This window comes from Silene latifolia, chromosome 7 (assembly GCF_048544455.1).
Source record: "Silene latifolia isolate original U9 population chromosome 7, ASM4854445v1, whole genome shotgun sequence".
Taxonomy (NCBI): domain Eukaryota; kingdom Viridiplantae; phylum Streptophyta; class Magnoliopsida; order Caryophyllales; family Caryophyllaceae; genus Silene; species Silene latifolia.
In genome coordinates this window covers 119,561,814-119,633,902 of record NC_133532.1, presented here as the reverse complement: position 1 = coordinate 119,633,902, position 72,089 = coordinate 119,561,814, and the positions used below count along the sequence as shown (strand labels likewise).

General features: G+C 41.0%; 2 protein-coding genes across 2 annotated transcripts; both read right to left on the bottom strand.

Moving 5' to 3' along the window:
* Positions 1-23,697: 23,697 nt before the first annotated feature.
* LOC141590635 (uncharacterized) lies at positions 23,698-45,889 on the bottom strand. Its single transcript, XM_074411210.1, has 5 exons — positions 44,722-45,889; positions 41,273-42,259; positions 39,913-41,150; positions 29,018-29,383; positions 23,698-25,101 (listed from the first exon to the last, which is right to left on the bottom strand). Exons 1-5 carry the CDS (start codon positions 45,887-45,889, stop codon positions 23,698-23,700), a joined length of 5,163 nt encoding a protein of 1,720 aa, XP_074267311.1.
* A 19,080-nt stretch (positions 45,890-64,969) lies between these two features.
* LOC141590634 (uncharacterized) lies at positions 64,970-65,560 on the bottom strand. The gene has a single exon (XM_074411209.1). It carries the CDS (start codon positions 65,558-65,560, stop codon positions 64,970-64,972), a length of 591 nt encoding a protein of 196 aa, XP_074267310.1.
* Positions 65,561-72,089: the final 6,529 nt, after the last annotated feature.

The window sequence follows — 72,089 nt, the reverse complement described above, 5'->3', positions numbered from 1 at the left end:
TTAGATGGAGAAATACAAATACAAGTCAAGAAATGTCAAGCCCAATTAATAAGTCCACACAAACTCAACATGGGATGCTCAACTTTGGATGCTCAACTTTGGATGCTAAATTGTGTGATTAAACAAAGGCTTAAAGATGGGATTAATGGCTCACTTAGGATTCCTTTGGTAATTAATCAAGTAATTAAGAGAAAATATTTGGGGTTGACTCCTTGTATTTACTCTAAGTTTCACCCCTTATTTCCTATATAAAGGGTGTAGACTTCAACATACCACCATCTTTTCTACACACTTTTACATAGAAATTCTCTCTAAATTTAGTAGTTAGTTTAGGTTATCTCTTAGTTTAGATTTAATTTATGTTATTTACATTTCCTATTTACATTACAAGTTATAAAACAATTTACATTTACAAGTTATTTATATTACAAGTATTGTTCTTTTATTTCCATTTCCATTTCCAATAAGGTAATTTCTTATTCATATTTTCATTATGTTTTCCATTTTATTTATCATTAGTTTAATTTATATTTCCACCATGTTAGAGTAGTTGCATTTGTCTAAGGAGTAAGGGAAACCATGCATGACTAAGTAAATTGTAAATGTTAAAATGAGGCTAAGTTAAATTGATAAATTGTTTCTATCACATGTTTGCATCGTCACGTTTAATCTATGTTTAAAGGCCTTATTCATTGATTAAGTTTGTTCATTCATTCTAAAAGTCGAGAGGCACGGAATTGAATTAGACAAAGCATGTGTAGTAGGACGACCTAGTCATGGACGAGAGTTTTTCTAGAACCCGGTCTATGGTTGACACTAATATCGTAAGGTGGGTGTCTTTAAGCCTAAACATTTATCGTAAAATCAACTTCCTAACTTGACATGAGCATTTACATAATTAGCATATGTGACCCGACCTCCCTAGACATTTTCTTTATTATTGTTTTATCATCACATCAAACCAAACCAATCAATCAACCGTTAACCTACCAAGATAAAAATTCAATCCATAACAATTAATTAATAACTCCCGTCTCCTTTGGGTTCGACCCCTAAGTACTACATTCATTTGTTGTCTAGGGTATAAATATTATTTTTGCATAGGTGTGCGATAGCCTATCAAATTTTGGCGCCGTTGCCGGGGAGACGGTTTTGTTTGCTAATTAGTTGTTGAATTTTATCTTATTTTATTTTGTCTCGAGGAACACTTGTTCCTTGGGATCATCTCACGTTTTCTTTGTAGTTTTAGTGCCTTTTTTTTAGGTGATAAAACTATTGGCCTTTCATAATGAATTACGAATTCGTCCCACAACTCAAAGATGAGCCTTTTCATGACTATCTTGCCCGATTCAACCATTTTTGCGATAGTCTCCTCTCTCTTGGACATGTCCTTGATGGGGATTACATGGTTCAATTCGCTCTTAATGGCATGAATTTTGAGAACCGAGAAATAGCTCTAAACTTGAGTAATGGGAGTGTCTACTACATGATGGGGTTAGAACTTTGGAATTTCTTTGATTTCATGGCTAGCCAAAGTCAATTGCGGGAGGTATCACGCCAATTTCATTATTGACGTATCGAAGAGGAGCTTAAAGTGTTACAGGCTTGTTTGGAGAAAAATTCTCAAGAGAAACCGAGACCATGTGAGCCTATCTTTTCTCATTTTGCCTTTTTACCTCCCCAATGTGAGTCTTTTAAATCTATTGATTTGGAATTATTAGATGACGATGATGATAGTCCGACTTTTTCTTCTAAAAGTCCCCCTAATGTCATTCCAATTGATAATTTAGAGACTCATGTTGATGACATTGTCCTTGTAGTAGATAACACACTCACCATGGACGATGCCGGGCTCGAATATAATGAAAAGGATGAGGTTTTACACGAGACCTTAGATCCCTTTGAAAATCCTTTCGTGGAGGATGTAGTTGACCAATTCGAAGTTGATGGAGGACTTAGTGATGCTAATATAAAGGTTAAGTGGGATGAACCCCCCATTTTTGACGAGTCCTACCACTTAGAGTTTTCATACCACCGATTTGAGACCGATTATAATTATAATTTGTGCACTAACGATTATTTTTATGGTCTTAAGCATGATGCTCCTTTTCTTATTGATTTGAGTGGAGTACGGTGGTTCTATTTGAAATCACTCATGGGCAATTTGATAAGATTAATCCTTTCTTGCCTTTGATCTTTCATACTTATATCTTATCAATTGCTTACATATGCTTATGTATTGCTCATGCACAGGTATATGATTTACTTCTAAGGGCATTGACGTGCTTTTTAGAGGACGATGGAGGATCCATTAGAGAAAAATAGTTTGTTTTTATTTCACTTTTTACGCAATTTCATGTTTTATTAGAATTAGGAATAAATTTTAGACTAATTAGCTATTTTGAGTTGTGACTTGTAGGTGTTTGAAGAGAAGAAGAGGCGTTTTGAAGGATAGCATACTACCCCATGTTGTAACCCCGTTCGGGGTCGTAACGTTACGTTTTTTTTTTCAAAAAAAAAAAAAAAAAAAGTCAACGGTCAACCCCGATCGGGGTTGACCACCCCGATCGGGGTCGTGACTTTCTTCCTTTTTGCGCGTTTTAATAAAATACGGGATATGCTAAATCTTTTCTATATGCTTCAAAAGCAGAGGACGGTACTCCTTCTCTCCATTTTTCTTCATTTCCCAATCAAATCACCTCCGAAAACCTCTTTTAGCATCAAGGACCTCGTACCCACCGGATTTTTGACCCATTTTTTTGATGAGATGCTAAGTGGAGGAATCCTCCAATGTTTATGCTAGCTTGGGGGAGGCTCGTTAGTCTAGTAAGTTTTATTTGTTTTGCACTTTAGTTTATTTCTCGCAACCCATTAAATATGACCTCTTGTCCTTCTTGTTTATGTGCTTTGCGCCATTTTTATGGTTTAGTTGGGTAATTTGATTGTTGGCACATTGAGGACAATGTTATGTTTAGCTTGGGGGAGATTGCATTCGCATATTAGTTACTTTGCATTTAGTTAGTATAGATTTAGTGAGAATTTTTGAAAAATTTGTGTGAATTTTTGTTTCTAATTCTTTGCTTGGCCTACTTATGCCCTCTTGTTTGTCCCATTTTTGGCTTGATAGCTCTTGATTCGCTACTTTTGACGGGATATAGCATGCATGGGGATGTCTTGACATAGTAGGTGGAAGATGAAAATTAAACCAAGTAGGCTTGATCTTGACTTTTGGCAAGCTACAAAATTGGTAAGGTAGAACCTCCTTAAAGGCCATTTCATCTTTATTTGGTCTCACTTAAGGGAGTGATAGGTCTCCTTATGGTGTGTGTTACATCAAAACGCACAAGTATGGTCTTCTTTTCATCTCTTTTAAGCATTACTTTCATTTCGCTATGCATTTTTGAAGCCAAATTCACATTGATAAATTTGCCCATTTTCTAGCCCCCTTCACATGTTCTTATTCCCTAGCTACATTAAAAATAGCCTACCCTTGTTAAAGCTAGTAGCTATGTCTTTTGGTGATGGGATGCTCAAAATTGGGATGTTCTTTAAAATTTATGTCATTATGAATTTGTTTGCCGGATGTCATTGGTTTCCGGTTGTGCTATGAAAGAAAGAATTAGAGTTGAAGAAAAAGAAAAAAAAAATGAAAAAAAAAGGGATGAGAAAAAAAAAAAAGATTTGTTTGATGAAGTTGATGTTAATAATAAGTGGTAGAAGAAGAAGAAGTTAAGATTTCTCATATGGTTAATTATATATTTTGGAGAAATTCTTAAGGTTTGTAATGTAAGAAGTCATTTGTCTTCTAATTGGGCTATTTTGGGTTGGAATGAGCATTTTCACATGGTTTTGTTGCTAGCTTAACATTAGCTCCACATATCCATAATCATTTGTCCCCCTTATGTCCCATATCACAATAAAGCCTTCTTCTACCCCTTGGCTTTATTATTTGCTTGCATTTGATTGTTTTGGCTTATGATTTGATTGTTTACCATATTAGATTGCGGGCACATTCTCATGAGTCGAGGATAGCTTGAGTGATTATTCACAAAAAATGTCCTTTACATAAAATTGAGTTATGAGTGGATCGTGAGAGTCCGAAAGTCAAAAGATCATGCAAGAGCCGAAAAGTTTACTTGAAGTCATCCATGCTACACCGCCATGTAAATCTCATCCATGATTTTGCTTATCCTTATGCCCATGTTGTTTCGGGATTTGAATCGATTGCTTGTTAGCTACTTGGGATTTGCAATGTCGGGATGATCTTGCTTGAGGACAAGCAAGGACTTAGCTTGGGGGAGTTTGATAAGTGCATTTTTTATACATTTTAACCCCTTATATTAGTTTGATTTTACATATCATTTAGCACTTATCAATGTGTTTTTAAGCTAATATTGTGTTTCTAGTGCAATTGTGTGTTCAAGTGTGTTTTGTAGGAAAATGAGCTAAATGAGCTAAAGTACTATAAAATGTGCTAACACTAGAAGCAAGGCTAAATAAAGGAAGCAAAATGGACCAACCAAAGGATTGTTGCATGTTTTTGCATGGATCAAAGTTATGGATTAGATGGAGAAATACAAATACAAGTCAAGAAATGTCAAGCCCAATTAATAAGTCCACACAAACTCAACATGGGATGCTCAACTTTGGATGCTCAACTTTGGATGCTAAATTGTGTGATTAAACAAAGGCTTAAAGATGGGATTAATGGCTCACTTAGGATTCCTTTGGTAATTAATCAAGTAATTAAGAGAAAATATTTGGGGTTGACTCCTTGTATTTACTCTAAGTTTCACCCCTTATTTCCTATATAAAGGGTGTAGACTTCAACATACCACCATCTTTTCTACACACTTTTACATAGAAATTCTCTCTAAATTTAGTAGTTAGTTTAGGTTATCTCTTAGTTTAGATTTAATTTATGTTATTTACATTTCCTATTTACATTACAAGTTATAAAACAATTTACATTTACAAGTTATTTATATTACAAGTATTGTTCTTTTATTTCCATTTCCATTTCCAATAAGGTAATTTCTTATTCATATTTTCATTATGTTTTCCATTTTATTTATCATTAGTTTAATTTATATTTCCACCATGTTAGAGTAGTTGCATTTGTCTAAGGAGTAAGGGAAATCATGCATGACTAAGTAAATTGTAAATGTTAAAATGAGGATAAGTTAATTTTGTATAATTGTTTCTATCACATGTTTGCACCATAATGTTTAATCTATGTTTAAAGGCCTTATTCATTGATTAAGTTTGTTCATTCGTTCTAAAAGTCGAGAGGCATGGAACCGAATTAGACTAAGCATGTGTAGTAGGACGACCTAGTCATGGACGAGAGTTTCTCTAGGACCCGGTCTATGGTTGACACTAATATCGTAAGGTGGGTGTCTTTAAGCCTAAACATTTATCGTAAAATCAACTTCTTAACTTGACATGAGCATTTACATAATTAGCATGTGTGACCCGACCTCCCTAGACATTTTCTTTATTATTGTTTTATCATCACATCAAACCAAACCAATCAATCAACCGTTAACCTACCAAGATAAAAATTCAATCCATAACAATTAATTAATAACTCCCGTCTCCTTTGGGTTCGACCCCTAAGTACTACATTCATTTGTTGTCTAGGGTATAAATATTATTTTTGCATAGGTGTGCGATAGCCTATCACGGTACGTTCCCGAACTCCACCCAGCGCCCGTCGAGTCCTGTTTCCTGGCAGGTTTATCAGACCGTGACCTATTATTGTCACGGCGTCGTTCATCGGACCGTGACCTATTGTTGTCACGGCGTCTTTCATCCGGGCTGTCCTCCCGGCGGCTATTCTTTTCTGAGTGCCCGGCCTCGCTGGGGCCTACCCAGGTCTTGTGATAGTCTTCCACCTTAATGGCTTGATCGACCATCTTCCTGGCGGAGTCTAGCCTCTGGCCGCCACACTTGATGAGCTCATTTTTTAAGTCCCCTCTTGGGAGGCCTTTCATCAGCGCGAAAGCGGCCAGTTCGCTGTTCAGATCTCGAACCTGCTGAACCTTGGCGTCGAACCTCTTCACGTAGCTTCGGAGAGTCTCGCCCCCCTCCTGCTTGATAGTCAGGAGGTCCGATGTCTCCACGGCCCTTCTCTTATTACAGGAATATTGGGCCAAAAACTTTTCTCTCAGGTCGCCATACCCGTATATCGACCCGTCGGGTAGTCCCTTGTACCAACTTTGTGCCATCCCATGCAAGGTTGTTGGGAAGACACGACACCAGACCTCATCAGGCTGTTCCCATACCGACATGTGAGACTCGAAAGCCTCAGCGTGGTCGGTTGGGTCACCTTCTCCTGAGTACGATATGGGTGGCAGCTTTAGCTTAGTTGGCACCGGGATTTCTAGGACGTAGTCGCTGAGGGGCTGTCTGACCACGTGTCGGACGGCACGCGGCGATCGTCTCCTCACAGCCCTAGTCCGGCTCCTCTCCCCGTGACGGGAAGGGCTTCTTCTCTGACTCTGGCGAGTCGGGCTTCTTCTTCTCCGACTCTGACGAGTCGGACTTCTTTCGCTCCTCTGAGGCAGGCCTCGTGGGTGCTGCGACGACGCTGTCCTCCCGCGAGTGCGGTCAGGACTTAGGTCTACCACCAGCATTCTGGGCTCCTCCGGCGTCTTGGCAGGGCCAACTTCTTCCAGTGCTCCATTCAAGTCTCTTGGAGTCACATTCTGGGCCCTGGTCTCCTGGACGGGTTCTGCCGCTCTTGTCGGTGTGACAGTGTGAGCCGACGTACTACCAATGAGGTCCAGGAGTTGCTTCAGTTTTGCCACGTCAACCACATGTCCCATGATGGTGATCTGGTTGGCAGGCAGGGGTGTGTCTGGTATTATCGGCATCCCGAATTCTGGTTGGATTACTCCGCCGGTGGAAGGCTGCACGACTCCAGAATGGTGGATGGTATCCTCGTGGTAGAATTCGGTTTCGTCAGTCACGAATACCTCTTGTTGTTTTGACATCTTCTTAGCTTTTTGGGTGGGTTTTGTTTTTTTTTTTTTTAAGGGATTTGATTAGCTTTTAGTATGCTTTTCCCCACAGACGGCGCCAATTGTTCCGGGTGTAAATCCAGAGCAGTTATTTGTTACCACCCGTGGTTAGTAGAATGATGTCTCGAGTGGATTCTTCTCGCCTTTATCGTTCCTCTCGGCCTCTCCTGCAACAATGAACGAACTGAGGGCTTGGCTTTGTGCCAAGCATACTCACTCCGACGCTCAAGTCAGTAAACTTAAAGGATTAAGTTGTGTTACTTGGCTAAGTATGTATTGTAGAGAGATAAGGAAGATATTACCAGATGAATAGTGTATTTAGGTTAAGTTGTGGATCCTTTCCTCAATGAGGTTTGAGGAGTATTTATAGACTTTCACCTTTTGTCACGTAGTGGCCAAGTGGCTAGCAGGTGGAAAGACCGTTCTACCCTCGGCCGATGGACCTATGGCAGGCCGACCGAGGGTTCTTGGATATGAGTATGCGGATACGTGCCCCGGCTGGCTGGTTGCCATGCCGAGACCCGTGATGACAGGCCGATGTGCTGCATCGGCTAGGCTGTCTAAGCCGTTGACTTGCTGTGGATGTCTTTGACCTCGCTCAATATGTTGACTTGGTCAGCGGTGCAGAATATGCCCCATCACATACAAACTCCATCAAATTAGTTTTTGCAAGCTCATTTCTCCAAAACACATGATTTCAGAAATGCTTTAAAAGTAGGTCTTGAGAATGTACTATAGATAAGCTTAGGGTTTAAGATTCACAATGCTTAAAACATGCTAAAAATTATTTGTAGTTCAAAAGTTTGAGCATGCTAATGGAAGTTAAAAGTCAAAAGATTTGAGTAGGAACCTAAAAAATTTTTTTTTTTTTTAAAGTTTAATCAGAAATCAGGGCTCTTAGAAAGATAGGAACACTTAGCAAAACCTGAGACCTGACAGAGTTGTATCTAGTAGACTGTGTACCAACATATGTCGTCTTAAAAATTGAGAGGTGCTAGCGATAAAGCCCGAAACCGGAATACGGTGGAGTTGCATCGGTAGACTATGTACCAAAATATGCGGTCTTTGACGAATTGTTGGAGAGGCTCTTGCCCCTGCATGTCTTGCATGATTATTTGTGGAGGGCATGCAAAACAGCCTGACACCTGATCACCTTTCTTTCTTTGAGCAATAAGTGGTTATATTAAGGCGGGTTGTAGAATGCCCCTGGTTCCTGTGAGCCTCTTTTGTTTGCAAGTTTTTCTTCCGATTATTTAATTTTATCGTGAGAATTTGGTGTTTCAAGCATTCTGTTTCTTGCATATCTCCGGATCCTCAGTACATTCAGACTCATTGATGGTTCAACAACATGCACTTGCCCCAGACCATGGATCTCTACCTGCCAAGGATCACAATGCAAGATAACGAACAACCAACCACTGAATACCTCACCTCCTTGTTGATCCTCCAGAAATTGTTCTCTCTAAGAATGTTATTCGGGAAGCGAGTCATCGATGGATCTTCCGGCTAGCATGGTTATCTATTGGATCCGTAGAAATACTGGTCTGGCTTGGATGTTGCCCCCAGGAGTAATGAGAGCGTACGCCCCAGTTACGGTCCGCAACCGGGGATCTGTCTGGTTTTGGACGGTTTGGTGCTTGACTTTCGGGGACTACTCAAGCTTGGACGATCAAGTCCCCTCCTGGTACCCTGGTCTATGCGGGTAGCGAGAGACTTAACGACATAGTATAATGTATCTTTGAGCTTCTTCTTTGTCGTACCACTACTACACCGACTTCCACCTCGATTACTAGTAGATATTGGACAGTGGTTCTCCGAATATGGTTTGCCACAAGAGCCTCTCTAGATGTATGGTCAGCACCATAGGTAGCCCTCCGGGCCCGAGTCTTCCTCCGGCCGCATAATAGCGATTGCCTTTGTTTGTACTTCCTCGAAGGTAGTGCATGGGTACTTGGTTAGGTCCTTGTATAAATCTGAATCCTGGTGGAGTCCTTGGCGGAAGGCTTCGATAGCTGTGGCTATGTCACACCGGGGAATTGCTACCTTCTCTCTGTTGAACCTGTTCAGAAAATCTCTGGTGGCCTCCTCAGGTCCCTGCACTATCCGGTATAGGTCACTGGTTTGTTTTTAAGTGCGGTGGCTGGCAAACTAGCTGGTGGAAGGCATTGACTAAGTCGGCGAAGCGAGTTATGCTCTGTTAGGGGCGGTGACGAACCACTTTGCAAGGTGCTCCGGATTGGGGTGGATCCAAACCCTTTACACATACAGGCTTCTTTCAAGGAGCTTGTCGCGGTGATTACCATCATCTTTTGCTTGTAGTGGTTGATATGGTCAAGAGGATCCGTGGTTCCGTCGTAAAATGTCATGGCTGGCGGCACGCATCCTTTCGGGACACCGACCAAGGCTATGTCATCCACGAAAGGGGAGTCTGCGTAGCTATTGCGTGTTGCCTTCTCCAGGGGTCGTGCTACGCCTGGAATTCTATACATCAGGTCCCTTAACTCCTGGTACTGCTGCTCCAGTAAGCTACCTGTTCCTGCAAGAGGGTTAGAGGGAGGCGGAAAAGAGCCAACAGCAGTGTACCTCGAACCCGGGTTCCTCGGGAGGCGATTGCATGTTTGACTCGCCAAAGGTGTGGTGTGAATAATGGTTCCTGGTTGGCATTTTGGTGCCTGCTGAGAGGAGGTTCCTCCAAGCCAGGTTCCTCCAGAGAAATGATAGCTTGCTGGATTCATCACGTTAGTGCTGGATCCTGGATTCCATCTGTCGCTTTCTTTGGACGGGTGTTCGCAAGAGATTGCAAGTTAGTCCCGTGCAAGCTATTAGACAAAGTACTACCGGAGTCTCTTTGTAGGGTGGGTGGTCGATCCAAATACAAGAACCCTAATCCGTTGGGCTCGATGGCTCCTCTGGGTGGTACTCCTTCGAGATCCAATCTGGTGACCAGTTCTGACGAAATTTGCCGGAAAAATCCTCCACTGGTGGTTGAAACTGGGGCCTTAGAAGGTGGAGGTAGTGGAGCGGATCTGGCCTAGCTTTGTGCCACCTTTGCGATCCGGTTCCGAGATCCCGATTATCCTTCCTCAAGCTTTCAATGGCCCGGTGCGGGGTATCCATTCCTTCTAGCACCACTTGCATTGGATCCGGTGGCGAGGCTCCCGATTTCTTGGGAATTCCTCCTAATGTCGCCTCCCGGATGCGGGTCCTAGTAAGGACTTCACTCCTGCCGGGGCCGCTCTCCCGCTAGATTCCGTCACACCGGGTCTGCTGATGCTTTAGGTACTGCGGTGGCATGAAAGGTGGTGGCATGGCTTTGGGAGACACGCTGATGGGGACCATCTGGCCATTTCTTGGTGATGCGATGGATCGGTCCGTGGATCTTTGGAAGAGGCCTTCCACCGGAAGGTTGAGGGGTGCTCCCGGGTCTTGGGACGGATTCGAACGGCTCCAGACATAGAGATGAATAAAATTGCGCTTGCGAAAATAGGTTATAGAGAATGATCACTATGCCCCACGGTGGGCGCCAAATTGTTTTGGTAAAAATTTACCGGTTAGTTGTTTCGATTAGTGAGTCAAAGTGACCGTCTATAACTACGAGCGAATTAAAGAATTACGGTGCAAAACAAAGTAAAAGACAATGAAAGAGAGATCGACACAAAGAGTTTTTGGTGACGCGGAAAACCCGGTGTGGGAACAACCGCGGGGGGAGTCGGAATCCCGCCAATATTAGCACTATAATCGGAATATTTTAGCAAGTAAGGAAATAACAATGGTATTTTCTCTAGTAATTGACGGAAAAAATTCTTAGGATGAAGATGATGTAGTCTTGTTGTTGTGTGTTGCCTTGGGATGGAATGTCTCTTGACTGAATTTGCTCTTCCTTTTATAGTTGTTGTTTTTAGGGTTCAGCTCCAGCAGGCTCCTCCGAATTTGTTTCCTAGATTCCAGGGGTAGTTACCTCATTTTTTAGGAGTCAAATATGCTGACCATTAACTCCTTTGACTATTGCTTTTACTCACATTAAGTGTGTTGTAAATCTCTTCTTAAATGCTCCACTAAATGCTCAACTAAATGCCTCACTAAATGCTAGCCGTTATTTGACCAAATCCTCCATTAAACCCATATTATTCTCTCCAATCCCTATTTTTATGCTAGCCGTTATTGACTAACTCCCCAACTTTCTCCTTCTTTTAATGCTAATCTTTATTCCTCTCATATAGCTGCTTCCTCTAGGGTTTCGCTTCCTTAGGCTCTTTCGGAATGAGGCTCCTCCGGAATTAGGCTTCTCCAGAATCAGGCTCCTCCAAAGTCAGGCTCCTCCAAAGTCAGGATCCTTCGGAATGAGGCTCTTCCAAAATCAGGCTCCTCCAGAGTCAGGCTCCTCCGGAATGAGGCTCCTCCAGAGTCAGGCTCCTCCGGAATGAGGCTCTTCCAGAATCAAGCTCCTCCGGAATGAGGCTCTTCCAGAATCAGGCTCCTCTAGAGTCAGGCTCCTCCGGAATGAGGCTATTCCAGAATCAAGCTCTTCCAGAATCAGGGTCCTCGACTTCTATGTCCAGTCGCCCAAAAATAGGAAGTATGTGAGTTGACCCTTAAACCATCATATGACTCAGATTCGTCCACGACATTGATCCTCCCAAGCCTCGATTGTCCACTCGTTGCTTGCCACGTGTACCGATATAAAAATGTGAATTTTGCCCATAACAAATAACTGAGATCCCGTGAATTCTCCTTAGTGGTAAACTAATTAACCACTTCTAATTCGGAATGACATAAAATTTAGGTAAAAGTATAAACGGAGGAACTCAGAGAGTGTCTAGCAATTGAAAGGGAGAATGGTTAGATGAAAACGGAATATAAAAACAATGAGGTAAAAAGATAATAATTGGAAATTACCTCAGACGACTTTGTTGGTGCCTTTAATGGTGTATGCGTCGTCATGGCTTTCAGGTCGAGTATTCCCCATTAATGAAGGAATAAAGCAGAAAAATGAAGGGTTTGAGGTAGAAAGATGGAATTTTGTGGTGTTCAAATGAGAGGTTCTGGACATAGGGTAGAACGTAGAGTAAAAGAGGGGAAATGTTTGGTGAGACTGGGAGTGGAAGGTAGAATGGTCAACAATAGAGCGGAGAAGAAAGGCCACGCGTTCATGTAAGTGAGAGTGGTGCTGAGAGAAAATGTTTGATCACATGCCTTGCACACGGATGAACAGCTTAGCACTATTCCTAAGAGGTATTTTTAGAAGTTCATGCATTTTAAGAAGTTATAGAAGTAACGATCTTTACGTGATTTATTTTTGTTTTGGGAAAAAAATTATACTCCCTCCATTCAACTCCACACTACCACTTTCTTTTTTCACGTTTGTCAACGCGTCTTTTACGCGCTAAATATCGTAAGCTACATTTTGCAAAAAATATAAAAGTTAGATATTTTTAATGTACTCGTAAAGACGAATCAAACAAGATCCCACATGAATATATTTTTACTTATGTATTGAGAGAAAATTGAAATTGAATGATTAATTGTGAATAGTGTATAAAATAGAAAGTGGTAGTGTGGAGTTGAATGGAGGGAGTAGTTTTTTAAACTCGTAGCTAAGATTATGGACAATTTGGGTTTTTTAGGAAAAAAGGTACAATTTAGAAAACGAAAATATTTCACTTATCACTTATAAAAAGTAATCTACTCGTAAATTTATATTTGAAGTCTCACATAGAGGTAGAGGTGTTCCCGGGCCAGCCTGGCCAGGGGCAGGGCGGACTCTTCTGATCAGGCCCTAACCAGGCCCATGAGTGAGGCGGGCCGGGCCAGGCTATGGGAGATATAACCCGGGCCAGACTCGTGTTCTTTTTTAGGCGGGTCAGGCCTTACCAATTTTTTTTTTTGCTAAAATGACGGGCCAAAGGCCATGCCCAGGCCAAGCGCGTACCAAGGACAGATCGAGTCGGGCCAAATTGCCTAAAATAACAACCCAAGGGCGGGTCGGGTCGTGCCGGGTCAGCCCGTGCTGATGGCCAGCCCTGTGGGCGTGAGTGTGGGCTGACCTGGACGGGCTCGCACCCTTAGGCTGAATTTTGCCCTACCCAGCCCGTCTCACCACTAGCGCGGGCCATTGCATCAATTTTAAGGGCGTGGCCTGTGAAAAAAAAAAGGATTTTCCCATCTATACCCCCGTGATTTTCACTTTTCCCAACTGTACCCTCGCGTATCAGAGATTACTAATTGTACCCATAAGCTTACCTAATGATTCCCAACCGTGGCTAATCTTCAATTTCCCGTCAAATGTTGTCGTTAATTGCCAACATGGCACACTTAATGCGCCAACAAGGCATGACTTGGCTGCCAACAAGGCATTACTAAAACCCCTTCTACCATTCACTAGTCATACCCTTAATTTCATTATATTGACGGTTTTTCTTATTTATCGTCTCACTCACGCTTTATCGACTTTTAATTATTTGTAATGTCCCGCCTTATTCACACTCACCAACCTCTTCACTCTATCCTATTCCTCAACCCAAACCGCCTCCTACCTTGCTCTGCTGCCCCCACCTCTGTCAGCCTCTGTGGGTCCGTAGGTGGTCGTAGGTGAGGTCCACGGTGGCTGGAGTTGGCTGTTGTGGGTGGTTGAAAGATGGGTGCATGAGATGGTTGTTGTTTGTATTGTTTACGGACGGGGGTGGAAGAAGGGTTCGTGGTGGCTGTTGCGATGGTCCATGGTGGTCGTGGATGGTTGGGATGTGATGTTGGAAGTGGAGGGTGGTGAGTGGTGGCTGCCACGGTGGCTGGAGGTGGTAGTAAAAGCTCAGCAAAGACCGTCTGAAATTAGCAGCTGCTCCTTTACTTAGTTTATTTTTCCATGATTTGGCCTATTTTCACCTCTGTCATTTCTTCTCATAATCCCGTCTTGCTCTTCCGCCTCACTTTCCCGTCTTGCATGCACATTAAATTAATATAATAATAATAATACTAATATTATACATAAATACAATTAATTATTAATTATAAACTAATACGACTAATTATTTTAAATTAGTAATTAAATGAGCTTATTAGACAACTAAGCACACAAAATGAGTCGGAATAAGGTAATAGGACGGGCGAAATTTTCTAGATTTAATTCGATCGATTTTGATTCGGAATCTGAAAATAATAAGGGTAGTTTGGTCATTGCAAATAATTAAAAGTCGATAAAACGTAAGTGAGACGATAAATTAGAAAAATCGTCGATATAATGCCATGTAAGCAGCCATGTTGGCATAAGGCGTGTCATGGTAGCACTTAACGGCAAAAACAAACGGAGTAGCCAAGTTTAGTCACGGATGGGAGTCATTAATTAAGTTTAAGGGCACAATTAGTAATCTCTAATACGCGAGGGTACAGTTGGGAAAAGTGAAAACCACGGGGGTACAGATGGGAAAAACCCAAAAAAAAAATAGAATAGTCCAGCCCCCTTGGCCCGTGAACAACTACTTTTTTCTGCACCCTTTACTATTGTTACATGGTAGTTCTTGTTACTTCTGTATAATCGGGTATATATGTGTATTTAATCTTGATTTCTCATATTGTCTCTTTAAATTTTTGGATTAAGGGAATGCAGGATGTTCTTCTTGTCGGCTTTGCAATCACATATCAAAAATTCAATTCTTATACAATCCGATTTATCATAAGATCACCTTACTCTTTAGATTAAAGAGAGTCATATGTAATTGATGCGTTACTATTGTTATTCAAATTAGTTTTTCAACTTTTAGATAATAGTACTTGTTCCGGGTGTAATTCCAGAGCAGATTTGTTACCACGTAAGCTTGTAGAATGATGGCTTTGCTTGACTCTTCCTTTCGGTCTCTCCTGAAACAATGAACAAACTGAGGGCTCGGCTTGGCACCGAGCGTACTCACTCCGACGCTCAAGTCAGTAAACTTAAAGGGATTAAGTTGTTTGTTACTTGACAAAGTATATTGTAGAGAGATAAGGGAGTTTATACCAGATGAATAGTGAGTTTTTAGGTTAGATTGTGGATCCCCTTCTCAATGAGAGAAGTGGGGTATTTATAGACTTTCACCTTTTGTCACGTAGTGGCCAAGTGGCTAGCAAGTGGAAAGACTGTTCTACCCTCGGCCGAGGGACCCAATGGCAGGCCGGCTGACTCCATGCCGAGGGGTCTTGGATATGAGTACGCGGATATGTCTCCCGGCTGGCTGGTTGCCCAGCCGAGACCCAAGTGACCGGCCGACAGGCTGCGTCGGTTAGGCGGTCTAACATGTTGACTTGCTGTCTTTTGATCTTTGACCTTGCTCAATATGTTGACGCGGTCAGCGGGTGCAGAATATGCCCCATCAATTTGCCCCCAGCGTAGTCTATGCCGTGGTATGGACCTTCGATGAGTGTTGAGCGTATTCTGCGCAAGTTGAATTTTCTTCCCCGGCTCCCTCTTCCTCGGCTTGCTTCTGTTCAGGCCGTACCATATCCCCCCTCCACATGGATGTGTAATGGACATCAAATGTGGAAAAGAAGGTGTCGCTGGCCGGCGAGTCTAAGGTTGAGAGTGCCGGATGCTTTGATTGCCCCCGGCCGGTGCTGCCAAGCTTGGTTGATCAGCTGGCCGTTTGGCAAGTAGATAACAAGGAGCGTGTTGAAGAAGATACGACGATTGGCATTCCGCCAAGTAGCGTGTCAAAGAAGATTGGTAACTGTTGTGACGATTGACATTTCGTGGCTGCATGCTTGACACGTGTCTCCGTGTTGATTGGTTGACGCTTCATGGGCTTTGCCCTGATTGGTCGGATTGAGTGGGCTTTGCCCTATAAATAGGGCAGTTAGCCCCTGAATTTGGCCTTCCAAATTCATTCTCTCAAAAAAATTTCTTCTTCTCGCTTGGTTTTCTTTGACGAAACTTCTCTCTAGTCTTCGAAGCATTACTCGGCGTAACACTCTTCCCAAGGTAAACAAACAAATTTTCCAACTTTTAATTGTTAAGTTTTTGTTGTGAACATGTCTTCTGCTGATGCCGGACCTAGTAATCCTGCGCCGGGGGGTTCCCCGTCGCGCCTTGATGAAGAGGAGGCACTGACCGCCGTCCCGATAAGGTCTGGGGGCCCTAGGTCTCCTTCTCCTGAGGTTGACGATCAGTATTTGGAGGATTTCTCGGATGATGATGATGGTGATGATGACGGTGATGATGAGGAAAGGACTCATTCCGATGAGGAGAGGCCGCATCTCTGGATCACGGCGGCGCTGTAAGATCGGCCACGATCGTGCTTGGACCAACAAGTTCGCCGATTGTTGCAGTCTTTGAATTTTTCGAACATCATTTCTCCTTCGGCAGGGAGTATAGGATTGTCATTCCTAAAGAGGGTCAGGCCGTCTGTTGCCCTCCCCCGGGTTGTATCGGCGTATACATGAGACACCTGGAGTATGGGCTCCGGTTTCCTCTCAATGCATACATTGCTGCCATAATTAAAGCAATGAACGTCATTTGTGCGCGGCGCATCCGTTGGCCATCGGGACGATTGTTGGCTTTGTGTGGCTATGCCGATTTAAGGGGGAGGCCCCAACGGTGAACCTATTCCGCCGGCTTCATCACCTTCGACTGAATGTCCAAGGTGGCAGGGGGTGGTATAGCATACAGACCGAGCCAGGTTATATCACCGTCTCTAAGCTTACTTCCTGCAAGGACTGGAAGACACGGTGGGTGTACGTTGAGGTTCCGGGGGATTATCCACTGCCCCGGTCCTTCCAAAGCACCGTTAATTTGCGGTGTGAGAGTCGGGGGGAACGTGAGAAATATGTCTCCCGGCATAAGCTTAAGATGGATGCCTTTAGGGTCCATCTCAATGAGGACGAGAGGCGGGCGATGAAGCTGTTTGAGGCTGAGAAAGATGGGACGCCGAAGGGATGGATGCCCCCGACGCAGATCATTCTTCAGGATGAGCCGCTCTGCCACGTCGGCCTCATACCGGCCCTCGAACATGGTGAGTGGGGTCGGTGTGAGGCCCATATCTGCTTTTAATGTTTCTGTTTTTGAACCTTGATTTATTTCTTTTACTTAACTCTTGCTTCGTTTCTTTTACATACCATTTTGGCCTGGATCTGTCTGCGGATATTCTCAAGAGGATGGGACTTGACAAGGACAAGAAAGTTGTTGACTTGCATCCGAAGGCCGATACCCGTGATCGCAGACCGGCGCCAAACGACCTCATGGATCAGCAGTTGAAGTCCCTAGATGTGACGGCGGCCCAGGCGAAGGTTGCCGGTAATATACCGCGCCGAAAGCGAAAAGCAATGTCTTCGGCGGCGACGGCGTCAACTTCAGTTCAACCTCCAATCCCTTCAGTCCAAAAGGATACGGTGGTGATCGTCGATATTACCGATGAGGAGGTCACCTTGGCAGAGGAATCTCCTCTCTTACGTAAGAGAAAAGAGAGCTGCTTGCTGCCGCATTGCCTCTCGCTACCGAGACCAGAAGCAAAGAAATGGGTCCTCCGCCAAGAAGGCCAAGCACTGGTACAGATCTAACCTGTGGCTCGAGACTTAGCGGTTCATTAGGCGTTCACGATGACAGGCTCTACGGTATGTCCATGAATGTTGACATGGATGCTTTGTCCGAATTTTTTGTAGATCAACCGCCGCCGTCTACCGGTCCTACTGAACGGCGTATTGAGAAGCGACCTGCGCAGACGGGTGGTAAAGATGCCACCGTTGTCTCCTCCTCCCCGAAGCCTTCCCCCGCCCAGATTAGGTCGGAGGGCATAAGGTTGTCCAAGATGCTAGCGAAGTGGGCGACGTGGCGGTGCTCATATTATGGAGCAAGAAAAGGTCATGGGTGAAGCGCCCCACGAGCTTGAGCGGCTCGGAGCTTGAGTTCGCTGCGAAGAAGGAAGGCTGAGAGGGCCAAGGCCGAGGTGAAAAGGCGGTCCTTCTTGAGCAAAAACTTAGGGAGGACGCTGAAAAGCGCGTCCTTCCGAGAGAGCCAAGGTTGAGGCTGGGGAGGCTGATGCCGCTAAGATGCTGGAGGAGCGTGACAAGCTTCAGGCCGTCGTCGACTTCACTGCTAAGAAGAGGGACGAATGGAAGTCCCTGTTTAAGGCCCAGGGGAAGGTGCTTCGGAATACGAGGGCTATCATCGCCCAGAGGGAGTTGGACATTGAGACGCTCCAAAGCGTCATCCTCCCTAACATGTGCGCCAAATACCGGGACCTGGCCGAAGAAGCCGCCAGGGAAGTGATCAGGGAGCTCTTTCCTGAAGGCTCCTTCCCGTGGCAGAGATTTGACGAGCTGTTTGATGACAAGCTTGATGCTAAGGCGAAGGCCGCGGAGGAGAAGGCTGCGGAGGAGGCAAGGGTGAAGAAGGAGGAAGAGGAGGCCACGGAGAAGGCGGCCCATGCTGAAAAGGCGAAGGCGGCCAGGGAGGAAGCTGAGAAAGAAAGGGGTGAGGTGAAGTCGCCAAGACAGACTTCACGGCTCGTCCACCAAAGATGATCTTGCGTCGTCGCCGGTGGCGAGCAAAGAACGAGCATAGGGAGACGGGCGGTCGTCACCGGTTCACCGGCATCTCGGATAGCTTGTTTGTTGGGGGCCAATTATTAAGCCTTTCCTCCCCTGCCATCTTTTGGCACTTCATGTCTTATGTCTGTACCCTTTTCTTTGTTCCTTCTTTTTGTAAACTTTGGTAGGTAGTGTTTAGGCTATCCCTATGGGGACTACGTCGACTTCTTCCTTGTAACCTGTAAACATTTTTAATAAGAGTTTGTTTACTTTGCCTCGGCTTGGCGAGGTCTTTTCCTCATTTTTGTCCGAGTTGTCTTCTTACGTTATTAATTGAGCGCTTCTTTTGTTTCTACCTTCGGCTTTGCAAAAGGGCGGTTATAATGCGTATCTCAACTGTACTTAACGTTTTTAAACATGTTGGCTTGTCGGTTGCTTCCTCCACCGCCCGAGGCGGTCAGATTTGAGTTTCCCAACCGTCGCTGTGAACATGTTAGCGTATACGTTCTTAAGCTCGGTCTTAATTAGCCGAGGGCAAGTCGCGTTTCCCTCGTTTCTTCCCGGCTTTGGCCGGGGCAACTGAGTTTACGTTTCAACTGCTGTTGTGTATATGTTAGCATTTTGGCTCGTTCCCCCGTCACTCCCGGTTTTGGCCGAGGTGATCGAGGTTTTGGCGCTGTCTGCTGTGTACATATGTCTTATTTTGTAGGACTATGGGAGGGACGCTCCATTTTGATGGAAAACTTGGAACACTCTTCATTAGAAATAATCATGCGTTGGGGTGCCCACAACGGTCTCGGACACCTCCGCCGCTATATGAAGTATTTTCTGAGGTTGTCTGTGTTCCAGTGGCTCATTAGAGGCACTCCCTCCATGTCGGTTAGCCGGTATGTACCCGGCCTCATTTCCTCAACCACTTTGTAAGGTCCTTCCCAGTTGGCCGTCATTTTGCCATGGATGTTTCCTTTGTTGGTGGCGGCCGACTTTCTTAGGACTAGATCTCCTACTTTTAAGTCCCTTTTGTGGACCCTTCGGTTGTATGCTCTTCTCATTCTGTTTTGGTAAACGGCCAAGTTGAGCCGTGCGGTATCTCGACTTTCTTCAACCAGGTCTAGGGAGGCTTTTAGGCCCTCCTCATTTTCGACCACGCCGACGTGGTTGGTGCTCATCGGATCACCCTCCTGTCGTAAGGATGGGCTCTTCCCTTTCTCTGACTTTTTCGCCACTTTGAGGGACTGCATGTTGCACCCTCTGGCAGATATCTGGACATTAACAACTTCGTCCCTCTCGTCCTTTGAGACGAGGTTTTGCACTTCCCCCCGGTCCGAGACATACATCAATGTCAGGGCCCGGATGGACATTACAGCATCGGCCTCGCTCAAAGTGACTCGGCCTATCAGAACGTTGTAGGCGGACGAACCATCAATGACCACGAACTCGGACAAGACATTCTTGGCCGCATCGGCTTGGCCAAACATCACCGCGATCGATAGACCCCGGGGGTACAGGCGGCCCGGGAGAAAGCATGTACAGTGGGTTGGTGCGGGGCTCGGGTCCTCAATCTTGAGACCGAGATTGAGAAAGCATTCACGAACATGATGTTTGTATAGGCGCTGTATCAATTAGGCACCTCTTGACCAAGTGGTTGGCGATGTCCGGAGTGGACCACCGGTCGGGTCATTGTGTGGGGCTACGACTCCTTCGTAGTCTTTCCTTCCGATGGTTATATCGGGGACGGTGTGAGCGGGGATCGCTGTGGTGGGCACAAAGTTGATGGCTTGGTAAAGTTCATTTAGGTGCCGTTTGTGCCCATTAGCCGACCCACCGTTCTCGTTCCCTCCGATGACAACCTGGATCACTCCTATCCGCTGGAACACTGATTTCCTATTTTCCCCGCCGGAGCTGGATTCCGGGTTCCCAGCTACGTATTTACTGAGGGCCCCCTTTCGGATCAGCTCCTCGATGGCGTTCTTCAGTTGCCGACAGTCGTCGGTCTTATGGCCGGGCTGGCCGTGGTAATCGCAAAATTGGCTTGCGTCACCTTCCCTCTTCATCTTGGGGGGTCTTGTCCACTTCTGCCCTTCGCTCTTGCTCAGGGCGAAGACCTCGGCCGGTGATTTGACCAGAGGGGTGGGACCGCTGTACCGCTTATGGGTGTATGGTCCCGAACTCCCCCCGGCGTCCGCCGAGTTTTGCTTCCTGTTGGATTTTTCCGGCCGTGACCTATTGCTGTAACAGCGTCCTTCATCCTCGTTGTCTCGGCGGCTCCTCCTTCCTGAGTGTCCAGATTCACTGTGGCCTACCCAGGTCTTGTGGTAGTCCTCTACCTTTATGGCCTGGTCGGCCATCCTTCTGGCTGAGTCCATGTTGAGGTCCCCGCACTTGATCAGCTCATTTTTGAGCTCGCCTTTCAAGAGGCCCTTCATCAGTGCGAAGGCCGCCAGCTCGGCATTTAGCTCACGGATCTGCTGAGCTTTCGCGTCGAACCTCTTCACGTAGCTCCGGAGGGACTCGTCCTTCCCCTGTCGGATAGTGAGGAGATCGGATGTCTCCACGGCCCTTCTCTTGTTGCAAGAGTACTGGGCTATGAAGTTGTCTCTTAGGTCGGCGTAGTAATACACCGAGCCATTGGGTAGCCCCTTGTACCAACTTTGGGCCATCCCATGAAGGGTTGTTGGGAAGATTCGGCACCAAACCTCATCAGGTTGCTCCCACACCGACATGTAAGACTCGAAAGTCTCGGCGTGGTCGGTCGGGTCGCTATCCCCTTTGTAGGATAGGGGTGGCCGCTTTAGTTTAGTCGGCACCGGGACCTCGAGGACATAGGTGCTGAGGGGCAGTCGGACCACGTGCCGAGTGACACGTGGCGATCGGCTCCTCGTGGCCCTAGTCCGGCTTCTCTCCCCGTGACGGGAAGGGCTTCTTGTTGTCCGACTTTGGAGAGTCGGACTTCTGTCTTCATTTCTTCGGGGGTGGCCTCTTTGATGCCGGCGACGCCTGTCCTCCCTCGCGTGGGGGAAGGACTTTGGTCGGCCACTGACACCACGGGCACCGCCGGCATCCTAGTATGCTCCACTCCTTGCATTGCCCCGGACAAGTTGTTCGGGGTCACTTTATGGGCTCTGGTCACCTGCGGGTGTGCTGCCGTCACCGTCGTTGCGGCGGGGATGATCGGCGTATTACCCATCAGGTCCAGGAGTAAGCCGTTTTCTTTGCATCGACCACATGTCCCATGATAGTGACTTGGCCGGTAAGCAGTGGTGTTTCTGGTTGTATCGGCATCCCGTACGCCGGTTGAATGACTCGGCGGGTGGGGGACTGCCCAATCTCGGAATTGTGGACTGTGTCATCCTGATAGAATGCAGTTTCGTCAGTCACAATTATTTCTTGTTGCTTTGACATTTTCTTAGCTTGTTGGGTGGGTTTTGTTTTATGTTTTTTTTTTGTAAGGGATTTGACTAGCTTCTATTTTCTAATCCCCACAGACGGCGCCAATTGTTCCGGGTGTAATTCCAGAGCAGATTTGTTACCACGTAAGCTTGTAGAATGATGGCTTTGCTTGACTCTTCCTTTCGGTCTCTCCTGAAACAATGAACAAACTGAGGGCTCGGCTTGGCACCGAGCGTACTCACTCCGACGCTCAAGTCAGTAAACTTAAAGGGATTAAGTTGTGTGTTACTTGACAAAGTATATTGTAGAGAGATAAGGGAGTTTATACCAGATGAATAGTGAGTTTTTAGGTTAGATTGTGGATCCCCTTCTCAATGAGAGAAGTGGGGTATTTATAGACTTTCACCTTTTGTCACGTAGTGGCCAAGTGGCCAAGTGGCTAGCAAGTGGAAAGACTGTTCTACCCTCGGCCGAGGGACCCAATGGCAGGCCGGCTGACTCCATGCCGAGGGGTCTTGGATATGAGTACGCGGATATGTCTCCCGGCTGGCTGGTTGCCCAGCCGAGACCCAAGTGACCGGCCGACAGGCTGCGTCGGTTAGGCGGTCTAACATGTTGACTTGCTGTCTTTTGATCTTTCACCTTGCTCAATATGTTGACTCGGTCAGCGGGTGCAGAATATGCCCCATCAGTACTAAAAAGGTAAATTAGACTTAGCATGTTCTTGGACTGTCAAAGGCACAATTGCATTGTTCAAGCAAGTTGTAAGGTTATTTTTTCTTCGGATAATTCACGCGGTATTCCTAAGGTTTGGCACTTTGCACGAAATACCCAAATTTTTGATCCAGAAATCTTAAATAGATCATAACTCATGTTTACGAGTTCCAAAAATGACGAATTTTTTTTCCAAATCGCTCATCTTTCCGAGAACTATAATTTGAAAAAAACAATTGTCGCATTTGGATTACTCTACTAGGAGTTATTGTGCGTCAATGTTTTTTCGACCGAACAAACGTTGAGTGAGCATATCTTCTGGTCAGGAGTTCCAAACTCGTCAAACTTTTTTTTCAAATCGTAGTACTCGGAAAGATGATTGATTTGAAAAAAAAATCTTCACTTTTTGAGTTCGTAAACACGAGTTATGGCCTCTTTAAGTTTTTCAAATAAAAAATTTGGGTATTTTGTGCAAAGTGGCCAACATCAAGGGCACCGCGTGAATTATTCGTTTTTTCTCATCTATTGTGCTCGACACACGAATCCGCTTGTCCCTGGGCCAAAAAAATCAACGTTTGATAAGCCAATATTTTTCCCTAATCCGCATTTCGTCACACCTCTAAAGTGGGCATTCAAACAAAAATACGAAAATTAAGCTTACTTTTAAAGAATTGCTCTCATGAATTGGATTCTTTCAGAAGTTCAGACTTTTTACAACAAAAAATAGGTTTATCATAAAATAAAGATTACATGCATAATTACATATGCCTTTCAAGTTTCATATGACAAATGAAATTGAAATTCTGAAACTGTAAACAACAAACGATAAAAATTTAAAGGCAAAAGCAAACCGAGTTATCATATACACGGTGTAACACCAAATAAAAGAAAGTAGAACGAACACGAAGTGCACAAAGCAGCCTTATAACAAACCGGAAAACCGAAGCATATTGAAAATAAGAGGAAATTTGTTGGGAATCCTGCATACCATCATCATCCTCAGTTGCAAACTTGTAGTTTCCATACGTTATTCCACGATTGATCCCAGTAACACACCTTAATTTACAAGTGGAGTAGCAGTTTACTCACCACCGTTTGCAGATTGCAGGGCGTGATTAAAGTCTTCAATCTCGGCAATTGGATAGGGCTTGCCATCGACTTTCACGAGTTGTAATTTGGGAGCCCTTAGAACTGCAGGCGAGAATGATTTCATGTTGGGGCATTTTTTGATACTGACGTTCTCCAGAGAAGGCATTTCCAGGTCTGCATTGCAATTTGAGTTTCCCAATAAAAACCACACCATTTTGGGGCAGTCACGTACGGTTAGTTCTCTTAATTTAGGTGCTTTTAGAGGTCTGGTTGAGAAATACTTCATCACATGACATTCACCAATGTCAACTTTTTCCAAAGATGGCAATTCAACGACTTGATTTGGTTCACCGCCGAAAAGTAACTCCCATTCGTCGCATTCTGCTACATATAGTTCTCTTAATCTCGGAGCCCTTAGATCTGCAGGCGAGAATGACTTCATGTTGGGGCATTTCTTGATAATCACGGTCTCCAGAGAAGGGAGTTCCAGGTCTGGATTGCAATTTGAGTTTCCTAATAAAAACCACTCCATTTTGGGGCAGTCAGATACCTTTAGTCCTCTTAATTTGGGTGCTTTTAGAGGCCTGGTTGAGAAAGATGTCATAGCATAACAGGCAATAATTGGCATGTATTCCAAAACCGGCAATTCTACAACTTGATTTGAATCTCCGCAAAAAAGTGACTCCAATTTGTTACACGATTCTATGTGGAGGAATTCAAGTGATGGGAGGTGAAATGGGATGTCCGAAATGGAACACAACTTGCTCATACTCTCCAAATTCGACAAGTATAATTCCTTAAGCCGAGGAAAAACAACAGTGTTATCTTTGTCACCTCCTCGGATTATCACCTCTAAGTTTGGACATTCATAAATCCTAAGCTCTTCAAGCGACTGTAATTGCTCAAAGCCCCCATTGGCTGAGAATAAATATTCCCATGTCAAGTCTTTTATAGAAAGTTGGCGAAGACACTTGAATGGATGTAAAGATGTGACCTCCATGTTCAGTGCAGAATGAAGTATCAAACCCCTCAACTGTCCACAAAATTTCAAGATAGCAGCAGAGCCATCATCCTCAATAAATTGCTGTACAGAATTTGGACATCCTGGAATCCTTAGTTCTTCCAATTTTGGAAACTGGGAATATGTTCCTACGCATCCTTCATTTTCAGATGATGATAATATGAATTTAGCATCGCCTACTAGGGGTCGTACTCCGAGCAGAGACAAACTCTGAAAGTTGATCGATGGCAACTTGATTTTCCCAACATCGAGTTCCCTTATATTAGGAAGTGGGTTAGATGAGATTCCTTGACCTTCTCCCTCCTGCAACTCCCATAACAACATCACTTCATCGCTCACCTTCAAGTATAGCTGTTTCAAACAGGGGAATTCAATCTGCAATTAAGTAATTAATAAATTAATTTATCACAATTAGGCCAACCAGTTTCAAAAGCGGTAAACAAATACGGAGTACTCTTTAAAAGCGGTAAACAAATACTTTAATTGGGAGGTGTACGAGGGAGTATAGGAAGTAGAGTGGAGATTAGTTGTTTGTTTAGTTGATTAGTTGAAGTTTAGTTTGTGTATTATTTGTTTGTGTCATTGAAATCGTAGGGGAGGTCCTTTAATGAAATGGAGTAACTTTGAAAGTAATTAACAAAAATGGGTCCACGTAGGACCGGTTTTGACTAAGCTAGATTCCGGAATTTTGCTAGTGGGCAAAATCGAACCCGCGTTAATTTGCTACATCAATAACCTCCTAACCACTGCACCAAGAATACTTACTTGTCTACTTAATGCACTTATAGTTACATCTACCGTTTAATAAACAAAATGCAGAGCTTATGACCACTTATTAAATAAATTGCTGCGCTAAAAAGACATAATTGTTTTCTTGGTTCAGTGGTTAGTAGATTAGTATTAATGCTAATGCTTCCGAGTTCAAATCTAGTTATGGTCAGTTTTATTTACCCTTTTTTTTTGTAAGATACTATAGTCGCTGGCCCCTAAGCGACTTGGGCCTCAGAGCGACTTTGGCTAAAATACCCGATCCTTAAAACAATCGTAATTTCTTGTCACCCAAAATGTACTCGCTTAGCGGGAAAGCGACTTGAATACAAGTCTAGGTTCGGGTGTGACGTGGACCCATTTTGGGTAATAACTTTTAACAAAGCTCTATTTTGATAATTTATTTGGTTTTAAGCCCTATTTTTGAAAAAAATTCCTAGAGTGGAGCATTTTAGAGTGACATAGACATGTCCGACTCTAGACTTTTCATAGACATACAAGATATCTTTAGAATGTTCTTGTTGTGCGGAAGCGTGAATATCCCGTGTTGGGCCTCTGCTGCATCTGTGTCCAGACTCTATAATAGTACAATATTGTCCGCTTTGGGCCAAGCCCTCACGGATTTACTCTTGGGCTCCTTCCCAAAAGGCCTCGTACTATTATATTTTGTAGACACTTATAAAGATGATCTTCCATCTTTATTCTACCGATGTGGGACAAGGGTTTGCACCCTAACAATCCTCCCCTCAAACCAAGGACCATCATCTTGACTCGGACCTTGACCTCCATGGAGGACTCTCCCACTCTGCAGCCCCATCACCTAGACACCCGCATCACCAAGTCTTGATAACCTCCCCTTAAACGACACACTATGTGTCTCACGGGGCTTGTGCTACACTTGCGTACCAAACTCCTCTGCATCCAATATACCCTGGACTGGGTCCGAATCCACTGCCTCAGCGCGTCACACCGGACCGCCTTCGGACTTAACATGGACCGCTTTTGTTGCCTCCATTAAGCCTCAGCCCACCTCGCCGGGTTGCTGACGATCTTCTCTTGGACGGCCTGCCGTCTCAATGCCGTGAGACCATGTCGCTTCTCGCGAACATATTAGCTCTCCCCCGAGCTATAGGAATTCCACGTCTTATAGTGTACGTCCACCTTCAAGTCTTGGTCCTGATGAATCTCCGTGTCTAGCCCAAGTAGAACCTTGGGCTCTGATACCACTTGTTGTGCGGAAGCGTGAATATCCCGTGTTGGGCCTCTGCTGCATCTGTGTCCAGACTCTATAATAGTACAATATTGTCCGCTTTGGGTCAAGCCCTCACGGATTTACTCTTGGGCTCCTTCCCAAAAGGCCTCGTACTATTATATTTTGTAGACACTTATAAAGATGATCTTCCATCTTTATTCTACCGATGTGGGACAAGGGTTTGCACCCTAACAGTTCTAGGTTTCTCTACACACATATTTAGAACATTCATGATCCTTCTAGAGTATTCTAGACTATTCTAGTAGCTTCGACATTATTCTAGAACATTCCGGATAAATCTAGAACATTCCGGAAATTTCAAGAATACACTAAAAGTCTCATACTTCAACAGGAGGGAACCGGGTAAAGTAATACGGTGGCAGAAGCCAATTGCTTTTCCTTTAAAATGATGTTAGACAAATAAAGATAGTTTTTTAATAAGTAGTGTTCATATAAAAAAAAATTACGAGTTGGGGTTCAGATGAAACTTATTATCGAAAATGGTTTCATGTAACCTTACTAATGTTAGAAAAAGCTAACAAAGAGAAAACACATAAGTCGCTCAATGACTTGACATAAAAATGCAAGATAAAATAAAAATAATTCCAAGTGTACCCTGTAGAACTATAACCAAAGTCTCTACACAAATTCTTATTTGTGACGGAGGGTATCCGTCACAAACAAGAGACGGGTACCATATTGTTTCACAAAAAACCCATAGGGGGTGAGAGAAGGAGCACATGGGGTGGGATCCCACCTTGTCCCATCTACCCATTTCCACTCACAAATTACCCGTCGCAAGATCCGACCCGTCATAAGCAAGACTTATTGAAGTCTCTAAGTGGTCTCTCGACAACTCAAAATTTTCAATGTTTTCTATATTTATATACAAGTCACAAATGTCCCTGAGTGTCACGGTCCGGTACTTTTGCCGGATCGTGGCGTGCACCCTTGCCCGGCTCAAGGCATGATGCAAGCGACAAGGATCTTCGAGCTAGTGAAGGATTGCTCACTAGCACGATATTCGGGTCTCGACAACACTCGACAGGATTGCACGAGAGCGTCAAGCACTAGTGTTTGTCAAGCACTAGGCGTTCGTAATCGGTCTCGGGTGTGTGAGTCGGGATCCCAGTGTCGATCCCACAAACACGGCTTGTTAAAAAAGTGAAGGTAAAGAGTCGTCCACTACAAAGCAACAACAAGCAATACGAAGGCACAAGGTAGGAAGCAGATTTTCATTCACTAGTACTCCCTAAAGAGGGAAATATGATATTTACATCCTGGTAGCAGGAAACATTGAAATTTCAAAACTAGTGTAGAATAGCGATATACCTATTTATGGAAAGTTATTCTAAAACTATGCTAGACTAAGAAAGTATTTACTACAAATGTACAAAGGGAAACGAAATTACATAAGCATAAATAAATCTAAGGGTTCGAAGTGTGCGGATCGTCACACTGAGCCACCGGCGACCGAACCACATTTCTTAAATAACTCTAAATTTAAACATTATACTCAAATAAAATGTGTTGTTCAAAAAATATTTCGTAAAATTCGCCCCACAAAAAATTGGTATCACCATATTAATAAAGCATGAAAACGATATCGTGTATGGCGAGTTGGCGACCGTTTATTGATCAGAAAATGCTATGGTGGTTGGTGTGTGAGTAAATAAAAAGAAAAAAAACAAAGATATATAATTCTCACGTGGAGAAAGAAACACTCGTGTTAGTTAAGTGAGAATAGATTTTGTGTCTCATCCCTTGTCCGACTCTTAAGTCTTAACACATCACCCTTAATCTATGTTACTTGTGACTCTTCACTCACAACACGCCATGGGTATGGGTATGGATTATGTGCCCGTTCGACACATCTCCTAAGAGGACTTAACCAGTGACGCTCGCCATTGAAGATGTGTCCCCGCATCCGTGTCCTCATTGTCTCGAAATTTTAGTTATGCTGAATCCGACACTAAGATATGTACCCGAATACCCGAGCCCGACACACATACCCAAGCCAGAGTATCATGGCCCTTAATCGTGGAAAGTATTGTGAAGATTATATCGAGGAATGATATGAATTACAAAGTGCAAAGTGTAAACACGGGTGTATTCGTATATTATTATTTCTGCAAAAATATCAAAATTTAAATGAGTCCTAATATGAATTGAGACATAAAAAAGAGGAGGAAGTAATACCGTTTTGGGAAAAAAGGTGGTTGAACTTTCACCTCCTGAAAATTTTGACATGCGTTCAAGCCCATAAAGTACCAGCGTTTCTAAACGAGGAAATGCCATTTTATAACTTCCACCATAGAAGCACTCTAAATTATTCATACTCCACATCTCAAGGCGCTTCAAATTGGGAAACATGATACTTTCTTTAGGAATTTCCTGCGTTTCACTTCCATTGCTAATGACTTGCTCCATCTTCTTGCAATGTTCTATTGTTAGGCTTTCAAGTTGCACAAGAGAAAGGAACATAGACGGCGGTCCTATAGTCTCCATTTCTTCACAATCCCTGATTTCTAGAACCTTCAAATTCTGAAAACTTTGCAAATTGGAATCCTTATCCCAGAGCTTTACAATCCTCTTGTTATTTTTTAACGACAATTCTTCCAAGGATGTCAATGTGACCTGAAATATTATCAAATAGGAATGGTAATTACTTTGTCTTTTAATTTGGATTTACGACTATAATAACTTTTGGTAAAGGCTATTTTATTACTTGCATAAATATTTGTATTTCGGATCAGTCACGAAAATATTGTGTTAGTGTGAGTTTGGTTTCGCTAAATAGGCAACTTTTAATTAAAATTGGTTATATAAAATAAAACTAGTGTAGATCCCCCGCAAATGCGCGGTATTTTAGATAATAGTTTACAAAGACGTTAAATATTATAGCTTGGTAACATGCTTAAGCGATATAATAAAGAAAATTTAATAGTTTTCATACCAGATAAGATTGACGTTTTAACTTGTACTTAATTACATAAATTACTTCACTATTACGTATAATAATGTTATACGATTACATTAACCAAAAGAATAACCTCAAGTAATGAATTAATTATACAACAAAATTAGAAAATTGGCAAGAGGAGATAGTCAACTTGTAGTACCTTTGTATCAAAAGACAGGAAAATAGAATTATGAAAAAAAAATTGTGCATAATATTTTGTCTCATATCATACGTATTATCAATGTAGTACCATATGTATAACAAAATTAAAATATATCATTAATGTGCGTTTACAAATTAAAATTTAGTAGTAATATCTCTTATTTATGGTATAGAATTAATATGATATAATGTGAGAAGTGATGACCAATCATAAAGAATTTCACTTAGACGGTATTAATATTATATAATGTGAGGAGCAATGACCAATCATTAAACATTTCACTTAGGCGGGAAAAATTTAGAGAGCTCTTATTCTTTTAGTAGAAGAAAGATTCTTCCACATGTCGCCTCTATTAGTAATATTAAATTATTCCACATGTCGAAATTTTATTAGTGATGTATAGAAGATTCTATACACTGAGTGTAACCGTATCATCTCCGAGTGTGTTTCTGTGGTCCAAATTATAATGCGGTAATTTGTTTAGACTCTGTTACAGATTTTAAATTGCGCCGGTGCCCGGTGGACATATTTTTTAGCCGAACTTCTTATCATAAAATGTCAATAAATTTTTATCGTAAAATTATTTAAAGAAAAAAAAAAAAGAATTTCCGTATCATAAAAAGACTGGGGATAAATTTGTTTATTGGTCTCCCTTGTGACGGGTTACCATTTGTGGCGGATATTTTGTGAGATAAAATGGTAACAAAATGGGTTAGTGGAGAAAGGGGACCACATGAATAGTGTTGCAGAGAGAGAAAAAGTGGGTACTTTGTGAGTTAAAATGGTATCCGTCACTCAAGAGTGACGGATATGTGCCGTCACAAACAAGAATTTGTGTAAATTTGTAGGGAATGTAGTATATTGAATCTTGTAAATATTTATATGTAAAAATTATGCCCATTTATAACCATCACACTATAGTATATGCTACAAATACTTAATCCAATTTAGGAAATATTTTTTAGGCGGGAAAAATAGGAGTTTCACCTATTCATTTAGTAAATAGGGGATGATGGTTTAAGTTCCACCATTATTTATTTTTTGGTTACAAAGTTCCACCATTATTAAATCGACAAAATTTGACAAAATTTCGCCACCCCTCACGCCGACAACACCACACGCCGCCACCTCCTCCCTCTTTCATGCCCCACTGGCCACTGCCGCCATCTTCTTCTCGTAGTTCTCATTGTTTTTTTTTTTTTGTTTTTTCCAGATCTGGAAGTCAGGTTTTTTTTTTCTTTTTTTTTTTTTTTGTTTTTCAGTTTGTTCTTGGGAGGTGGGGTTGTCTTTTTAAAAAAAAAATTTTAGATCTCGTTGTTGGGTGGTGGTTGGGCCGTCTTTTAAAAAACCGTCTTGTTATATTTTTTTTTTTAAGATTTGTATTCAAAATTATGACTGAGGTTACACTATTTACGACTAAAGTTATACCCTTTTAACATTAAAGTTACACTATTAACATCTAAAGTTATACATTGTATGAATTGAAGTTACACAACCATTCAAGTTTGTTTTGTTTGGTTTTTTTTTTTTTTTGTTATTGTTATTTGATTTATTTTTTTGTTATTTGTTTTTTTTTTAGATTTACGGGTTTTTTTCTTAGATTAACGGGTTTTTGTTATTATGGATTACAGTTATTTTCTATTCTTTTTTCGGTTCTTTTTTGTTTTTGTTATTGGTTTTCAGATCTAGTTTTCTTCTTTTGTATAACTTTTGTTTATTATTTTTTTAATTTTTTTTTCGGTTTTTTAATTTTAGATCTAGTATTGGTGAGATTTCCGGTTTTTTCTACTTTATAATTTTTGTTTACAATTTACATTTGTTAACTTTTTATTTTATTTTGAATTTTCAGATCTATATGTAAATACAACTAAAGTTATACTATCTACTACTAAAGTTACACTACTTACGACTAAAGTTATATACTTCAAACATTTAAGTTACATAAACTTTAATGTCATTTTTCAAATTTTTAGCACTATTTCTTTAAAGGTGTAACTTTAATCATTAATACTTCCTCCATTCAACTCCAATCTACCTATTTCTATTTTTTACACTATTCACAAATACACATTCAATCTCGATTTTCTCTCAATATATAAGTGAAAATATATCCATGTGGGATCTTATTTGATTCGCCTTTACGAGTACATTAAAAATATCTAACTTTTATAATTTTTACAAATACGTAGCTAACGATATTTACCGCGTAAAACACGCGTTGGCAAACGTGATAAAGGAAAGTGGTAGAGTGGAGTTGAATGGAGGAAGTACTATAACTTCAGTCTTTTTCAAATTTGGAATACAAAAGTTTTACAAATTTGGACTAAAGTTACACTATTAGTTACTAATGTTTCACCCTTAAAATATAATAGTTAACATAAATTTTGACTATATAACTAAAGTTACACTACTTGTGATGAAAGTTGCACTAATTACGACTAAAGTTATACCCTTTAAACATTAACGTTACACTATTAAAAGTTATATCATTAAGGATTAAAGTTATACCGTTAAAATATTAAATCTCTTATTCTTCTCACTTCTCATCTTTTTTGGACTAAAGTTGCACAATTTTGGACTAAATAGTGTAACTTTATGGACTAGGGTTATTTGGACTAAAAGTTATATAAATATGAACTAGAGTTATACAAATATGGACTAGAGTTACACAATATTGACTTAAAATTATAAAAATTAAATTTATATTTTCAAAATCATGTAACTCTACTGCTTTAAGGGTGTAACTTTAGTCCTTAATACTTGATGAGTAGTATTTTAGTCATTTTTTACCCCTCATTTATATCTTATTCTAACTCGATTTTGCGTGCTTTAATTGTCTTATAGCTCATTTTACTATTTAATTAGAAGTAATTAGTTTTATTACATTTATCGGGACTAATTGTTTTATCTCGAGTATATAGTAACTGCTCTCATGTTCTCGCATTTGTAGGTACCGAGCAAGTGAGAGCGGGAGAAGATTAAGGTCAATAGTTGACCATTTCCAATTAATTCAAGTGGCAAATTCCTGTCATTTTGTTCATCCTACAAATTGTACTCAAATAATTCCCCTGCTCTTTGACTTCACAAATTCTCATTATAGACGGACATTTCCCCTCACAAAATACCCGTTTTATAAAAGTGGGAAGACGCGTGGGGTCTACCTCATGTCCTCTACCCATTTTATTAGTGTCTTTCGTCATTCCATCCACCGTCTATACCAAGACCTATTGCCTTGACTTTCGTTTGATTCATTACCATTTCATCATCATCTTTATTAATCAAAGCCCACCATTAACCAACATTTCACCACTCTCAACCACAAATATCAGCCAAGCTTTCCTAAATTCACCACCATGAACCCATCGTCATCTCCAATATTACCTCCACCATTTCCATGTTTCTTCACCGAAAAACCCGACACCATGACCCAGCTCCTCCTCCTCCGTGAACAACTCAACTCCCCTGCATCTCCAATTCTAGCTTCCACCTTGCTGCTGCCCGGAACCATCACCTCCGTCACCGAGTTCAGTGATCGACCACCATCACCCGCAAACCACGGCAGCAGCCTCGACAACCCCCGTTCACCACCATCTCACTCGCCAGCAACCCCAACTCGAGCCACCTTGCTCGAATCCGCAGACCACCGACCACCATTTGCATTACCATCAAGCTGCCATGACTCGGTTTCGGCACCAATACTCGATTCCGCCGCTGCTCTTTCTCCAGTTGGCAGCCCACATCGCAGCTCCCCACAACAACCAATTCGACAACCACCATGGCCAATCATCTCACTCAACCACCGTGCAACAAGTGGCTCTGAGCCGGCCAACCGGCTGCCGCCTCACCGGCTCTCAATCCGCAACAATTCAGCAAATGGCTCTCAGACGGTCAACCGACCGTCTGCCGACACCCTTACCGGCTCAAATCCAATCAATTCACCCTCAAATTTTCCAGCGGGTTTTGTGCCGGTCACACACCGTCGGCCGGTGGACCGGCTGGGAACCCGTTTTGCGTGTTTCGTGATTGCCTCTTTGCTTTTGTCTTCTTTTGAGATAAAACAATTCTTTGTTTTGTTTTGAGTCCGTGTGTCGATGGTTTTGGGGAATTAGGGGGAGTATTAGTAAGGTTTATTATTATTATTATTATTTTCCAGGACTTTGAAACTGCCTCTGGTCAGATGATTAATCTTCAAAAATCTTTTATTAAATTTAGCCCAAATTCGGCAGCTGATTTCAAATCCCACATGACCTCTATTCTGCGTATGAAAGCAGCTGATTCCTTTGGTACATACTTGGGTGTTCCAGTTGACCTACCTAAATGTAAGAAGAATGCTTTTCATGACCTCCTGGACAAGATTACCACACGTATTTCGTCATGGGCTTCTCTTCATTTATCTTAGGCTAGCAAATTTGTTATCATTAATTCTATCTTACTTGGTTCGTTGGTTCATATTCTTGCTGTTGTTCCTCTACCACTCTTCGTCTCTAGGAAGCTTGACTCCTTAATTGCGGCTTTCTGGTGGAGTAAAAACTCTTCTCAAAGATCTATTCACTGGCTCTCTCAGCCGCACTTGCATATTCCGAAGGATACGGGAGGACTTGGTATCAAATCGGTGACCGTTCTAAGTCGGGCTTATCTTTTGAAAATTTTTTGGCGCATTCATCATAGACCTACTGGTATTCTTGCTAAATATCTCACGCCCAAATATCGGAAAGATCTCCCTATTCCTAATCAGAAGTCCAAGGTCTCACACCCATCGTTTGTATGGCAAGGGCTTTGTCGAGTTGCTGCAAATTGCACTGAGGCTATGACTTGGAAAGTTGGCAATGGCAATTTAATTAATCTCCTATCTAGTCCTTGGGTACAAGGGAAGCCACCAGGTGTTCGTCGGGATCAGTGTAGTCACACTCTTACACTTTCCGATTTGATTAGCGAGAATGGCACATGGAAAACACCACTTATATTTCGGGTTTTTGACAATTCAACCGCAAAGATCAGTGTAGTCACACTCTTACACTTTCCGATTTGATTAGCGAGAATGGCACATGGAAAACACCACTTATATTTCGGGTTTTTGACAATTCAACCGCAAAGGCCATCTTGGCTATGGAACCACCTTTACTTGCAATTGATGACTACCTCTACTTCACTGAGGATGGTGACTATAACATACCATCAACACCAATCGAGCCCAGCAACAACGGCGTCGGATCACAACTACTCCAGCAACTCCGTCAGTTTTCACGCACCACAGCAGCATCAACATCCTCGTGCATTTCGTGTTTCACCGTGATCAGTTCATTTCACCATTATCACTCATTTCGCCACCACCATTACCCGAATCTTCACCTCCATTCACAATCAACTCATTATCGCCATATTTGCCCTCCATCAATCACCGCTCACCGTTACCATGTTCCTCTGCCTCACCTCTGACCACGCAAGCAGCAGCAGCTCCACCCTCCATCACCTACATCGACAACAACCAACATCAACCGTTTCACCTCCTCCATTAAACAAACATTCACGCACCAATTCGTTCACTATCAACGCCAGCATTAACCACCTTCACCACCAAACCCACATTCGCCAGCGACACCATCATCCTCCACCATTCACACCCGCAGGAATCAGCAGCCCCAACTCCATAACCCGTCATTGACCATCACAAGCAGCAGCAATAACCATTCATCATCATCGCCATCATCGTCATTCGCACACACCTGCTCAATCCAAGTCCAACGCGATTCCGGTGAGTTGGAACTGCTGAACCTCCACCTCCGAGGACTATCAGCTCCACCACGTCACCACCCACATCTCTCCCTCCTCTTAAATCGTGTTAATTTTTGTGAATATCTCTCTATGCCGGTTTCCCCGCAGCCGACTCATCACCGGCAATGACCACACACACCCCATGTCCTCTATGCCGGTTCACCGGCAGCCGACAAACCGGCACACAAATCCCCCTCTTCGAATATCGCGCAAAATGTCACTCTATGTCGATTGCCCGGCAGCCGGCACACACCACCATTCGCCTAATTCCCCCCCTTTCTTGATTCTGCTCGCTGCCGGCACCAGCAACGGCGGTCGGTGAACCGGCATAGGCCCCCTGCTGCTATTGTTCATCCGTCGTTTGCCCCTTCTCCCATTTTGTTTGCTTTTGTTTTGTTTCAGAGTCAAAGAGTCGTGTCTTTTGAGGTTTATTAATATTAGAGAATTGCTATCTACCTTCTCTTTTCTACCTTCTCTTCTACCTTCTCCTCTCACAACCGATTAAAATATCGTTTCTTTTGTTTCATCCACTTGCTTTTCCATAACACCCTTCTTCTTCTTCTTCTTCTTCTTCTTCTTCTTCTTCTTCTTCTTCTTCTTCTTCTTCTTCTTCTTCTTCTTCTTCTTATATAAGGACCACTCATTAGATTATTACATACACCTTAGAATTACATCACCATAGAATTAGGGAATCATTATTAGACTAGTTTATCTTTCTCTCTTAATATTGTAAGACAAGAATATCCCCCTTTAATTTCCCTTTAATCAAGGTTGTAATTTTTCTTCCATATTAATTTAATTCCTCTTTAGTTTATTCAAGTTCTACAATTCTCAATAGTTTACATTTAGATTAGTGGGTTGCAATTTGAAGGAGGAAGAAATCCATCCTTATTATTCCAATCCAAGTTTCCATCTTTTGAAATTAAGTTGGTATAATTCTCTCTTTCAATTTCATTTGTTTACATTTACTTTCCTTCAAATTTTTTTTTGATTGTTTGTGCTTCAATTTATCTTTTGTTGTTAGATTATAATTTTCTCTCTCTTCTTCATCTTGTTCATGTTCACCATTGTTGTTTCTCATCCAAAGATTGAATCTTTGAGTTGTTGTGTCAAATTTGGTGCCTTTTTGCATTAATCTTGTTCCTTCTTAGTTTAATTAGTTTCTCCTCTTAGTTTTGTTGGTTTATTGAATGTTTAATTGTAGAATTCAATTTCACATTATATTCATGGTTAAAGAATCCATTTTTATTAATTATTGTCTTAACAACCATGATTATTGAGTAGTCTATCCACTAGGGTGTGATTAGACCCCAACATAAGCTGTTTACCTATTTGATTTCATTAAATTAGTTGTTAAAAAGGGATTTGTTGGGTTGACTAAGGAGATTGACTTGATATTGCCCCATGGAGGTTTTAGTTGACTTTAGGCCCTTGACCGTCAATGGAAATTGGTTAGGATTGGAGTTGATGTGCTTCCTATGGAGTAGTTGCCTACTTGAGTTGAACCCGAGAGGGGAACTTGAGAAGGGTGCCCTTGGTTATCGGTTTGAAATCGACCCTCGGGAGAGGGAGTGAGATGACTGGGGATTATCGCGGACTTAATGACTCGAGTCTTGGTGAGAGGTGAGCGGAAATAGGCCAATTTCGGTGAGCCTTGACCCTAGAGGGATTTTGATCCATGATCCCGGGAGGGAGTTGGATTGATAGTACCAGTGTCCTATTGTGAACCCGGGAGGGGGACAACAGGCGACCTAGAGGCGTTCCTCCCGACATCTACCCTTTGACAACTAAAATAACGAAATTAAGTGGTGAAACACAAGTGTTGGTGGTTGAAGTCACGCCCTAGGCCTTACATTTATTGATTAAAAATCGTATTTAATAGCTTGCTTTCTCATTCTATAGTTTAATTAATTTAATTTATTTACGTAATTTATTTTCGCAGTACATTTTTTACTCATTGTAGTACTTTTTACGTAATATTTTCCATTTACTTACCCTTGTACTGCCAGCAAACCTCAAACTTAATTCTCTCATGTTCCAATATCAAAACCTCATAAATCGATCAAATTACTACAAATTTTTTCAATTAGGAATCATAATTTGATTAAATTACATGTATTTAACTTCTAAATTAAAATATTTTGATCAAACTAATATGAAGTATTTGTTTTTATGTTCTTTAGAGTACTTTTTTTTATTTAGGCTTTGATATTAGTGATGATATAGATTTGTTTCTCGGTGGTTGCAGTGTTGCACCATGGAATCAAGGGTTTGTTTCTCGGTTTGATATTTGTGATGCTCCAAGTTACTTCCTTCCGTATTTTAAATCATGTGTCACGAATAACACAACGGCTCTCCGCAATCCGATGTCAAGTTGTCACAGTCCTCTAGTTTGCGCATCGTCGGAAGCCCACAAAGATCAATATTTTTGTGATTAATGTTCGTCCTCGTCGATGTTGAATCACTGGCTGACATTGATGTGTATAGTTTAGTTTTTTTTTTTTCAATGTAGTAAAAAAGGGAGATGAAAGAGAAGAGAAGGTCCTTAAAAGAAAAAAATGAGAGGGGTAATTTGGAAAAAAATGTACTACGGAGTATATTGAATAATTTGGGAAAAAGTGTACTATATTTAGTTTAGTCCTTTAGATAATCATTCATCCTTGTTTTATCCGACTTAGCTAAGCATAAGAATCTAGACAATTAATAATCACCCATGCTTCTTGTGGTTCGACCTCGACTACCCTTTACTAGTTGAGAATTTGTTTGATCGGGTAGGACGACCTCTACCCGCGTTATCATACCATTATTGGTGACGGTGGATCTTGAGTTTATAGTTAGGGACATTGAAGAGTAGGTTACAATCCTCTTATTCTTTTCCTCTCCTTCTATCTTTTTGACAAATTATATTCTCTTTCATTCAAGACATTTTCCACTATCTTCATCCTCCTCCTCTTCTCCTAATTTTTTTCCCACATCAAAGAGGATCCCCTCTACTTCCTCTTCCATATTTTAATTATTTTTTCTATTGGAAATCAAATAAAATAATGTCCAAATGCAATATTTTTATATGTGAGTGAAGAGAGTGGGCACAAGGGCCTAGGTTGTACTTCCTCTAAAAATAGAGGAAGACTTCCTCTTCCTCCTTCAAAGAGGAGGTTCAATAGTAGTTCCACATTGAAGAGGACATCCTCGTAACACCTTCTTTCATCTAAGAGGATGATCAATCCTCTTCAATGTGGATACTCTAAGAGCATCTACAATAGAGAGTATGTTATCTTCCTCTTAGAGCATGTACATTGAAGAGGATAGTTTGATCCTCTTATTTCTTCTCTTTCATTCTATATTTTTGACACATCATACCCTTTTTCATCTACCCCACTTTCCACTATCTTCTTCCTCTTCCTCTAATTTTGTCCACATTAAAGAGGATGCAAACTTCCTCTCCTCTTTTACCTTTAAAGTAAACCCACTACAATTTTTATCTCTTATTTGGCACAAGGGCCAAGGTAAGAACATCCTCTATAAATAGAGGAAGTCTTCATCTTCCTCTTCAAAGAGGATGTTAAGAGGATATACCCACATTGAAGAGGACATCCACTTAGATGAAAGAGAGTACTAAGAGGATGTTTCATCCTCTTCAATGTGGATGCTCTGAACTTTTCTCTTTCCTTCTATTTTTTTGACACTTCATTTTCTCTTTCATTCATCTCATTTCTCACCATCACCATCCTCTTCCATTATTTTTCCCCACAATAGACAGGATCCTCTTATATTACCTCTCATACTTTAAATAATCTCCAAAATTTTAAAAAAGAAAAAACAAAAGTATTGTTGTATAAAAGACAAATAATGATTGGTGGGTGGGCACTAGGGCCAAGGTAAGTTTTCCTCTAGTTTCCTCTAAAACTAGAGAAAGTAAGCAACTTCCTTTTGCTAAGAGGACATGTAAAATGTGCCTCACAATAGAGAGAATGTCCTCTTAGAGGAAAGAGAGTGTTAAGAGGACCTTAAATCCTTTCTATTGTGGATGCTCTAAAGGGTTACCTCTACATTATGAGTACTACTAATACAAACCTTTAATCATCCCTCATACACTACATACACTACATCAATAGCATTAGAAGGAAAAGAAAAAACAATGTGTAATATTAGACACAATGACAAGGCCAAAAGACATATCACAAACACCTCAGGGATAAATAGATAACAAACAAATTTAGAGTTTAAGTCGACTGTAAAATAAAATGGTATAAAACACATCACACGTACCTTACTATTAAAGAAACTTGGGTGGCCCCTATCATCATTGTTGGATTGCTTAACCACACTTATGAGATTACTAACTTCATCTAATACCAGCGTTTTTAAACAAGGCAACTCGATGATATCTGATTCCTTGTTTACCTCATCATCCCCACTGAAAATGTAGATCAAAGAGTTGCAATCTGAAATTTGTAACGCGATCAATTTATGTGGAAGGGGATTAACGGGAAACAATTCTTCTAAATTCTCCAACTTTGAAACTTCAAGGTGACATAGATTATAGAACAATTCTGTTGGAGCTTTCCCTTCACATATCCTGCTTATGCTATCAATATTAGACAGTTTGAGACAGCTCAAGTCTCTATATCCTTCTTTGTCCAACTCCGGAACAATATTCTTGACTATTGTGCTCTTTAAAGCCAAGAAATCAGCTTTCTTTAGCAACGCCTTTAGACAATTGTCCTTTTCCAATTCCTGACTAACATCAACTTCTGAAACAATAAGAGCACGTTGAGAAGGCGGGAGTTTAAAACCTTCTTGCCCCACAATTATTTGGAATTTGTCCAGGTTTTTCACAAATTGGTCACAAATGGGTAAGTATATTACTCCTCGCATGTGTATCTCAAGCACATTCAAAAAGTCCAACTTCGTAAGATCCTGGATGTCTGCTCCATTACATACTCCCGGGTCATTAGATGTACCTTCCGTGATAGCCCATTCCGTAAAGCTGCTATCGACCAAGTAGAGCCCTTCTAGAAGAGGAAGCCTAGCTATCACATTAGCTGAAATTCTTGGCTCTTTACACTGGCACTTACTCATATCCAGCAACCGAAGTTTGTACAACTTCCCAATTTCATCAGGTAATCCCTCTAGAGACGATCCACGTAAACTAAGAACTAGTAGACTTCCCAACTCACCAATCAACTTAATATCTCCTAATTTGCATTCCACTAAATGCAATGTTTTGAGAACTTTCAGTCTGCCTATCGATTCTGGCAGCCCTTTCTCAAAATTCATGAATAACACTTCTAAGACCTTCAAATTTGTCATTCCTTGGAAAAAATTAGACTCAAGAAATGAACTGTGGTTTTCATTGCCTTTCAATAGCAAAATTTGAAGCAAATCAGCCTTCACACCACTTAGAGGAGCGAAATTAGCTTGAGCCAAAAGTGATATGCCAGTGTACTTATTGAAAGTCTCTTCGCAGATCCATCTGGGAACAGCGTCCACCAAAAACATATGTCCTGCATTATTTCATGCATAGTAAATTAATTAGCTTCCCACATATTTGTTCAAGGAATGGCATTGAACAAATGCAAAGAGTATTGATAAAACAATAGGTAACAATTTTTGGATTCAATATTACCTGTACCAGATCTTGATGCAAAAGACATAGTAGATTCCCGGACAACATCGTGGATCTTTACATACTCGTCGGAATCACCTTTTAGGAGCATTGAAGATGACACAAGCTCTTTTGCCCAAGTACGTGCTAAGTCTATGGCTTCTGAAAGTTTATTCACATGTTGAAATAGATCCAATCCTATACCATACCTCATTAAGTTGTCTATGGATATACTTGTACCAACAGGAGATAAACAAGCTAGCAAAAAGAATTTCTTTTTCACTTCACTTGCCATGACCTCATAGCTTGTTCTAAGAATTGAGAACGTCTCATAGTGCACACCACTAATTTGACATGAAATGGGTTTCTCCAGTTCCTCTACAAATTGTCGCCACAATGGCAATTCTTTACCCTTTAAGGAATTAGCTGTTGCAACAATAGAAAGAGATAAACCTCTACACTTTTCCAATAGTCTATCAACAATAGATTTATATTCCCCAATGTGGACCTCCCTTTGAACCTGAAACTTGAAGAGATCCTTTGCTTCATCCTCATTCAACAAGCCCACCTCAAATATGTTGGGTTCCAGTACATTCATTGCTGTACAAACACTCTTCTCCCGACTCGTCAGTAAAATCTTACAATGTTCACGTGGTATTCCAATTTCCGCCACATCAATTTTATTCCAAATGTTGTCCAAGACGATGAGTATCTTTTTAGAGTTATTATCATTTTTCCCCGCATTTGATTTCTCTACTGAATTCAATCTATTATACGAGTCATTACCATCTTTTTCCCCTTCCGTGTCTCCTGGTTTCAATCTATTATATATGCGGATTGCCTTTTGAGGTATACCATGTACACCATGCAAAATTAGACCAAGTCCATCTGCAATCTGATCTTGAATCCATTCTATATTTGGAGATTCTGATACTTCAACCATTACTGTTGTTTCGAATGTGCCATTTGCTTTGCTATTAACAACTTCTTTGGCTAACGTTGTTTTCCCTGTATCATTATATTCCATGATGAGAATTGGTCGAGAAAAACATATGTATGAAAAAATACTGAGTTAACTTGATCTCTATATAAATCAAAAAATTATGTTCATTTTATATTTTGGACAGGGCAAACAATATTACATACGAGTACAATATAGAGAAGTCATGGGTCATTGTACGAGACATTATTACGGCCCAATTAGATTATTAGACATAAGAAAAGTAGAAAACTACAGGCGGAAATGAGAGCCCTTTTCACCCAATAATTACTCAATATTGAAACTTATGGTTGGATAAAAAATGATACTGAAAATCCCCTAAAATAGGAGGATCTTAGTGATAAATTGGTCAAATTGCCAATTTCCATTCTTATAGAAAGAGATCTTATCAATCGATTAATGACGAAGGTGAAAAAAAATGTTGATGCTAGTCTGTTAGAACACACTTGGTTGATGATGCCAAGTTTCATTATGATTTAATTGTTTGCCTCTTAACTTAATGTTTAGCAAATTGAAGCATCCAATGATAGATCAAAGAAGTTCAAAGATGATCAAGATGAAGGACAAGTCAAGCATGCCCATAGTCTAGAACGAATGTTGTAAACGAGGTAGTTCAACATATTCTTTTTATGCATAAGTTATGGCAAAACTGTGCAACAGTTCTTGTGACTGTTGCACCAAGGTTTCTGGTACTAACGTATGGAGAATTTTTGAAAAAAAAAAATTCACAAGTGTTTGAAATTCTTTAAAAAGTTTTTCTATGTTCAAGAGGAACATTATTTCAAAACTGAATAACAAAAAGAACAAAAAGAATATGCTTGCACAATAATTTAAAAGATGTCAATCCCATTTGTGCAAGTTGTTTTTCATGCTAAAAATAGGTCTTATGCTTTTTCTATTTGTGGCAAAATTGTGAGTTCCCATTAATTTTATGGAAAACACTCATTTGCCTCTGAAAATTGCAGCCACCTTGAGCCTCCCAAACCTGGTTGTTCTTTTATAATTTTAAATGAAAATGCATACTACAAACTTATGGATATTAGATTAAAGTAGTGTTAAGACCCTTCTCTTACACACTACCTTTCTCTATAAATAGCCACTTCATTTATCATTTATTGTAAGACTTTGAAAGAGCATTCATTGTAAACACTTTGCAAATCTTTTCGGCATTTAAAGCTTTGTTCTTCAATCATTTGCAAAACCGTTTTCTGTTTTTCAAAAGTCTTCAATTGTTTTACAAAGCTGTAAAATCTCCAAGTATCAGTTCGCTTAACTGTTGCATAAAGAATATGTTCAATGATTCTCGTGTTTAGGTCTTAATTGTAATCTCCATGTTCTTAAGTGAACCACTGAGATTCTGACTCTGTAAACCGTTAAGATATAACCTTAAGTCTTGAAGCGGAGTAGCTTTGAGCAAGAGAAAGTCTTGAAGCGGAGTAGCTTTAAGCAATTGCAACCGGAGTAGGTTGGCGAGTTGTTTTCATTGTAATGGTTTAGTTAAGTTTGAGTAAATTTCTAAACAAGCAATAAAATAACGGTTGGACGTAGGCTCCGGAGTAGGAGCTGAACCAATTTTTAAACATCGTCTTGTTTGTTTATTTACTTTCACGTTTTCTTATCATTCTTCTTTTATACGTTAATCTCGCTCCCAGCTGTGTAACAGTCTCTCATACTGTTGCATAGACCTGTTGTACCGTTTGTGAACTTACAATCCATTAAGTTTCTCAAACCCGTACTTAATAGATCTTACTTGTGTTAGTCATTAACCAAGTAAACGAGAAAATTTTTAAAAGGTACACCTAATTCACCTCCTCCCCCTCTTAGGTGCTTATCGTTCTTAACTCTTCATAGTCACTCGAGGTCTATCATACGTCATTCCTATAATACATGCTAAGTGATGGATCACTACAAGGTTCAGGTCAAAGAGTGACTACAATCGGTCGCAGATATGAAACAGCGACCAATCTTTGACTTTTGCAACTGAATAATGTTGGGAGGAAGAATCAGACTCCGATGATGACTCGGAATCAGTAGAGGCAGAGAACAATGAAACTTGTCCCACCATTCGTTTAGCTAAGGAGCAGAAACATGAAATTAGACCCGACTCAATCAGACCCAACCCAACTATCCCGATTGCCACATCTACCTTACCTACTCTCCATTTACAAATAGTTATGGGTTAGGTTATTTTCAATCACGGGTTAAGATCTATGGTTTGATAATCCGACTTAAATTCAAACAAAATAGATGGTGAAAATATTTAAAAAAAAAAGAACAAAATAGACAGATAATTAATGGACCAAAACATCTTCGGTTTTGTCGTCAATGTAAACTCGTTTTCCAAATTGTCATCTAGCCTCATTTTTTTTTTTACTTATCAATTTGGTAGTTCGACCGAGTAAAGTATGATAAGGACAATATAGAAATCATAGAGACATAAAAAGCACAAGTATTTAAAAAAGAAAAATACCTGAGCCTCCCATTCCAAAGACACCAAGAGCGTGAACATCGTTAGATGCGAGTGCTTTTATTATTTTCCCAAGAAGATCATTTCTAGATTGCAGGCCTACAGAATTAGTGGGGATGCCTTCCATTTCTCCTCTTCTTGTAGGCCGAGTCACATCTTGACTTCCAGGTTTGTTTCCAATAATTTTTTCAATTACGACACGCATAGCCTCGGCAGCTACACTCATATCATAACGATCAGAGAAAAAATTGTAGGAAATTACACAACAACAACAAGAGTTTCTGTAGTTAGCTGCATTATCAGAATCAATCAACTCCGCCCTCAGCCCACTCCTATTCTCAACAACAACGCCCATCGCTTCCAACCCTAATCTTACATTCTCGGGCAATGTTTTCAACAGCGCCTCGCTCAAAATTAAATCCCCCACGGGTTTCAAGATATTTTTAACATTTTCCTTCAAGGTTTTCTCATTCATAAGGACATTATTCTTCATTACATTTTCATCATTGTGATTATCACTTAGCAATTCTGCATCATGGCTCGTCTTCCTGGCCTTCGCAATAATATCTGCCACCTCCTTATCCTTTTCTGTGAGCTTCGACAATTTCTCCTTATGATTCTCCAATAAATGCATTGCAGCAATAGCCATTTTCTCATCATTCTGCATAAGCTTCTTGAACTCTTCCATAGTTTCCTCCATAAGCTTCTCCAACACTTGACCAACCTGTATCTCCTTCTCATCCACTTCCCTATTATCAACCTTCTTCTTCCCTTTTGTAATATTTTTCATCACTTTCACCACCACATCACGCATCTCACTGCTGTCTTCGACCAACTTCTTGAGATCATTCTTCATCAATCTCAACATAACTTTTGCTATCCTTATATCCTTAATCATTAGCGTCTTCATTAATTCATCATTGACCAAATCCTTCACACGTGCAAGCCAAAGTGCTGCTTTATCAGTGAGTTTTTCCGCATTTTCCTTCCCACTCAGCACCATGTTTTCAATATCATATTTCTCCGCTCGTAAATTCTCAAGATTATCAAGAAGCGAAGTGAGGTTCTCCTCACACTTTTTGATATAATTCACGTAATTATTCAACCTATCAATGATCGCAAACATGAAACATTGCCCAACTTTTAAAACTTCAGATTCGAAACCCGACATTTCTCTTCAACTCAATTGCCTTCTCTACCAAGCAACGAGAAGATCAACCAGACAACCCCCCGAGGTTTTATAAGTTTTTTTTTTTTTGTAGAGAAAGTTGGCAACAAGAGACAAGCAAATCAAGAATATACTGTAAGAAATATGGTACTGAGAGGCAAAAACTACTCAACCTTACTCTTAGAAAATATGACTTTCTGTAAAACAAGGGAAAGAGAGGGTTGAGTTCATAAGCTTAGAATATAATCCAGGTTCCCTTACTCGTTAGTTAAGTACTCCTCCAATTATTTTGTCACTATGCTTATGTATCGATAATTAAGCATAAAAAATTCCCATTTGCATATATTAAACAACAACTGAACATTTAAAAATTATTGCCCGATTAAGTCTACCTATTTAATATTTAAGTGGGTTGTTAGCTGCCGCAGACGTAGATTATGCAAGCCAACAACTTCATAAAAAAATGGCAAATATCAATCAAGTTGTATACTCTCGATCTCATCTATTCTTATCATTGTGCGCCTATATAAACAATTAAGCGTAAACAATTTCCATTTGCATATAATTAAACGGCATCTAGGAGATTAAATACTACCTCCATTCAACTCCACTCTACCTATTTCATTTTTTAACACTATTCACGAGTGAGTATTCAATTTCAATTTTCTCTCGATACGTAAGTGAAAATATATTCATGTGGGATCTTGTTTGATTCGTCTTTACGAGTACATTAAAAATATCTAACTTTTATATTTTTTGCAAATACGTAGCTAATGATATTTAGCGCGGAAAACACGCGTTGGTAAACGTGAAAAAGGAAAGTGGTAGAGTGGAGTTGAATGGAGGAAGTATATGATTAGTCTTAAATATATAAATATTCTTAAACTTCTGAAATTCACAGGTCAATATTTAAAATTTTTTGATAAAAAAAGTGCAAATAATAATCCTAGCTTAACAAGCAAGCTGCTAAAACCTTGTTTAATGTTCTGGCCAATGACTTGATCTTAAATTCAAGAAATAATAAAAGCATGATTGAATGGATCCCCTAATGAAGATAAACAAATGAGTGAGATGAAGAAGAGATTAAATATATACTCCCTCCATGAGTCCGTTCCAATCATTTATTTACTTTTGATTAAAATCCTCCTCACAAATAAATAAATAAATAATTTAAACAAATGAATGCAACGGAGTATAATATATCAATATGACCAAATGATTATATCAATATAATCATTTATTTACCTTTGATTAAGCCTACTTTTACCAAATGTTAACGGATATTCCCTCTGTCCCAATCATTTTGCTAAAACCTTGAAAGGTAAACAAATGAATGAGACGGATAGAGTAATTCCGAGCCTATTGATAGCAACATGCTAAAACCTTGTGAATGTTTGGTGTTCATGTTAAACAAAGTCGCGAACATCTACCTTGATTCGAGGTGAAGTACGTGCACAATGGCATCTTAGTTTTTACCTAAAATGACGGTTTGAAGTTGTACTCACTGCTCGAGTTATTCTTGTCACTATGCTCCTATATCAACAATTAAGCGTAAACAATTTCCATTTGCATATATTAAACAACAACTGAACTTTTAAATAACTATTGACCGAGTAAGTCTACTTAATTAATGGTTAAGCAGATTGCTAGTTGTCGCAGACGTGCATTATGCAGGCCAATGACTTGATAAAAAAAACTAAGAAGTATCAATCAAATTTGAAGAATGAACTCTTAACTTGAGTGAATGGCCAATCTTGTTTATTCTTGTCATTACGCTACCTCATCAACAAATTAAGCGGTATACTTCGTATAAAACGACAACTGCAAGCCTAAATATAATTGACCGATGAAGTCTACTTATTTAATGTTTAAGCGGATTGGAAGCTGTCACAGTGATAAAAAATTACTCCGTAGCAAGAATCAATCAAACTATATACTCTGGAACTCGTCTATTCTACCCATTACGCTCCTATATCAACAATTAAGCGTAAACAATTCTCATTTGCAGATAATTAAGTCTACTTTCTATAACTGTTAACGGCTAATTCCTAGCTTATCAATTACAGAGTAATATATGCTAAAACCTTGTTGAATGTTTACACCAATTGTTCGTTGTCACTGACATGCAATATGCAGGCCAATTACTTAATCATAAATTCAAGAAATAATAAAAAAACATGATTGAATAGATCCAGTCAAGAAAGGTAAGCAAATGGATGAGACCGAGGAGATTAAATATTTAAATATATAAATATAATACTCCGTATATTAATATGACCAGATTAAGTCTACTTATTCAAAATTTTTACAATACCCCTTCCGTCCCAATCATTTTGCTAAAACGGTGAATGGTAAACAAATGAATGAGACAGATAGAGTAATTTTGAGCTTATTGATAGAAACATGCTAAACCCTTGTTGAATGTTTACGCCGATTGTTAGTTGTCACTGACATGCAGGCCGATCACTTGATCACAAATTCAAGAAATAGTTAAAAAATTCAAGAAATTTAAATTCAATTAATGATGCAAACAATTCCAATTTTGCGATGAAAACAATGAAGGTAGAATTAGTGTTAGAAGAATACCTGTGGCTGAATCAAAATCATAGTGTATGACCCGTTTTTGTCATCGGGTCGGGGATCTACGGCGGTTTGAATGACCACCGATACTTCATATGGCCGCCGGTTAACACTAAAACTTGAGACATTTTTTAGGCGCCGATCAAAACTTGTAATTTGTATCCCCCAAATAGTACTAACTTGACTACCATACCTAATCCCGACAAAAGTGACTCGACCCAAATAGACCCGAGGAACCAAATCTAACCCAAATTTTCGAATTGTCCCCACCTTATTGAACCTGACCCAAATGTTTATTATGGCAAATTGGTTGTTATTTCTAAATAATTTGATGATGACCCACTAGAATATGACCCGAATCCAAATTGACCCGAACTTATTCGATCCAACCCAAATTCATGCAAAAACCCAACAAATACAAACCCGAATTACCCCGACCTGAAACTGATCTGATTGCTTGTTTGTCATGTTAGACCATCCCCAAGCAAAGGTCGCGCTAACTAGGTCGCGACCCGATTTTACTATTAACTAGTATTGGTGCCCGGCTTCGCCCGGGCTACCTCTACTTACCATTAATTTTTTTTTTCATTAAATAAAATTAGTTAAAGTTGCATAACCCATAAATTTATCAATAATATATTTTTCTATAACATATCCTAAAATTACGATAAAATAAATTTTGAGACAAATTCAATACTTCCGCTATTAATATTTTACTCTTATTAATGAAACAATAGTAATAACATTTCACTACTTGCCCGTAATCATTATTACTTTCACTACTCCCGCCGTAATTATTGTTACTTTCACTATTGTCGCATTAATATTGATTATTTCACTACTCCCGTTGTTGTTTCTACCACTTTCACTAATCTCGCTAATAATATTGTTACTTTTACTATTCGAATGAGTGATTACTATCATATAACTATATCCAATGTTACTACAATTCTTTTCTTTACAGACGAAATTACTTTTACTACTTAGGCATGCAATTTTAAGAGGATTATATATTTATATAAATATATTACATATATGCATTAAATCAAATCGAAAGAATTATGCAATATTATATATATTATGGAATCTAACTTGAATTATTTATAACCTACTTATATTATATTTTTGTATGTTAAATAATTAACATCTCTATACATCTAATAAACTATAAAGTTTAATAAAATTGCATAGATTTTAAATTTAATATATAATTTTATGATGATAATAATTAATATCATAAGTGTGCATGTTTATACTAATTAATTATTTTATTAGAAGAAAATTGACCATCTTCTAGTCTTCTATAAATATTTAGGAAAATTACCAAGCATCTCCTTTCTTCTAGTCTTCTTGAAATTGACCATCTTAATTAATTATTTTATTTTAAGAAAATTGACCATCTTAATTAATTAATTTATTTTAAGGAAATTGACCATGTTTTAATTTCTTACAAATGTTTAGGAAAATTATCAAGTTTCTATATAATTTAATTTTAACCCAAGCTATATAATATTTGCATTGAGATCCCTTAATCGGGTCCATCACACGGTGCTAGTGATTTAAAACTATATAGTATAATTAATTTGTATAACTTTCTTTAATTACATTGAACTCCCTTGGTTTCTGGAATTAATATATAGTATTGATCACACCTTATTAACCTTGACTCATTTTCACCCTCTCAAGCAGAAGGTCGCGACCTAGGTCATCAACCCAATCATTATCCACTTTACAACATTCTCAATCATTTTTTTTATTATTTTTTAATTGTTCCACCAATCAAATTTGGACACATAGGAGGTCACAAAAGTGGTCAATTTGTTCAAGTATGGTCACAAATTGACCTTTGGTCACAAATTAACAACTTTGGTCACCAATTAAGTACCTTAATTAACTCATTAACCATGATCAAGCAAGATCATGACCAAGCAATTGACCTTGCTTGGGGATGGTCTTAAGTCTAAACTCCAAAGCTATTAAGAAAATTTGAGATTTTGCCTTGGTCTTGGCTATTTCATTTTGTTGTACAATTTTTCTTAAAAAAAATTTGAATAAAAATTCTTCTTTTTCATTTTTTTAGGAAAGAATAAAAATAACGTATTTGCTAAACTCTCACACACTAGTTTACTAAATCTCACGCATTTTACCCCTGATATTCCATAATTGCCCTTTGTCTTAAAAGATAATTAAAAAGAGTTCTCTCCTTCTCTTTTCTCAAAACCTAACCAATTCGTTAATAGTTTGACAATTTATGAACTGTAATTCGCGCATATCACATGTAATTTACAATCTCCAAACTAAGAAACAATCAATCAATACATATATATAAAGCAGAAACTTTTCGAGCGATATTAGAGAATCCAACTTTTTAAGAATTCCTAATGAGTGTAGATCTAGCTTTTTCCTCTTAATAATTTATTAGAAAATTCTCCTAATCAAAGTAGATCTAATAATTTATGACAAAGTAATCCTAATAGAAGTAAATCTAATATTTTATAAGAAAAAAAAAATAGAAGTGGATCTAATAATTTATCGATTATTCTTTACTAACATAAAAATAGAAAAATAATGTTATAAAGAATATTTATTTTAAAAATATTTATAAAGCAAAAAAAAAGTCATATAATAAACGAACAAAAATGTTAAAATTATATATGATGGGGCATATTCTGCACCCGCTGACCGAGTCAACATATTGAGCAAGGTCAAAGCCAAAAGACAGCAAGTCAACGTATTTAACAGCCGGAGGACCGACACGGCCTGCCGGCCTGTCACTTGGGTCTCGGTCCCGGCAACTAGCCGGCCGAGAAGCACATCCGCGTACTCATATCCAAGACCCCTCGGCATGGAGTCAACCAGGCCCGCCGGCCTGCCATGGGTCCCTCAGCCGAGGGTAAAACAGTCTTTCCACCTGCTAGCCACTTGGCCACTTGGCCACTACGTGACAAAAGGTGAAAGCCTATAAATACTCCACTTCACTTATTGAGAAAAGGATCCCAAATATCATCTAAAAACCTGGTATAAACTCACTTATCTCTCTACAATATACTTTGCCAAGTTAACACACAGCTTATCTCTTTAAGTTTACTGACTTGAGCGTCGGAGTGAGTACGCTCGGTACCAAGCCGAGCCCTCAGTTTGTTCATCTTTACAGGAGAGACCGAAAGGAAGAGTCAAGCGAAGACGTCATTCTACAAGCTTACGTGGTCACAAACCTGCTCCGAAATTACACCCGGAACAATTGGTGCCGTCTGTGGGAAAAGACACTAAAAGCTAGTCACCTCCCTTACAAAAAAAAAACAACAACAACAACCCACTCAGCAAGCTAAGAAGATGTCAAAGCAACAAGAAATAATTGTGAGTGACGAAACTGAATTCTACCAGGATGACGCGCTCCCTAATTCTGAGATCGAGCAGTCCCCCACCGGCCGAGTCATTCAACCGGCGTACGGGATGCCCATACTACCAGAAACACCGCTGCCTGCCGGCCAAGTCACTGTTATGGGACATGTGGTCGATGCAGCCAAACTAAAGCTATTCCTGGACCTGATGGGTAGTACGCCGATCACCCCCGCCACAACGACGGTGACGGCAGCGCACCCACAGGTGACCAAGGCCCATAAAGTGACTCCGAACAACTTGACCGGAGCGATGCAAGGAGCACAGCATGCTAGGACGCCGGCGGCGCCCGTGGTGCCAGTGGCAGACCAAAGTCCTTCCCCCACTCGCGGGAGGACAGCGTCGCCGCGGCAACAACGAGGCCCGCCCCGAAGAAACGAAAGAAGTCCGACTCTCCAAAGTCGGACAACAAGAAGCCCTTCCCGCGAGAGGGAGAGAAGCCGGACTAAGGTTGCGAGGAGCCGATCGCCGCGTGTCATTCGACACGCGGTCAGACAGCCCCTCAGTGCCCATGTCCTCGAAGTGTCAGTGCCGACTAAACTGAAGCTGCCGCCCCTATCATACAAAGGGGATAGCGACCCAACCGACCATGCCGAGGCTTTCGAGTCGTACATGTCGGTATGGGAGCAGCCCGATGAGGTGTGGTGCCGAGCCTTCCCAACCATCCTCTATGGGATGGCTCAGAGTTGGTACAAGGGGCTACGTAATGGTTCGGTATATTGTTATGCCGACCTGAGAGACAACTTCATAGCCCAATACGCTTGCAACAAGAGAAGGGCCGTGGAGACATCGGATCTACTCACTATCCGACAGGGGGGGCGAGTCCCTCCGGAGCTACGTGAAGAGATTCGACGCGAAAGTTCAGCAGATCCGAGAGCTGAATTCCGAACTGGCGGCCTTCGCACTGATGAAAGGCCTCCCGAAAGGCGAGTTCAAGAACGAGCTGATCAAGTGCGAGGACCTCAACCTCGACACCGCCAGAAAGATGGCCGATCGAGCCGTGAAGGTGGAGGATTATCACAAGACCTGGGTAGGCCACAGCGAATCTGGGCACCCAGAGAGGAAGAGCCGCCGGGAGAACGTTGATGAAGGTCGCCGTGACATGAATAGGTCACGGCCTGAAAGATTTAATAGGAAACAGAACTCGGCGGGCGCCGGGGGGAGTTCGGGACCATACAACCAGAAGCGGTACAGCGGTCTCACCCCCCTGGTCAAATCGTCGGCCGAGGTCTTTGCCCTGAGCAAGAATGAAGGGCAGAAGTGGGCCAGGCCCCCCAAGGCGAGGAGGGACGGCGACACTAGCCAGTTTTGCGACTACCACGGCCAAACCGGCCATAAGACCGACAACTGTCGGCATCTGAAGAACGCCATCGAGGAGCTAATCAGAAAGAGGCCCTCAGCAAGTATGTAGCTGGAGGCCCAGAAACAAGCTCCGACGGGGCGAATAGAAAATCAGTATTCCAGCGAATGGGAGTGATCCAGGTTGTCATCGGAGGAAACGAGAACGGTGGGTCAGCTAATGGGCACAAACGGCACCTAAATGAGCTATACCAAGCCATCAACTTTGTGCCCAAAACAGCGATCCCCGCTTCCACCGTCCCCGATATAACCATCGGAAAGAAGGACTACGAAGGCGTCGTTGCCCCGCACAGCGACCCGCTTGTAGTCCACCTAGACATAGCCAACCACTTGGTCAAAAGGTGCCTGATTGACACAGGCGCCTACACAAACATCATGTTCAGGGAGTGCTTTCTCAATCTCGGTCTGAAGATTGAAGACCTGAGCCCCTGCACCAACCCGCTGTACAACTTTTTCGGGGCCGGCCTGGTACCCCTGGGGTCAATCAGACTGCCGGTGATGTTTGGCCAAGCCGATGCGGCCAAGAATGTTTTATCTGAGTTCGTGGTCATTAATGGTTCGTCTTCCTACAATGTTCTCATAGGCTGAGTCACTTTGAGCGAGGCCGATGCAGTGATGTCCATCCGGACCCTGACATTGATGTATGTCTCGGACCGGGGGGAAGCGCAAAAGCTCGTCTCAAAGGACGAAAGAGACGAAATAGTCAATGTCCAAGTATCTGCCAGGGGGTGCAACATGCAATCCCTCAAAGTGGCAAAGAAATCAGAGAAAGGGAAGAGCTCATCCTTACAGCAGGAGGGTGATCCGATGAACACCAACAACGTCGGCATGGTCGAAGGAGCCTAGACCGAGGAAGTGGAAATTGACCCAGGGCGCACCGTAACTGTCCGTGTCGGCCTGGAGCCAAAATTCAGAGCCGATCTCCTGGACCTGCTGAGGAAGAACAAAGATGTCTTCGCATACTCAGCCGCCGAGATGCCAGGCGTGAGTCGGGAGGTGATCGTTCACAAGCTGAACGTACTCTCCACCGCCGCCTGTCAGCGAGAAGATGAGGAACTCCTCGGCCGAGAAGGATGAGGCCATCAAAGCCGAAGTAGACAAATTGTTAGAGGCAGGCTTTATCATGCCTTGTACTTACCCTGAGTGGCTAGCCAATGTTGTAATGGTGAGGAAATCGTCAGGGGCGTGGAGGATGTGTGTTGATTTTACCAATCTTAATAAAGCGTGCCCTAAAGATTGTTATCCCTTGCCTCGGATAGATAGCTTAATTGACGCAACGGCAGGCTACACCATGCTAAGCCTGCTAGACGCCTTCTCAGGGTATCATCAGGTGTTTATGGCCGAAGAAGACATGTCTAAGTGCGCATTCATCACCGGTAACGACACATACATGTATAAAATGATGCCGTTCGGTTTGAAAAGCGCTGGTGCAACTTACACTAGGCTGGTGGACAAAGTGTTTCAAGATAAAAAAGGGCGAAACATCGAGGCTTACGTCGACGATGCTATTGTAAAAAGCAAGTCTGACAGCGAGCACTTGGCCGACTTGAGCGAGACATTTTGTTCACTAAGGAAATATAATATGAAGCTTAACCCAATGAAATGCAACTTCGGTGTCCGGGCCGGCAAGTTCCTCGGCGTGCTTGTCAGCGCCAGGGGAATTGATGCCAATCCAGAGAAAGTCCAAGCAATACTAGACCTGCCGGAGCCGAGAAACCGAAAAGAGGTTATGATACTGACCGGGAGGATGGCGTCTCTTGCCCGCTTCATCTCTCGGTCGGCCGACAAGAGCACTCCGTTCTTTACAGTGCTGAAAGGGAATAAAGACTTTAGCTGGGGGGAGCAACAGAGCATAGCTTTCAGGCAACTGAAAGCTCACCTTCTGACACTGCCGACCCTGTCCAGGCCGACGCTGGGGGAGACGCTATATCTATACTTAGCATTTACCTCGGCCACGGTCAGTGTCGTAATCGTCAGGGAAGAAGACAAGCAGCAACACCCAATCTACTTTATCAGCCATACACTGCTAGCCGCCGAAAGAAACTACCCACTGATCGAAAAAGCGGCCTTCGCCGTCGTCGTTGCCGCAAGGAAGTTAAAACCCTACTTCGACGCACATCCCGTGACGGTCTTAACCGACCAGCCATTGGAGAAAGCCTTAGAAAAATTCGAAAAATCCGGCAGACTTATCAAATGGACGGTGGAGCTCTCCGGCTTCGGCATTCAGTACAAACCGAGGCCTTCGATAAAGGGGCAAGCGCTTGCAGACTTCCTGGCCGAGTGCACATATCAAGAAGAATCACATCCCGGTGTTTAGGAAGTGTATACCGACGGGTCCTCCACGGCGAACAGCTCAGGAGCCGGCATCCTTATCACCAGCCCTAACGGGGACGAGTTTGAGTACGCCTTGAAATTTACCTTCTCGGCCTCAAACAACGAATCCGAATATGAGGCGGTGATAACTGGAGTCGAGTTAGCTAGAGCTGTCGGGGCGGAACACATTGTGTTGAAGACAGACTCGCTCTTAGTAACTAATCAAATCAGAGGAGAGTATGAGGCTCGAGACGACGGGATGGTGAGATACCTGGAAAGGGTAAAAGCCGACACTGCAAAATTAACATCTTTCCAAATACAGTGCATCCCCAGGTCTGAGAACAACCGAGCCGACGCTCTCTCAAAACTTGCCAGTTCAAGCATCAAGAATGTCAGTCGAACCGTGCTGGTGGATATCAGAAATGCTAAAACCATCACTGAGACCGTCGGCATGGTGGGCGACATCGAGGCCGAGACGACGTGGATAACTCCGATAATGAAATACAAACTAACAAAAGAGTTACCGGAGGACCGCAGTCTCTCGCAGAAGATAAGAAGGATCGCCGCAAGATACTTGGTGTTCGAAGGAGAATTGTATAGAAGGTCCGTAATAAGACCATTTTTGAAATGTGTCGGCCCAGCCGACGCGGAGCTAATACTGACAGAGATTCACGAAGGCATCTGTGGACATCACATGGGGGCAAGAACGCTAGCCCACAAAGCTCTCCGAGCCGGCTACTTCTGGCCTACCATGCTTGAGGATTCCAGAACAAAGACCAAGAAGTGCAAGAATTGTCATATGCATGCTCCGTTAATACATGCACCTTCCCGAGACCTGCAACCGGTACTTAGTCCCCTACCATTTGCACAATGGGGGATGGATTTACTAGGACCCTTTCCGACGGCCTCCGGAGGAAGGAAGTACCTGATCGTCGCCGTTGACTACTTCACCAAATGGGTCGAGGCTGTCGCGGTACCTGCCAAGACCACGACGGCCGTAAGAAAGGTGATTTGGGAGAACATCATAACTCGTTTTGGGTTACCCCAAGTCATGGTATTTGACCACGGCCGAGAGTTTTGGAGTGACATGGTGATGAACTGGCTAGAAGAGCTCGGTATCAAATTTGCATACTCCTCCGTCTGCCACCCTCGAGCAACGGGCGGCGGAGGCGGCTAATAAAACAATATTGAACGGGTTGAAAAAGAAGGTTGAAGATCTAAAGGGAAGATGGGTGATGAACTACCGGCGTCCCGTGGTCACTTCGAACCACGGAAAAGGAAGCAACAGAGTACAGTCCATTCCACCTAGTCTATGGGTCTGAAGCCGTCCTGCCAATTGAAGCATCGGTGCCGACATTCAGAACGCAAACCTTTGACCCAGTCGAAAATGAGGAAGGCCTGAGAGCCTCCCTGGACTTGGTCGAAGAAAGTCGAGACACGGCACGGCTCAACTTGGCAGTATATCAAAACCGAATGAGAAGAGCATACAACCGTAGGGTCCACAAGAGGGACTTAAGAGTAGGAGATCTAGTCCTAAGAAAGTCGGCCGCAACAAATAAAGGAAACATCCATGGTAAAATGACGGCCAACTGGGAAGGACCCTACAAGGTGGTTGAAGAAATGAGGCCGGGGACATACCGGCTGACAGACATGGAGGGTGTTCCTCTAATGAGCCATTGGAACACAGACAACCTAAGAAAATACTTCGTATAGCGGCGGAGGTGTCCAAGACCGTTGTGGGCACCCCAACGCTTGATTATATCTAATGAAGAGTGATCCAAGTTTTCCATCAAAGTGAAGAGTCCCCTCCGTAGTGATACCAAGGTAGACGCCACGGCCAAAGCCGGGCAGTCACCGCAATGGCAGTTGATACTCGCGAAAGCGACCAACATGCTTAGTAGACGCCAGCCGGGCAGTCACTACAAATGCAGTTGATACTCGCGAAAGCGACCAACATGCTTAGGAACGTATGAGTACAGTTGAGACGCAAATCTGACCGCCTCGGCCAATCCGGGAGTGGCAGAGGAAGCGATCAATATGTCTACAGATACGAGCCGTAACCTCGATTGCCTCGGCCAAAGCCGGGAGTGATGGGGACACAACGATCGATACGCTAACATGTTCACAACGGCGGTTGGGAAGCGCAAATCTGACCGCCTCGGCTAAGACCGGGAGTGGAGGAGGAAGCGACCGACATGCCATCATGTTTAAAAACGTTTAAGTACAATTGAGATGCGCCTTCTAACTGCCTCGGCCAAGCCGAAAGTAAAAACGAAAAAGCACTCAATATGTTGAAACGTAAGAAGACAACTTAATGGAGGCAAAATAAGCAAACTTTATTGAAAAATGTTTACAGGTGAGGCAAAACAAAGTCGACGGCCGTCCCCATAGGGATAGCCTAAACACAACCTACCAAAGTTTAACCAAAAACAAAAGGTACAACAAAAGATTACAGACATAAGACTTGAAGCGCCAAAAGGATGCCAGGGAGGAAAGGCTCAACAGTTGGCCCCGACAGTGAAGGCGTACGAAGGGCCGGGTGAACGGTGACGACCGCCCGTCTCCCGTGCTTGTTTACGCTCGCCACCGGTAGCGATGCAAAGACATCATCGTGGGCGGCCCAGAAGCCGACTTGGCAGCTTCACCTGCCTTTGCCCTCTCAGCTTCCTCCCTGGCGTCCTTCACCTTAGCATCCCGGGCCGCCTTCTCCGCAGCCTCCTCAGCGGCCTTCGCCGCTGAGGCGTTCTCCGCAGCCTTTGCCTCCGCAGCAACCGCCTTCTCATCCAGAAGCCGGTCAAACTCTTGCCACGGGAAGGAGTCTTCAGGAACAAGCTCTTTAATTACCTCCCTGGTAGCATCTTCGGCCTGGTCCCGGTACTGGGCACACATGTTAGGGATGATGACGGTTTTCAACGTCTCATTGTCTTTCTCCCTCTGGGCAAAGATAGCCTTTGTGTTCTTATGCTCCTTCGCCTCAGCCGAATGAAGAGTCTTCCATCTCTCCTTCTGTCCAACCACGGCGTTATAGCCGCCCTCAAATTTGTCCCGCTCCTCCCGCATCTTAGCGGCATCAGTCAATGTAGCCTCAACCTTGGCCCTCTCGGCTAGGACCGCCTTCTCAGCGTCCTCCCTAAGCTTTCGCTCAGCGAGGAAGTCCTTCTTGGCGGCCTGGAAGTCTTCTTTCGACCTCTCGGCCTCCTTTTTAGCAGCGGTAAGCTCGAGGCTAAACTGTTCAAGCGCAGGGCCAGCTCGAGCCATGACCGTCTCTTGCTCCATGATATGAGCGCCGGCTAGTTCAGTCCACTTCGCCAGCTTCTTGGACAACCTTATGCCTTCCGCCCTAAGCTGGGCGGGGGAAACCTTCTGGGATGAGGAGTCGACGGTGACATTTTTATTGCCCATCTGCACAGGCTGCTTCTCCAACTGCCGTTCAGTGAGAGCGACGGCCGGCGACGTCTGATCTACAAAAAATCCAGACAAAGCATCCATGTCAACATTCATTGACATGTCAGAGAGCCTGTCATCGGGAATGCCCAACGAACCTGCTAAATCCGAGCCGTGGGTTAGATCCGTACCAGTCTTAGCCTTCTTGGGCAGAGGGCCGGCTGACCCCTTTTCTTTACCGGCCTCGGTAACAGCAGCAGCGGCAGGCGTTGCCTCTTTTCTCTTATTTGAAGGAGGAGGACCCTCCACAACGGTGACCTCCTCTTCAACGTCAACGACCACCTGCTCCTTTTGGATTACGGGGATTGAAGATTGAGCTGGAGTTGACGCCGTTGCCGCCGTAAACGTTGTTTTTGGTCTCCGGCGCGGCACGTTACCAGCAATCTGCGCTTGAGCCGCCGCCACATCCGGTGCCTTCAAGCTCGCTTTGCTCCATAAGTTCGTGAGGGGCCGTCTGCGATCACGTGGCGCGGCCTTAGGATGCGGCTCAACAACTCTCCCGTTCTCGTCAAGTCCCAACCTCTTGAGGACGGAGACGAGCGATTCGGGCCAAATCGGTGCAAAAGAAACGAAGCAGGAGTTAAGCAAAAGAAATAAACCAAGGTTTAAATACAGAAACATAAAAAGCAAAGATGGGCCTCATACCGACCCCACTCACCCTGGCTGAGGGCCGGTATGAGGCTGACGTGGCAAAGCGGCTCATCCTGAAGAACGATCTGTGTCGGGGGCATCCATCCCTTCGGCGTGCCATCCTTCTCAGCCTCAAACAGCCTCATTGCCCGCGTTTCGTCCTCATTAAGATAGACCTTCAAGGCGTCCATCTTAAGCTTATTCCGGGAGACATATCTGTCATGCTCCCCTTGATTCTCACACCGCAAATTGACGCGGCTCTGAAAGGACCGAGGCAGCGGATAGTCCTCCGGAACCTCAACATATACCCACCGCCCCTTCCAGTCCTTGCAAGATGTCAGCTTGGAGGCGGTGACGAAACCCGGCTCGGTCTGTATGCTGTACCACCCCGAGCCGCCTAGGGTAGTCTGCTTAAGATGGTGGAGCCGACGGAAGAGGTTCACCGTTGGGGCCTCCCCTTTAAAAAGACATAACCATACAAAGCCAATAATCATCCTGATGGCCAACGGATGCAGTTGAGCCACGACGACATTCATGGCTTTAATTATAGCAGCAATGTATTCATTAAGAGGAAACCGGAGCCCATACTCCAGGTGTCTGATGTACACGCCGATACAACCCTCGGGAGGGCAACAGACCGCCTGACCATCCTCAGGGATAACAATCTTACACCCCCTGCCGAAGGAGTAATGATCTTCAAAAAAGTCAGAACCGGAACAACTAGCGAACTTGTTCGTCCAAGCACGATCAGGATTGATCGAACAGGCATCGCCGTGCCACGAATAACGCGGCCTCTCTTCGTCATCATCATCATCATCAATACCCTCCAAAAATCTCTCATCAATTTCAGGAGAAGGAGACTTGGGGCCCCCGAACCCTATCGGGGTGACGACCAGTGGCTCCTGCTCATCAGGATGCGACGGCTCACCCCCCGGCACAGAAGTACTAGGCATAACATCAGCAGAAGACATAGCGGCAACAATTACTTAACAAGAAAAAAAAATTGAGGAAGAACTTGTTTGTTTACCTTGAAAGAAAGGGTTACGCCGAGTAACGCTTTGAAAACTAGAGAGAAATTTCTTCGAAAAAGCTAAGAGAGAGGAAATTTTTTGAGAAAATGAAGTTTGAAGGCCAAAATGAGGGGGTAACTGCTCTATTTATAGAGCAAAGCCCATGAGGCGGACCAATCAGGGCAAAGCCCATGAAACGTCCACCAATCAATGCCAAGCCACGTGTCAGGCATGCAGCCACGAAATGTCAATCGACATACAGTTACCAATCTTATTCGACACGCTCCTTGGTATCTACTTGCTAACGGCCAGCTGATCAACAAAGCAAAGACAGCACCGGTCGGGGGCAATCAAAAGTACAAATGGCACTCTCAACCTTGGTCTCGGCCAGCGCCATTTTCTTTTCCACATCGGATGTCCATTACACATCCATGTGGAGGGGGGATATGGTACGGCCTGAACAGAACCAAGCCGAGGAAGAAGAAGTCGGGGAAGAAGTTCAACTTGCGCAGAATACGCTCAACACTCATCGAAGGTCCATACCACGGCATAGACTACGCTGGGGGCAAATTGATGGGGCATATTCTGCACCCGCTGACCGAGTCAACATATTGAGCAAGGTCAAAGCCAAAAGACAGCAAGTCAACGTATTTAACAGTCGGAGGACCGACACGGCCTGCCGGCATGTCACTTGGGTCTCGGCCCCGGCAACTAGCCGGCCGAAAAGCACATCCGCGTACTCATATCCAAGACCCCTCGGCATGGAGTCAACCAGGCCCGCCGGCCTGCCATGGGTCCCTCGGCCGAGGGTAAAACAGTCTTTCCACCTGCTAGCCACTTGGCCACTACGTGACAAAAGGTGAAAGCCTATAAATACTCCACTTCTCTCATTGAGAAAAGGATCCCAAATATCATCTAAAAACCTGGTATAAACTCACTTATCTCTCTACAATATACTTTGCCAAGTTAACACACAGCTTATCTCTTTAAGTTTACTGACTTGAGCGTCGGAGTGAGTATGCTCGGTACCAAGCCGAGCCCTCAGTTTGTTCATCTTTACAGGAGAGACCGAAAGGAAGAGTCAAGCGAAAACGTCATTCTACAAGCTTACGTGGTCACAAACCTGCTCCGAAATTACACCCGGAACAATATATTTTATAAACATAAATTATAAAATACACTTAATTTCTTACAAACATAAATATTGTCAAAAATCTAAGTTGTTCGATTTTAACTACTTGGTGAAATTCGTTTAGTAATAAAGATAATTTTATTTAGAAACTTTTTTGAATATTTAAAATATTTACAAAAGATTCAAGTTGGTAATTATTACCAACTCTGTAATTGTCTTACAAAAACCTTAGGAAAAAGCTGAACTTTATTTAAAAAAATAAATACTTCATGAAAAAGTAACATGTCATAATAGGAAAAAGAGGTAAAGAATGACATTTACTTAGCATTTGACAGAGAAAAATTTCTACAATGATAATATTAGAAATAAACAACTTCAATGATGGCATGAAATCGTTTTAACTCTGACTTTCTATAACGTATCAAATGTGTATGATTAGATTACCAATAATATTCACATAAGATTAAAAATATTGAGCTACCATTTAAAAATATTAAATAAGTCTCATATCAATTTTGTCAAATTAGCCAAAAAATTAAATACAAATGAACAAAGTCATGAATTTCGATTTTATGCGGACTAATAATTATTCAAGAACCAGCTAACTATGAATAAATCAGTGTAAATATATATACAATTGTTAGAACTATATATAATCTACTATTATATCACCGAATTTTTTTTTCAAACTGGTTTCAAATTCATATCAAATCCATAATACTTCCTCCATTTCCATAAGATCTACCCATTTTCCATATTGGGCCAACCCACTATGATCTACCCATTTGCTTTATTTCTATTTTTGGGTATAACAAATGACCAAACAATCCTTATTAACAATGCATATTTACAAAAAATGTCATCACTTAACCCATCTAATTTCCACCTAATCTCTATTAACTACTCTAATTACTCCCTCCCTTTTTTTCATTTTCCACGGAATATTGATATACCCCCCCCCCCCCTCCCTTAACACATTCAATTTTCCAACTTCCATCTCCCTCTCATAAATCCTCTCTAGAATATTCCCAAAAAAACCCTAGATCTACTCCTCTCAACCTCCCATTTTCATTCCGCCATTACTCATTCCTCTTCCTCTCTACCTCTCTCTAGATCTCGTCCTCTCCATCTCTCTGTATATCTCCTCCTTCTTCATATCTCTTCCAAATTAATCTATGTCCGACACATTACCTTCTTATATGTCTTCAAAAAATCACAAAAAAGTTCCCAAATCTGAGACTTCCTACCATGAATCTCTAAATCACTGTTTATATTTACCAGGAATTGGTCATGTTGCCCCTGATACATACCGGGTTATGGTTCCCTACTTAATTCTGATGTTGAAGATGACACAGAGGTTACATCCGCGTATAACGCGAATGAAAATACTTTTGTTCCTGATTCATTGATTGAGGAAGTCCCATATTTTGATGAGAAACCTGGTAAGATTGTTGATGATGGTACTGCATGTGTTGATCGAAACTCGCTTTTCCTGGAAATGGAAAGATCTGGTTCTTATTCACCTTCATCATTGACATTCCATAAGTTCTGCGATAAGTTTTTACAGAAGAAGCGTAAAAAGGATGAAACTGCGGTAAATCTTTGCTTTTGACGGTTAATTTTTTTTTTTTTATATTTGCAGCTAAATCATGGTGTTTAATGCTTTTTTTTTGTTTATCTTTGCAGCTATGGCTTATATTAATTGAAACAATATGAATGAGAAGAAGGAAGTTTCTGGGGGAAATTTAAATTCCGTTGATTTGTCGCCAAAATCAAAGAAATTCAAGATATTTTGTGACAAGTACTTAGAAAAGGGGAAAAAATGCTAACAAAGGGAGGTTCATTTCTACTACTTCTACTTTTATTCTTTATTTAATTGTTTTTTTAGTTGTTCTGTTTTCTTTGTTGATGAGATCTGTTTTATTTAGGGTGTTCATTTACCCTCTGTTGTTTGGGGTGTTTTGATGGGTTAGTTTTGCTGGTTAGTTCTGATGGGTTAGTTTTGATGATTTCTTTGGATAGTTTGTTCTGATGTTTGTTCTGAGGTGTTGGTAATTGGACTGTTTTCGTAGCTTAGCTGTTTTGTTTAGGTCTTGGATACCTTCTGTGGGTGTGTAGGGTGTTCTGATGGGTTTGTTTTGATGATTTGTTTGGAAGGTTTGTTCTGATGTTTGTTCTGAGGTGTTGGTAATTGGACTATTTTCGTGGCTTAGCTGTTTTGTTTAGGTCTTGGATACCTTCTGTGGGTGTTGGTTATTGCTGTTGGTAACATTACTTCCTCCATTTCCATATGATGTACCCATACCTCAGTGAAGGTCATTACTAGACTGAGAGGTAAATGTTTGTTACTCCTTCACTCATCATATGACCCTAAAGTAAGGGCTCCATGTTTGTTGCTACTAATGTCACCATTAGATGTAGCCATGTTGAGTTACCCTTATTATTAGGTTGGCCTATATTTGCTGCCACCAAGAGGCAATACATGTTGAGTTACTCTGTTTATTTTAATTCTTGAGGTTCCATGTTTTGTTTCTTCTTGATGAGGCACTTATGTGTGGTCAGTTACTCAATGACGAAAATGTGTTTGCTGAGAGTAACAAGGAATTAATCACTGAACTTAAAATGTCATTAACTTGCCATTACAAACTGATTGCTTACATAGTTCATATGTCACCAAAATGGAGTCTTACAAAGTTCAGTAACATTAATTAAAAACATGTAGACTCTAATGTTTGATTGATAAACTGTCATGCCTAAAACAATTTTGATGACAGTTTCTCATTCAAACAACAACCAACCATGGTTGTTCAAAAGGGGACTTGGATGCCTAGATCTAACATTAATTAAAAACATGTAGATTCTGATGTTTGATTGATAAACTGTCATGCCTAAAACAGTTTTGATGACAGTTTCTCATTCAAACAACAACCAACCAAGGTTGTTCAAAAGGGAACTTGGATGCCTAGATCTAACATTAATTGATCTAAATCACTCATCACTCCACAAGTTATTAAAAACTGAATGCATTCCTTCACCAAATCTTCATTAACTGTTAAGTCTCTTGGTAGTGTTCCTTGCCTTCTTTGTGCAGCCTTTGAAAGATGTGGTAGTGGATAGTTATTGTGGCCTCTCTTTTGCATAATTTCCACCATACAAGCTTGTAAACTTAGAAAAACATTGTCGAGTGTTTCAGCTGTCTCTGCTTCATATGCTTGATTACATTTTTGCTTTGTTCAATTTGTCTTTCTTTGGGTTTTTATCTTGAATAGACTGAATTGATCTAAAGAAACCTAGATCTAAAATGTTCAAGTCAGGTGAGTTTGTTGGTTGTTGTGTTAACTTGATGTTAAATCCATCTGAATTGGCTGCCTCCATGAAATCTTTGTCTTTACCACTTATATGAGGCTTAGCATTATCCAGTTGAATAGTTATATTCTTTGATGCAGATGCTGGCCATTTTTCTTTAATGGCTGGTATCACTAAGTTGATCAATGCTTCTTTTGTGACTGCCTTTGTGATAGATTCAACTGGTTTTGTGACTATTGTACCAGCTTCTCTATTCTTACTTTTTCTTTTTGATGGTTCTTGGTAAGTAAATGGCCATATACCAACCTTTCCATCAAACAAAACTTCTCCATTTTCTTTGTATGTTGGCCTTGAAACTGCTGCTAAGAACATGATTTTTGTTATGTATCTCTTGCTTTTACAACTTCTATAAGGAAGAGCTTCATTGCTGCCAATGTAGTATCTACACTTTGGATTGGTCATATAAAACCATTTTTCATCAATGTGAATGATTAAACCCATATCTTTGAACATTACACACCTCAATAGCCTATCAAAGACTAATTTCCCCATTACAAAATGTAACCTTAGGTGTTTGTGGTCTTCACTTAAAGCTGGATGTATTGAACTTGTGTGAGACTTAATAAGTCCTTGTTTTACCCATCTATGGCAGGTAGATGGTGCATGCCCTATAGCCTTGCCCAACCTTTTCAGTGTTGTTCTCTTTGACACATCAAGTGCCATTATGGCCTCTAATGGACAAGGTATCCTTTCTTTCCCCTTCTTTCCCTTGATCTTACTCCTCACATTAATAGGAACTTCATGTACCCTCTGTTGTTTTGCTGCTGTCCATATACTGAAAATGGATTTCCTTGTGACATTGAACATGTTTGCCACTTCATTCATCTTCCCATGTGCAGGTTTCCCGTTTTTGCAGCTCTCAAACAGCAAGCATACCACCCTATGCCTCTCATCATCTGTTAGATTAGGTTTTTTCATGATGAAAATAGCTGAATCTGTAATTTTAGTGAAAAAGTTATTGTAATTATTGAAAGTTGAAGTGTAATTTTTTGTTGTTTTAGTTGGAAATGTAAGCTGAACTAATCAGAACATTTGCTGCAGTTTATGTACTCTAATGTCTTTGACTTGATGTTTTTTGGTGGGAGAATTAAAATTTCATGAAAATATCTTTTCCCACCCAATTTCCCTCCAACTTGTTTTCCCCCTCTTTTTTCATCAAAAACCAGGTAACATTGAAATTGGTGGGAAGATTAAGCTTGACCCCACTCCTTAACACACCCACTTTATTTTCTAATTAAACACAAATAATGCAACTAATTGTCTTTCCTTGGTTGTTGAGCCAAAAGCAAATGGGTAGATCATATAAAAATGGAGGAAGTAGTAGTTAAAAATGTATTGAAATGCCAAATATACAAAATTATGCGGTTAGATCAATTTTTACTTTCTAAATTCCAATTATCCTATGTGTTTTTATTCACTTAACTATTTACCGTGGTTTGCATTTGGCTGGTTATTACTTTGCCATGTATTGATTGTATATTTAAAAGTGCAATAGTTTTTACGGTAGCTTTCAAGGTGTTTTTTATTTTGGGAAAATTTACATTTTATTCCCTGAGGTTTGGCTTAATTCCACTTTAGTGTCATGAGGTTTGCATAATTCCACTTTAGTGTCCTAAGGTTTCGACTACTTCCACTTTGTTAACCGGAGTTTTGAATAAAATTTCATTTTGGTGGCCTAAAATATTTAATAGTCAACTTTTATCTTAAGTAATTGTATTTTCAGTAAAATAAAGTGCAAAATTGGATATTAAACTACACACAAAATAGTAATATTGCAAAAAAATGCCAGATTTGTTATGTTCAAAATATTTTTTTAGTATCCCTCCATTATCTTTTATCTTCTCATTTCAATAAAATTCTCTCACATATATTAGAAAAGTGGTCGAGGAGATAAAAGATGATGGAGGGAGTATGAAATATTAAGAATGTTATGTATAGGTCACTTAAGTGGGAAGTAGACCTCAAGGAACCATAGTGAAATTATGCAAACCCCAGGGCACTAAAGTGAAACTAGGCTAAATCTTAGGGCACCAAAGTGGAAATAATCATGTTTTTTCTAATTTGTGAATCTTATAAAATCGGCCTCAGTTATCATGTGTTCATTTTATGGAATTAAACCACATTTTTAGGAATGACGTTTAAAATTAACTAAAATCGGTGGTGCATACAACTATAAAAATAGGTAATTACATTATACAACTGTGTCTTCGGATTCTATACAACTGATATAATTAATACCAAAAGGAGTAGCTTTAATTTAAGTTAAAGGGACTGATGATCCATCAATAATCAACCCAAAAGTTTTTTTTGTTCCTATTTTCAAGATTGTTGGACTTTTTTTATCAACTTAATTGACTTCTACTATCAAAGCATGACAATGTAAACCAATGTTTGCAATTTGTTGTTCAACAAATTCTTAGAACATTCAATATACATATTTTTAAAGATAATCCTAATGAGAGTCTCATGCATTCTATGTAACAGAATCACATATATTTTTGTACTATTGTTTAGAGACTACTAATTTTATTGGAATTTAGTATGGATTTGATTTTACGAGAAGGTATATAAAGAGCAAAACACTCTCTTAATTAATTGTAGATAATCGAGGAAAACTTTTGCTATAGGAGATCTAACATTGCTCTAAACACACTAAACATAGATAATTATGATACTTGTTGTTTTACGTAAAACCATTTAGTTTTACGTAGTTGTTATAGGTTAAAATAATTTGCAAAATTCATAAAGGTCTGTCTCAGTTAGGGCGATTCATTTGGTGAGCTATACTATATTTATGGAGATAATGTTTTGTATTTACTTAAAATCAGTGATACCTATAACAATAATGGAAAAAATAATTACATACGCTTACCATGTTAATTGATGTTTTACAACTGAATTAATAACTACTAAATGACAAAACTCCTATGCAAAAGCACTAATAGTTCATTGATCAACTATACCAACCACGAACTTTTGTTTATCAATAATTTAAACATAATTGAACTTTTTTTATCAACTATAGAATATATTTATACAGATGACCCTAATGAGAGCCCCGTGCATCGCACGGGCTTTTCAACTAGTTAATATAAATAGTGGTTTAAACAATAAAGGAAAGCTTGGGGTTCGATTTTCTCCACAGTTTAAACAATCGCCAAGCACCTCCCTCTCGGCTTCGTTCTTAGACACTAGCTTAAAAGCTAACTGTTTGTTTATAATATAAGAACTTATATTTATTATCTCCACCGACATGCTCATCTACTATCATTTGATTTATTTACTTATAATATCAATTTGATTTATTAGTTTATAATCTCCAGCTACTATCATTTGATTTATTAGTTTATAATACTTCGTATAAGAACTTGTATTTATATATAATAGGAAGAACCGAAGAATTGACGGGAATAATATCAATTTCATGTGATTTTCGCACTTGTACTAAACTATTTTGTTTTATGTTTGTCAAACAACTTTATCATGTAAATATGTAATTCAGCAAGTATTAATCAAATGAGCATACTCTGGATCTCGTCAATTCTTGGCATCATACTCCTATATCGATAATTGACTAGATTAAGCTATTCCTATTTGCACATATATTGACTAGATTAAGTCTACTTTTTGGTGAAACATAACAGCTTGATTAATGTTCAGGCCAATGACTTGATCAAAAATCCAAAAAATAATAAAAGCATGCATGATTGAATGGATACATTACTGAAAGAGTGAAAGATAAACAAATGAACGAGATGTGGGGAGATTAAATATATTCTCTCTATAGTGTACAATCATTTGTTTACCTTTTTATAAATAATGGAGTAATAAAAAGTAACAAATAAATGAGACGGAGGGAGTATAATATGTTAATCTGACCAAATTAAGGGATGAATTCTAGTGGTTAAAACTGAGGTGAAATTCCTAAGAGTAGGGATGTCAATGGATCGGGTTCGGATCGGGTGAAGCCTCATCCGTCATCCATCCGTCACATTAAAATCTCATCCAACCCATCCGTCATCCATGAAAATTATCATCCGTCATCCATGAATGAAACGGGTGGATCGGGTGATAAACGGGTAATAGTATATTTGTATGCTTAAGACAAAAAAATGATAGACTTTTTATTCTTTCCAAAAATTATGTGATATAATTATTTTAATGTGACTTTTTAGTGTGTATTTTCACAAAATATATATTTTCAAAGTAGAAAAATTAGAGAAATTGAATATTTTATATCTTAAAAATGTAATACATATATTTTTTTTCAAGATAAAAATTAGTAAAATCGGGTGGTGGATGGATGACGGTTGAAATTTCTTCATCCAACCCATCCGTCATCCGTTTCATCCATCATCCATCCGTCATCCATTTAGGTCGGGTTTTCGTCCGTCTTTTAGGATCGGGTGGATCGGATTTTGATCGGGTGCGAGTGAAATTGACATCCCTACCTAGGAGTCTCAGGTTCAAGCCTCCCCAAAAGCAATCTTATGGAGCATTTTTGGTCTGAGTCCATGCCATATAGACTTGAATACTCCTTCTGTCCCAATCATCTGAAGATCTAACGACCAGCAAAAACTTATCCCACCTATCGACTATTTAATCGTGTCTTACCAATTATTTACTAGACTCAATTACGATGACACAAATACATACCGACATGAAATATATTTTTAGTGTCTCAAACTCTCAATTCTAACTAAAGAACTAAAATTGTCTAATCAAATCAAATTTTTATGTTTTGAACTTAAAATGAAATATTAATACAATTATAGTACTTTGTACTTGATCATCGGTACAATCCTAAATGTTTCTTAGGCACAAGCCAAGTGGCTATTTACGATTTTACGGGAGAGTACCGTCTATTGAACCCTACCTATCCAACTAGTAAAAAAATGAGTAAATAGTGCATTTTTAAAGTCTACTAAAATCCGATTCACTAACTTGTCCCAAACCTATTGACCCGCTTGTCCATGGACAAGAAAATTCATAGTACTAGAAAAAAGAGCGGAAACCAATTATCATGCATGTGAGATTAGCTATGTAGTCTTGACAATTAGTGACGTAAATCTTCTGTATTAGACCTTGGATATTCGTCACAATTCACCATCAGTCTGTCACTAGTTGTAAATTGGGAGCCCTAAAACTGCAGGCGAGAATGACTTCATGTTGGGACGGCAGCGGATACTGACTTGCTCCAACGACGGCAGCGGATACTGATTTTGAAAATGCCTATGTTTGCTGAAGTTTACTAAAAATAAGGATTGACACCATACTGTTCTTGTATTGCAGGTATTTACTTTTAATCTCTCTCTTTGTTCTAGAGAGAGCTTTTCTCTCTTTTTGAGAGCTGCTTTTTCCAAAAAAACTAGCTTTAATCACAATTAAAAAACAAAAAAAAAAAAACAAAAACCCTTCGTATGCTGGTTAGTGAATGGTCAGTTGAAGAACCCTAAATTCCCTTCTGACAAACGCATCATTATCCTCTGATTTTTACTTAAAAATCTGCCAAATTAATTTGCAATCATTGCAATTAAATCAATTGTATTGGCTTTTAGTGCTTTTGTTTCGATAAAAACTCTTGCCCAACCAAACGTTTTTCTCTTCCTTCACAGATTGGGGATTAAGGGTTGGCTAATCTACTGGGTTGCTTCTTTTAGGGTTTTAATTCGGCTATTTAATGGGGGAAGAATGAGACGTTTTAAACCATCCAACTTCACAAAATCATCTTTTATTTCCAGTTGTTCAACTCATAAATTTTTAAAATTTACTGATTCAGAATCAAGTCTACAAAAATGGATTTTGAAGCTCAGTTTGGGCGTTTTGATGGAAATGGGGATGGGGTTTTCCAGGATGTGCATCAAAACATTTATAATCATCAAAATTACCACCAACCACATCAAAATGCAGAGTTTAATCCGTCTAACCCTTTGCATGCAAATCTTTGGAGGTTCCCAAGGTCAGGAGCTGTCATCAATGTTGATCCGGCTGAGTTGGGTCGTTCAAGGGAGTTATGGGGAAATTGTTGTTTGGGTTTCTTAGTGGATTATAGGTTGTTTGAGGATGGATTGATCAATGATTTTATCAAAAAGAAGTGGAGTACCAATGGTGAGATTGAGGTTTTGATTTAAAAACCCGAAACAACATGGGCAAGGAATAAAACAAGACATGGATGAGATTTACATGACGGCGTAACATAGAAAACTTTGAATGAACCTTTAAGCTCTTGCATGATCTTTTGACTTATGGACTCTAACGAGGCACTCAACTTTTTTTTTTAGATGTGAAAGGACAATTTTGTGAATGAACACTCAACTATCCTCAACTTACAACAATGTGCCCGCAATCTAATATGGTAATCAATCAAAACTAGTAAGCCAAAACAATCAAATGCAAGCATGATAAAGAAGCCAAATGGGTAGGAAGAAGGCAATATGTAATGGGTAAGAAGGGGGAACAAATGAATTATGGATTGTGGAGCTAATGTCAAGCTAGCAACTACCAAAATGTAAAGGTGCTCAATCCCGATTTTTAACCCAATTTTGCAATGCAAACCATGAGAAAATCCTCCAAAATAATATGAATAATGATTGAGAATTTCTCACATCTTTTCTTCTTCTCATTCATCTTCTTTTCAATTCAAACTTCTTTTTTTCATGCTTTTTCTTTTCTTTCATTCATTTTTTCTTTCTTTATTTTTTTCATTTTCTTCATTTTTTTCAATTTTCCATCTCTTTTCTTTTTTCCTTTTTTAAGCATTAAGACCAAGCTCACATGACTTCAAACAACAAAACATATCTCAATGAGCACCCAAACACTATCCAACTAAGCTACTAGCTCAACAAGGGTAGGCAATTTCAATGATGTAGCTAAGGATAAATTTTGTGAAGGGGTCAAAAAGGCTAAAATATCATGTGAATGGCTCCAAAATGCTATAACAAATGAATGCATGCTTACCGAGAGATGATAT

What these genes read in the sequence shown, in the direction of transcription:
- LOC141590635 (XM_074411210.1), bottom strand. Translation starts at nt 45,889, where the DNA reads ATGTCGGGTTTCGAATCTGAAGTTTTAAAAGTTGGGCAATGTTTCATG. An exon ending in TGCATCAAGATCTGGTACAG is followed by an intron (nt 41,151 to 41,272) that starts GTAATATTGAAT and finishes GAAATAATGCAG; the next exon opens with GACATATGTTTTTGGTGGAC. An exon ending in CAAGTTTCTTTAATAGTAAG is followed by an intron (nt 29,384 to 39,912) that starts GTACGTGTGATG and finishes ATAATATTTCAG; the next exon opens with GTCACATTGACATCCTTGGA.
- LOC141590634 (XM_074411209.1), bottom strand. Translation starts at nt 65,560, where the DNA reads ATGGGTTTAATCATTCACATTGATGAAAAATGGTTTTATATGACCAAT.